The sequence below is a fragment of the Hyla sarda genome, chromosome 7 (assembly GCF_029499605.1).
Source record: "Hyla sarda isolate aHylSar1 chromosome 7, aHylSar1.hap1, whole genome shotgun sequence".
NCBI lineage: Eukaryota > Metazoa > Chordata > Amphibia > Anura > Hylidae > Hyla > Hyla sarda.
This window is the reverse complement of record NC_079195.1, coordinates 198,211,836-198,283,924: the sequence shown is the minus strand read 5'-3', so window position 1 is coordinate 198,283,924 and position 72,089 is coordinate 198,211,836. Positions and strand designations below refer to the sequence as shown.

Below are 72,089 nucleotides of genomic sequence, written 5' to 3'. Positions count from 1 at the left end.
TGGACCAGTTCTAAGAGGCTACTGGTGTTCACCAGAGCCCGCCGCAAAGCGGGATGGTCTTGCTGCGGCAGTAGCAACCAGGTCGTATCCACTAGCAACGGCTCAACCTCGCTGACTGCTGAGAAGGCGTGGGACAGAAGGACTAGGCAGAGGCAAGGTCAGACGTAGCAGAAGGTCGGGGCAGGCGGCAAGGTTCGTAGTCAATATGGATAGCAGGAGATCAGGTAACACAGGCTTGGACAACACTAAACGCTTTCACTGGCACAAGGCAACAAGATCCCGCAAGGGAGTGCAGGGGAAGTGATGTGATATAGCCAGGGAGCAGGTGGAAGCCAATTAAGCTAATTGGGCCAGGCACCAATCATTGGTGCACTGGCTCTTTAAGTCTCAGAGAGCTGGCGCGCGCGCGCCCTAGAGGGCGGAGCCGCGCGCCAGCACATGACAGCCGGGGACCGGGACGGGTAAGTGACTTGGGATGCGATTCGCGAGCGGGCGCGTCCCGCTATGCGAATCGCATCCCCGCCGGCAATGTCAGTGCAGCGCTCCCGGTCAGCGGGTCTGACCGGGGCGCTGCAGGGAGAGAGACGCCGTGAGCGCTTTGGGGAGGAGCAGGGACCTGGAGCGCTCGGTGTAACAAAGAGTTCTTATGAAGCTGCTTGTATATACATAAAACAGACGTGTAAGGATCAGCAGTCCACCTACACTAGGAGTCCAAATGAAGAGAAATATACAAAGTGGCGTGTAAGGATCAGCAGTCCACCTACACTAAGAGTTAATGGAAGGGAAAGGTAAACACGGCCTTAACCACAACTCAGCCGGGTACAGTCCTTAATGAATCTCCTACAGGCTAGGAGTCTCTTGACTTAACAGTCAAACATAAGCTTAGTGGTTACGATGCTGAACTTTGAACTGGAACAATCTTAGCACAGTCCTGCTAGGCACAATTCTTGAACTAGGTTGCTGCAAAATAAAGTGGTTAACACAAGAAACAATCTGACATTACTTTAAAGTCTCTTCAAAGAATATTCTTCTTTACTCTTGTGCCTCTCCTGGTTCCTCTATACCTTCCAACAACAGGGGCAGGTGTAGAATTGACGTAGCTTTGCCACACCACATTGGTGAGGATGGAGTGGTGGATGGCAGCATTAGAAGGGGACACAGGCTTTCTAGCCGAGATCAAAGTGGGGCAATAGGGCTTGATTACCATCTCCAAACTAGGATGGCCCCATGACACTTTCGTCGGTACCCTGGAAGCAGGCAAACTCTCCATGTCAGAAGAGGGCCTTGGTACATACGTTGGTACCTGTGTAAGAGGCAAACTCTCATTGCTCCGAGAGGGCCTAGGTACGTGCGATGGTATCTCTGGAACAGACTCTCATTGCTCTGAGAGGGTCTAGGTACGGTCTTTGGTGCCCGCAATTTGGGCTTACTTTCCTGAACTTGAGCAGGACTTGACTCTCGACGGTATGTAGAAAATGAAGAACTTGACTCTTTGCTGTACACAGAAGATGATGAACTTGGCTGTTGAGGCTCCTCCTCCTTGGGTACGCTGGTGGAGGCTTTAGGAGCAGACCTCTTCGGCCTCAAGTTGAAGGGATCGGACTTCCATTCAGTTGACAGGAAATACTTGAAGGGAAGCTGTGTTGGCGCTGTTGGTCTGGTGACCGCTGCAGCCCATTCTCCACGAAGGCTCTGGACGGGGGTGTACTCCACAATTTCACCCACCTCCAAGGTGTAGAACTTCTTATGGAGATATGGCCTTTGCACTACTCGCCGGTTTACGAGGATGGTCTGCCCAGTGTGGCAGTCAAGGAGTGTCCCATAACCTCTGACCTTGTTGAACTTGGCCACAGTTGCTCTTCTTCTTTCTAATGGCTCCTTCTCTTCTCGGGGGGTGATCCCATTTACGAATGTACAATGCCTCCATTTCTTTGGTGTTTTCTTGCCACCGTACTTTCTCTTCTTGGGGAAAATGCACATGCTTGGGGGCATAGAGTTCTTTGTGTCGGGCATTTAACTTTTCCATCAATTCGGCCAGCTCGGCTTCTTGACGGGACCTTTCTTTTTCTGCAGTTGGGATTGGTGGGAGTGGCTTCCCAGGTAATGGTTGAAGTACTCTGTGCATGTACTCGATCAGCTCCGGCTCATCTCCGAACACCCATTGCGGCAATTTTGGTGAGCACGGTCGTGCACTTGGCAAGCTTGATCGAGGTATGACCTCAGGGCTGGAGGAGGAAGAATAGGCCGCCTCTGGCGGGGTACTCACTGCAGACTCCTCCGATGGGATCTCAGCCCACGAGCTCCAAGTTCTGTGGTGAGGGGACAGTCTCACCGGCGATGCACCTCCAGGTGTCCCTGCGCTCTCCGCTGGAGGTGTCTCTGGCCAATCGTCGTCATCATCAGGCAGTGGGGGAAGATTGAAGCACCCTCTTCGTCTAATGACAACCGCTGCAGACGGTCAGCAAGACAAAGCAACTTGGCAGCCACGCCCAGGGGCGGGACGTGGCGCAGCGCGGGCATTCTTCGCACACTTTTCCGGCAGCAGTTCAGGTCCGCCTGTGCTGACCGGACCAGAGGATCGCAGCATGAACTCATTACGCAGTTTACACATCTTAGTTGTAGATTAATTTTCGCCTCCCCCCTTACTTTTCTCGTGGCCCCCTTGTATGGTGCACCACGGACACCGCTCCCATACACAGCTACACTGTTTACAGCACATGAATAAAGTTTGTTTTCTGGGGGGGAGTACACTTTCACTAGTGGCGACTAGTAGGCACACACCCGAATCCTGTTCGTGCAACGCCAAAAAGGCTTTGTGGTAGGCCTCTGGGGTAGGGGTAGTGTAGTCAGGGTTTTGCTTCAGTATATCAGGGGTTAAGGATAACCCTATTGTTCGTGATGCCAGGGTGAGGGCTAGTATGCTGAGGTAATTCTCCGGCCTATCGCCTCCCTTCCAAGTAACGATAGGTGCATATATAAAATGACTGAAGGTCCACAAGGTAATTGAACTTGAACTTGGATAAACTTTACTTAAAGGCTTGCGGTACATCCAATGAACAGTAACAGTCTCAATAATACAGTCTCCATACACTTCAGTGACTGACAGTTGTTGCGGTACTTGACTTTTGTTATAAGTCTCTGAATTTAGGGTTAATTGCGAAGATCCGTCCGGATTTAGGGGTTAGATAAGGTCCGGTGATCTTGCAGAGTGCTTAGAGATTGATACACTCACGGTTTATAAAGATCAGCCATCGCCGCAAGACTCGGGCCTAAACTCACTGATGACAGCAGCGCAGATCCTTCCCTGTCAACAGCCCACGAGGAAAGAGAGTGAGCAATGGCCTCCGCTCCCTTATATGGGCAGGGCCGTTTTGGATTGGTCCAAGTCAGCTGTCACTCACCGTTACATAGCCTGATGGGTAAACACCTGACTTCCTCCAAAGGTCCTTGAACTACAAACCATAGAGTCATTGGAACGCATCACTTGACCCGCAGGCCCTGCGACGCTAACTAGGTAAGTACACCTACTATGTAAATATATATACATTATATTTAAATAATTTTAATTATAAAAGGGGTAACAAAGGCTAACTAAGGAAGAGGATCCCACCTAACCCTAGGGACTCTGACTTTGGGGACCCCACCACAAGGCAACGAATACGATCCGGTGCCGGGACACCACAGTTACATTGTGGTACACACCTAGTGAACAGGCTCTGGACAGCCCAGACAGACCACCAGTAGAGAGGATCATTTATCATGGTAGGGCTTTCAACTTGTATTTTGTTTTCAGGAATGTGCTCACCAACACATTTATGGTAAGTCAGCTTTGGCAACCTTCCAGTTTGCAGCTACAACATCTGTGAGTAAATGTGCCACAGAATGCCATATGGAAAATGTACTCCTCCATGCCCAACCGTACCTCATTTTGTATTCAGGCTAGAGGCACCCAGCATGGTACTAGAGCCTCCTTACTATTGTACAGTTTTATCTTTTCGCTCTAATATTCTAATCACTTTCATATATAATTGCAGTTTTGTAACAGCTGGAGACACACTGTTAGGAAAACACTGTCCTAGTACCTTCTCAGTATTTATAATGAAGTCCGTCTGGTTCTGTCATGGTATCTGTGTTGCATGCAGCAGGGGACGGAGGGAGGTAAATACAGTTTTTTTTGTTTGTTTAAGCAGGGAGCCAGGGCATGTTTTTAAATATTTTTGCCGGAGCACTCTTTTAATCTTCATTAATGAGGTTAAGGGCTCATGCACACAGCCATATTACAGTTCCATGTTGTGTGGGCTATAATAGGCCTCTTGTATAGGTTCATAAGCCCTAAACTGAACTTCTGCAGAGTCTAAGTCTGTATATACCAACGCATCATGCATGTGGCCAGCTTTAGCTCATTCAGTGGTCCCTTAACTTATTATGGCCTCAACATACATGATTAGGGGGATAGTCTATATACACTGTGACCCCCTCTACTACCCTCTTTCCTTAAATTAACACTGACACAAGCCCAATTTTATTAAATAACAGAATATCAAAACATATGTGGTGTCCCGATACCGCATCCTATCCGGTACCTTTGTATATAAGTCTCCATAGCCAGAGTCCCTAGGACGTCGGGGTTCTTTTTAAATAGCCCGCCCCTAGTCACCTCTCATCTAGGTATTAGTTATCTAATAATTCTTCAGGATTTGTATATATATAGGATTGTACAAGTGTATATAAATGGTTAATTACCTATGCATAGCGTAACAGGACCTGCGGGTCACGTGACCAGGTGAACTCTATGGTTTTATGCTTGAGGACCTTTGGAGGTTCCTGTGACGTTTATCTCCCATCACTCCTTGTAACGATGAGTGACAGTTGATTGGACCAGTAAAAACGGCCCTGTCCCTTCCCACATAAGGGAGCGGCGGCCATTTCTCACTCTCTTTTCCTCGTGGGCTGTTGATGGAGAAGGATCTGCGCTGCTGTCTTAGGTGAGTTTAGGCCTGAGCCTTGCGACAACGGCTGATATCTGCTAAATTGTGAGTGTGTCAATCCCTAAACACTCTGCAAGATCACCGGACCTTATCTATCCCCTTAATCCGGACGGATCTGCGCAATATTCCCTAATTCAGAGACTTTTATGAGAAGTCAAGGTCTGCAACAACTGTCAGTCATTGCACTAGATAGAGACTGTATTCCTGAGACTGTTACTGTTCATTGGATGTACCGCAAGCATTTAAGTAAAGTTACCCAAGTTCAAGTTCAAGTACCTTGTGGACCTTCAGTCATTTTATGCATGCACCTATCATTACTGAGAAGGGCGGCGATAGGACGGAGAATTACCTCAGCATACTAGCCCTCAGCCTGGCGTCACGAACTATAGGGTTAACCTTAACCCCTCATCTAACGAAACAACACCCCAACTACCATACACCCCCCAAGGGCTACCACAAAGCCTTTTTGGCGTTGCACGAACAGGATTCGGGTGTGTGCCTGCTACAGTCGCCACTAGTGAAAGTGTACTCCCCCCCCAGAAAACAAACTTTATTCATGTGCTGTAAACCGTGTTGCTGTGTACGGGAGCAGTGTTTGTGGTGCACCATACAAGGGGGCCACGAGAAAAGTAAGGGGGAGGCAAATATTTATCTACAACTGAAATGTGTAAACTGTGCAATGAGTTCATGCTGCAATCCTTTGGTCCGGTTGGCACAGGCGGAGCCGAACTACTGCCGGAAAAGCGCGCAAAGAAAGCCCGCACTGCACCACGCCCTGCCCCTGGGCGTGGCCACCAAATTGCAGTGTTGCAGCCGAAAGGGAACTCAGAGATACAGGAGTAATTTCTTGAGGGAAGGGAAGTCGGGGCTGCACCGATAACGTCCTTCCTGCCGGGCGCCATTTTGGAGAAGCCCACTATAAAAGACGCCACGCACAGCTACCTCTTCAGTCTGCATGGAGAGCCGGAGAGTACAGACATGGCAGAGAGCAGCGTTCCACGTGGTGAAGTTGGCAAAATGGCACCGGAAAAGCAGAAAGTTGTGGCAGTCGCAGCCCAACTTTTCCAAGAAATTGCTGACCGTCTGCAGTGGTTGTCATTAGACGAAGAGGGAGCCTGCAATCTTCCCCCACTGCCTGATGATGACGACGATTGGCCAGAGACACCTCCAGCAGAGAGCGCAGGGACACCTGGAGGTGCATCGCCGGTGAGACTGTCCCCTCACCACAGAACTTGGAGCTCGTGGGCCGAGATCCCATCGGAGGAGTCTGCAGTGAGTACCCCGCCAGAGGCGGCCTATTCTTCCTCCTCCAGCCCTGAGGTCATACCTCGATCAAGCTTGCCAAGTGCACGACCGTGCTCACCAAAATTGGCGCAATGGGTGTTCGGAGATGAGCCGGAGCTGATCGAGTACATGCACAGAGTACTTCAACCATTACCTGGGAAGCCACTCCCACCAATCCCAACTGCAGAAAAAGAAAGGGCCCGTCAAGAAGCCGAGCTGGCCGAATTGATGGAAAAGTTAAAGGCCCGACACAAAGAACTCTATGCCCCCAAGCACGTGCATTTGCCTTATGAAGAAAAAGTGCGGAATCAAGAAAATACCAAAGAAATGGAGGCATTGTACATACGCAAATGGGATCACCCCCGAGAAGGGAAGGAGCCATTAGAAAGAAGAAGAGCAACTGTGGCCAAGTTCGACAAGGTCAGAGGTTATGGGACACTCCTTGACTGCCACACTGGGCAGACCATCCTCGTAAACCTGTGAGCAGTGCAAAGGCCATATCCCCATAAGAAGTTCGACACCTTTGAGGAGTACACCCCCATCCAGAGCCTTCGTGGAGAATGGGCTGCAGCGGTCACCAGACCAAGAGCCCCAACACAGCTTCCCTTCAAATATTTCCCGTCAACAGATTGGGAGTCCGATCCCTTCAACTTGAGGCCGAAAAGGTCTGCTCCTAAAGCCTCCCCCAGCGTACCCAAGGAGGATGAGCTTCAACAGTCAAGTTCATCATCTTCTGTGTACAGCAAAGAGTCAAGTTCATCATCTTCTATGTACAGCAAAGAGTCAAGTTCATCATCTTCTATGTACAGCAAAGAGTCAAGTTCTTCATTTTTTACAGATTGTCGAGAGTCAAGTCCTGCTCAAGTTCAGGAAAGTAAGCCCAAATTGCGGGTACAAAAGACCGTACCTAGGCCCTCTCAGAGCAATGAGAGTTTGCCTTCTGCAGAGGTACCAACGTATGTACCAAGGCCCTCTTCTGACATGGAGAGTTTGCCTGCTTCCAGGGTACCAACGAAAGAGTCATGGGTCCATCCTAGTTTGGAGATGGTACTCAAGCCCTATTGCCCCACTTTGATCCCGGCTAGTAAGCCTATAACCCCTGCTAATGCTGCTTTTCACCACTCCATCCTCACCAATGTGGTGTGGCAAAGCTATGTCAAATCTAATCCTGCCCCTGATGTTGGCAGATACAGAGGAACCCAGAGAGGCACTAGAAGAGTAAAGAAGAATATTCTTTGAAGAGACTCTAAAGTAATGTCCTATTGTTTCTTATGTTAACCACTTTTATTTTGCAGCAACCAAGTTCAAGAATTGTTCCTAGCAGGACTGTGCAAAGATTGTTCCAGTTCATAGTTCAGCAACGTAACCACTAAGCTTGTGCCTGACTATTAAGTCAAGAGACTCCTAGCCTGTAGGAGATTCATTAAGGACTGTACCCAGCTGAGTTGTCGTTAAAACCGTGTTTCCCTTTCCCTTCCATGGACTCTTAGTGTAGATGGACTGCTGATCCTTACACGCCACTTTGTATATTTCCCTTTAATTGGACTCCTAGTGTAGGTGGACTGCTGATCCTTACACGTCTATTTTATGTATATAACAGCAGCTTCATAAGAACTCTTATGCTAAATGTTGCACTTATCAGGTGTATGCGCCTGAACCATGTTGGAGTGTTGATAATTGTGTAAATTGTGTAGTAAATATGTATATGGTTCTTGTACACAGGAAGGTATCCTCGTGTCTGTGTACATAAAAAATAAGTAAGGGTTGTGCATAGAAAAATAGTCTAATGTCTATGTACATAAAAAGTGAGTCAGAGCTGCACACAGAAAATATCGACGTGCTGCACGTGTACACTCAACACTAAAAACATAAATAATTCTTGTACATACAAATGTATAGAATGCTAAAGGTGTTTAGCAGGTAACTCAACAGGTGACACCCCGGCTTCTCCGAGGGTAGTATTATTGCTGTCACCCATCTCAAGCTCCTGTCTCAACAAAAATAATAGGGAAGATTCTTCTTCAAATAGTACTTGCACACATAGTACTCTAGATTACTCACTTAAATGTACTACCTCAAGTTTCTCTAGTACATACACCAAAGTAAATATCTCACTTAAGAAAACACTTTAGGGATTGTAGCATATTGATACCCAATTCCTGCCACTGTTAGGTACACTTCTTCTTCTCCTTCTTTGCGTGTGTGAGATACTCTGCCTGGCCAGTAGGTGCTCTTGCAAATATAGAATTAAACACGTAATTCTTAAAGTAACCTAGGTAGGTTATGTGAAGTGCTCTAAGGGTAAGTAGCGTGTAGCCAATAGACCCTAGCAGCCAACCTTACTGTGACCTAGCTTCCGGCTAGCCAGTATAACCTTTCGTGTACTAACAGGTAACTTATTGTTGGCGAATAAAATGTGTGAGATAATAAAAATGTCTAGTCAGCTTGAAACTAAAAGTATAGAGAGCTGTACTAATGTTTAGTTAGCCTCATAAAAATGTGTAGAGAGCGAATAAAATGTCTTAGGAGCTAGCAACTACATGTCAGATAGCTGCCTAATTATCTAGTAAGCCTTAAAATGTATAGTAAGTTTAATAGAATATTTAAGAAGCTAGAAACTAAAAGGTCAGATAGCTTCGTTGATGTCTAGATAGCATTTATGTCTAGATAGCACCAATGTCTAGATAGATTTCTATTGTCTATTCCAGATACTAGTAAGAGTATCAGAGAATGTAGATGTGTTCAATGTTTATTTAGGATGTATAGCAAATTTATAGATCATCCTGTTCTAGTCCTAGTCCCTCTGTCTTAGGGGACAGGCGTCGAAGTCGACTTATCTTAAGTAAGGGGGTTTGTGGTGTCCAGGTACCACAACCTAACCGGTACCTTTGTATATAAGTCTCCATAGCCAGAGTCCCTAGGACGTCGGGGTTCTTCTTAACTAGCCCGCCCCTAGTCACCTCTCATCTAGGTATTAGTTATCTAATAATTCTTCAGGATTTGTGTATATATATATATATATATATATATATATATATAGGATTGTACAAGTGTATATAAATGGTTAATTACCTATGCATAGCGTAACAGGACCTGCGGGTCACGTGACCGGCTGAACTCTATGGTTTTATGCTTGAGGACCTTTGGAGGTCCCTGTGACGTTTATCTCCCATCACTCCTTGTAACAGTGAGTGAAAGTTGATTGGACCAGTAAAAATAGCCCTGTCCCTGCCCATATAAGGGAGAGGCGGCCATTACTCACTCTCTTTTCCTCGTGGGCTGTTGATGGAGAAGGATCTGCGCTGCTGTCTTCAGTGAGTTTAGGCCTGAGCCTTGCGGCGACTGCTGATATCTGCTAAATTGTGAGTGTGTCAATCCCTAAACACTCTGCATGATCACCGGACCTTATCTATCCCCTAAATCCGGACGGATCTTCGCAATATTCCCTAATTCAGAGACTTTTATGAGAAGTCAAGGTCCGCAACAACTGTCAGTCATTGCACTAGATAGAGACTGTATTCCTGAGACTGTTACTGTTCATTGGATGTACCGCAAGCATTTAAGTAAAGTTATCCAAGTTCAAGTTCAAGTACCTTGTGGACCTTCAGTCATTTTATGCATGCACCTATCATTACTGGGAAGAGAGGCGATAGGCCGTATAATTACCTCAGCATACTAGCCCTCAGCCTGGCGTCACGAACTATAGGGTTAACCTTAACCCCTCATCTACTGAAACAACACCCCAACAACCATACACCCCCCCAAGGGCTACCACACATATAAATAACTATTATAAATAAGCAGGTAAACATTACCAATAACATTTGCAACATGCAAAACAACCCTAACCACTATGCCATCCAACAGAAGGGGGACTCAAAGGCAGCACAAATCTTCAGTCTCCTACTATGCCCTTGATCATCACTCAACTAACCCAAGGGAACCTTGTTCGGAGACCACTCCCCTTTTAGGAACCACACCCGAAGGGATTTCAACCACCTGTTGGGTACCACCCCAGCCTCAACATACCAATATCTTTGATCCTCTTACTACACTCTCTCTCCAAGAGCCTCCAAGTCCCCATCCAGCTCCTCCAGCTCATCCTGCCAAGTCCCTCCTCCAACAAAACAACCCCACCTGTCGGCAGTGACCCTTAACCCTTAAGGACTCAGCGTTTTTCCTTTTTTGCATTTTGATTTTTTCCTCATCACCTTCTAAAATTTATAACGCTTTCAATTTTGCACCTAAAAATCCATATGATGGCTTCTTTTTTGCGCCACAAATTCTACTTTGCAGTGACATTAGTAATTTTACCAAAAAATCCACGGCGAAATGGAAAAAAATCATTATGCAACAAAATTGAAGAAAAAATGTAATTCTGTAACTTTTGAGGGCTTCCGTTTCTACGCAATGCATTTCTTTGTCGATTATACCTTATCTTTATTCTGTAGGTCCATATGGTTAAAATGATACACTACTTATATAGGTTTGATTTTGTAGCGCTTCTGAAAAAAATCATAACTACATGCAGGAAAATGTATACGTTTAAAATTCTCATCTTCTAACCCCTATAACTTCTTTATTTTTCCGCATATGGGCTGGTATGAGGGCTCATTTTTTGTGCCATGTTCTGAAGTTTTTATCGGTACCATTTTTGTGTTGATCTGACTTTTGATCACTTTTTATAAAAAAATTTTATGATATAAAAAGTTACCAAAAAGACACTATTTGGGATTTTAGAATTTTTTTGCGCGTACGCCATTGACCATGCGGTTTAATTAATGATATCATTTTATAGTTCGGACATTTACGCACGCGGCGATACCACATATGTTTATTTTTATTTACACAGTTTTTTTTTATGGGAAAGGGGGAGTAATTCAAACTTTTATTAGGGAAGGGCTTAAATGACCTTTGTTAACTTTTTTTTTTCACTTTTTTTTTTGCAGTGCTATAGCTCCCAAAGGGAGCTATAGCACTGCACACACTGATCTCTTATGCTGATCCCTGCAAAGCCATAGCTTTGCAGGGATCAGCGAGATAGGGGCTTGATTGCTCAAGCCTGTAGCTCAGGCTTGGAGCAATCAAACCCCAATCGGACGCCGCTGAGTCAGGTAAGGAGACCTCCTCCTGCGTCCCAGCTGATCGGAACATTGCGATTTTATCGCGATGTCCCAATCAGCCCGACTGAGCTTCCGGTAAGCGTTTACTTTAGTTTTCAGACGCGGCAATCAACTTTGATCGCTGCGTCTGAAGGGTTAACATCGCGCAGCACAACGATCGGTACCGCACGCTGTTAGCCCAGGGTCCCGGCTATCGTTAGCAGCCGGGACCGACCCGGTGTGATGCGGGGTCACTCCGTGACCCCGTTTTTCAGGTACGCCCTGAGTCCTTAAGAGGTTAAAAAAGGGTGGGCGGACGGACAACGCGTTCCCTGCTCTGTGCTATACTGACCGCTCCTCACTCACTCCAACCACCCTACAGCCTCCCACACAGGCCACCCCCTCCTAACCTATTGCCCCCTTCCTTTACCCTTACCTTCCGCCACTTCCTCCAATGTTCCTAACCCTAACCCTGTTATGGGCCCCCTCCACTCCCAGATTGTTGCTTCTGGGGCTTTCTATGTTTTCAACACACAATGTAGAATTTTACACATTTTTGGCCCATTGTAACTTGACACCATACACAACATACAATGCTAAGGACAGTCCAGATCTGTGTCTTTGGCTGGAAGAACTGACCAATCAGAATGGGTAAAACCCCTGTATTACTGAAGTGCATGCACTGACTGGCTGTCTGGTATCCCCCTCTACAGTACAGGGATGTATTACATGTTCTGTACTACTCTTTACCTGTACCAGGGTTGGCTGCTCCTTTGGACACCAGGTGAGGACGGCTCCATGTTATTTTTTTAGGACATTGTGTGTACTGTACAGGACCCTGAAGAAGCTCCTGTCCTCTCCGTAGACAATGATTTACAGCTCCAAGCAGGTCTTTATTACTTTTATATGTAAGGACTTGCTTTATCTGTAATAGTTATCTACTTATTTTTCTTTAATCCTCACTTATTCCTATTTTTAGGTGAAATTTTGGGGCTTCAAAACCAATAACCAGGTTTCCATAGAGTTATGGTTTCAACATACAATGGTTTCACTATACAATGGTCATCCTGGAACCAAATACAGGGACCAGTATATTGTCCTGCCTGCAGTCAGAACACGTATGAAGGGAACAGGTAGGCTGCAGGCTGTAGCATATACAGACTGTATATTATGTGGACTGCAGCCTACCTGCTCCCTACATATGTGTTCTGACTGCAGGCAGGGCAATATATTGCTTCAGCTGGTGACGTGTGGTGCATTAGCATATAGTATATACCAGTGGTCTTAGGAAACTTTTTTCTTTACCATAGTAAGTATCTCTATGGGATGCAGACTTTCCCCTTCCCTGCTGTAAGTGATGGCAGGCCGGGCAGCTCTGGCAGCAGGCGGTCAGGCCGTGAAGCACTAAACCTGCAGTGTAAGGGCAGTATACACTATCCATTCTGCAGGCGGTTTTCGCTGCTCCTCTTTGGCAGGCAGCAGGGCAGAACATGGCAACAAATATCAGAGGCAGCCCTAAAATGTATTGGCTGACTAGCCCAGGGGGCATGTGCAGGGATGAATCTAACCTCTCTGCTGCCTGAGGCAAAGTAAAGATAAGTGCCCCCCTACATACTGTATGTAAATTTTTTAACTTATAAATAATACAATCACACCATGACCACTACCGTTACCACCACATGCTGACTAATCTTATCTTACTCTGAATAAAATCAACAATACACAGACCAATATAACCCCTTCCCCCTCCCCCCAATACACTGACCGACATAGAGATAGGTAATGATCTCTGCAGGTCATATGAATAACATACAGTAACATCCAGTGACCACAGGAGGCGTATTCTCTGATTGAATTGCAGATCAGAGTCAATCACGCAGTGCGGGCCACCATGACAACTTCTGGCTCCAACTCATCTGTAGGTAGGTCCAAATATTGTGTAATTTGCTTGTTTGTTGACTGACCACTGACATATTACACAGGGTCATAATGGACTGTAAGTTGAGGGGGGGGGGGTTCAATACTGACTACTGCTAGTTATGAGAGGGAGGAGGTTCAAGGTAGTAGGGACAGGAAGGATGCATAAAGTGTGATCCCTTAAAAGTAGCAGGATCCCTACAATTGGGTTTTGAGTGAATGGGGAGAAATTGCAACTCCCATCAATCAGAATACATGTTTAATGTTATAACCCAATTCAGCTGTGGTCATACTACTATCAGAAAAGTCATCCTAAACTTATGGCACATCCTTCAGGAAGGACCCCTACTTGGAAGACCTCGTACCTGGAAGATCTGGTACCACCTTTAGCACAAATAACTTATCAACCAATCACATTGCAAAAACTCAATGCATTTAGGCATGTAGACATGGTCAAGAGAACTTGCTGAAGTTAGAATGGGGAAGATAGGGGATTTTTTTTTCTTCCTCACATTTCAAGTTTTATTTATTATTTTTCTGTGGGACAAGTTTTACTTTTCATTGACTCACTTTATTATATTATATAATGTATTACAAAGCCAGAAAAAAATATATGTAAGGCAAAATAGAAAAAAAATATGGAATAGGCAATTGTATGTTCACAATACGGTAAATCTGACATGTTTACTTTAGTCTATGGGTCAGGACGATTCCAAGGATACCAAACTTACGAGAGATTGGAGGACGAGATACCCGTAACTATAGGATCCTTAGGGTTCAGCATTCTAAGTGAAGCCCCTGCATCTGATTCAGAATGTCTTGACAATCTGTATGATTTACTGAATGAAGGTACAAATGTCTCACCTGCTGAGGTTTTGGAGATACAGGAGTTCATGGGTGGAGTCAAATCCTCATTCTGTCTTGTATCTCCAGGTAGCAACTTAGATCTGTTCCATACTAGAGTATTAGAAGACATAAAATCCCTCGTGGTCCCTAAAGACCCTGCCAACCTCACACTGGGCGAGCGTCGTGCACTTGACGCCTTAAAACAGAGAGATGACATTGTCATAAAAAAGTCCAAAAAGGGTGGTAATACAGTTATTATGAGTACTGATTACTATACAATAGAAGCTAAGCGGCGATTGAGCAACGTGAAAACCTACGTGAGACTGGCAGAGAACCCTACTCCTAAAATTAAATCTCGTCTACAGAGCTTTCTACGTTGATATATGGAAAAGGGGGTCTTATCTAAAAATAAAGCAGAGAAACGTATCCCCCCCCCCCATTCCCCAGTTACCCGCGATGGTATTTCCTGCCGAAGGTGCATAAGACCTTGATCTCCCCCCGGGACACCCCAACGTCTCGGGGTGTGGATCGATCACGGAGCCGCTTTCCAAGTACTTGGATTGGCTCCTTAGGCCCCTTCTGCAGGAAATACCATCACTGGTAAAAGACACCAACCAATTTCTAGGGTGTCTAGAGGATTTATACTGGCCAGAAAAGGGTATCCTAGCATTGATAGATATAGTATCTTTACATACCAGTATCCCGCAAGAACTTGGAGTAGATATGGTCAGGGACATGCTGATGCAGACGGGGCCCATTTGCAATGGATTATTACTCGTATTACAATGGATACAACGCATGGACAACGAATGGTTCAAACAAATCGGGGGTGTGGCCATGGGCACCCACGTGGCATGTACTTTTGCCAATCTCTATGTGTCAGCTTTTGAAAAACGCTTTGTTTTTAGTTACAGTAATCCCTTTTTGAGGTCGATGAGGTGCTATCTCAGGTTTGTGGACGACGTGTTCATAGCCTGGAATGGCACCTCATCGTCCTTCTCCGATTTCGTCTCCCATTTAAATGTAATTAATAATATGAATCTAAAGTTTACATCAAGAACAGATGAAGAAAAAATTGAATTTCTAGATGTACTGGTACAGATCAATGATGGGCAGCTTGTGACTTCAGGTTTTAGGAAGCCCACAGCTTGTAATTCTCTCCTTCATTTCGCCAGCTACCAACCTGAACATGTAAAGCGAGCTGAACCTTATGGACAATTTTTACACCTTCGCCGCATCAACAATTCTCTGGATGGTTTTATGAAACAAGCTGGCGAAATGAAGGAGAAATTACTAGCTAGAAATTATCCGGAATACATCCTGGATAAAGCATTGACACCAGCACTTAACCAAGACAAAAATAACTTACTTTACAACAATAAGAAAAAACATAAAACAAGTACGATAATTAACCCCTTAACGACGGAGGATATACGTCCTGGCGAGGTGGTACTTAACGCACCAGGACGTACATTTACGTCCTAAGCATAACCGCGAGCATCAGAGCGATGCACGGATCAAGTGCGGCAGGTCCCGGCTGCTGACCACAGCCAGGGACCCGCCCGTGATGGCGGACACCCACGATCCCGCGGATGTCCGCCATTAACCCCTCAGATGCCGTGATCAAAACAGATCACGGCATCTGCAGCATAGCGGACACTAAAATGGATGATCGGATCGCCCCCAGCGCTGCCGCGGCGATCCGGTCATCCAGCACGTCAGACGGAGGTCCCCTCACCTGGCTCCGCTGCCTTCCCGGCGTCTTCTGCTCTGATCTGCCTTCCCGTAGACCAGAGCAGAAGATGACCGATAATGCTGATCAGTGCTGTGTCCTATACATAGCACTGAACAGTATTAGCAATCGAGTGATTTCTATAAATAGTCACCTGTGGGACATTAAAGTGTAAAAATAAAAGTAAAAAAATAAAGTTAAAAAAAATCTGAAAAACCCCCTCCCCCAATAAAAAGGTAAATTGTCCCATTTTCCCTATTTCACCCCCAAAAAGTGTTAAAAAAATATTTTATATACATATTTGGTAAATATCTGAACTATTAAAATAAAATGTTAATGATACCGTACGGTGAATGGCGTGAACGTAAAAATTTAAAAAGTCCAAAATAGATGCTTTTTTATAACATTTTATTCCCCCAAAAATGTATTAAAAAAATGGATTAAAAGTTCTATATAAGCAAATATGGTATCAATAAAAAGTACAGATCATGGCGCAAAAAATTAGCCCACATACCGCCGCTTATACGGAAAAATGAAAAAATGTTGCTATTCAAAATAGGGGGGGGTTTAAACGTACTAATTTGGTTAAAAAGTTTGCGATTTTTTTTTAAGCGCAACAGTAATAGAAAAGTATATAATCATGGGTATCATTTTAATCGTATTGACCGAAAGAATAAAGAACACATGTAATTTTTACCATAAATTGTACGGCGTGAAAACGAAACCTTCCAAAATTAGCAAAATTGCGATTTTCTTTTTAATTTCACCACACAAATAGTATTTTTTTTTGGTTGCGCCATACATTTTATGGTAAAGTGAGTGATGGCATTACAACGGACAATTGGTCATGCAAAAAACAAGCCCTCATACTAGTCTGTAGATGAAAATATAAAAGAGTTATGATTTTTTGAAGGCGAGGAGGAAAAAACGAAAACGTAAAAATTAAATTGTCTGCGTCCTTAAGGCCCAAATGGGCTGCGTCCTTAAGGGTTAATAACGAAGAGAAAGATAACATATTTTCATAAAAATTTAGTCCCCTTGCTGATATAGTCAAAAACCCAATCTTTAACCCTTTAAGGACTCAGTCCATTTGGGCACAATTTAATTTTTACGTTTTCGTTTTTTCCTCCTCGCCTTCAAAAAATCATAACTCTTTTATATTTTCATCCACAGACTAGTATGAGGGCTTGTTTTTTGTGCAACCAGTAGTCCGTTGTAATGCCATCACTCACTTTACCATAAAATTTATGGCGCAACAAAAAAATACTATTTATGTGGGGAAATTAAAAAGAAAACCGCAATTTTGCTAATTTTGGAAGGTTTTGTTTTCACGACGTACAATTCACGGTAAAAATGACGTGTGTTCTTTATTCTTTGGGTCAATACGATTAAAATGATACCCATTATTACATACTTTTCTATTACTGTTGCACTTAAAAAAAATCGCAAACTGTTTAACCAAATTAGTACGTTTAAAATCCCCCTATTTTGAAGACCTATAACTTTTTCATTTTTCCGTATAAGCGGCGATATGAGGGCTCATTGATACCATATTTTACTGCCTAGTAAAGCTTTTTGTATCGGGGGTTGTAGAATAATATTACATGACCTTATAACTTGCCGCACCCCATGGGTTGTATTTGCGATTACCTGTAAATGTGGGCACTTCTATATAGGAAGCACGAAAAGACCCATGAACATCAGGTTTCATGAACATATTTACTTCATCCGTTCTAAAAAGGTGCTCCCCGTTTCATAAGTCACAACGGTGATCCCAGAAGTCTAGTCTTTCACGGCTTAGAAAGGGTTAACACTAAAGAAGGTCAAGATAGACAAAGAACCCTGTTACAAGCTGAAGCACGCTGGATATTACGAACCAACACGCAAGGAAATTTAGGTCTAAATGACAGACTTGACTATAGTGTATTCCTGTGAAGTATTTTTTTCTACAGATTATTGTTTTTAATATGTCACTGCACTTTTCTTTTAATCTGTAAGCTTACCTTTGTTTGACGTCACACCTGTAGAGTTTATGGGTATGCATCATGCACGAAGGAGGCAGGGTCTGATGAAGCGTGCTTTGCGCATGCGCAAAAGCTGTCACACAATCTGCTGATCGAAGTTTGGCGTCCGGCCGCACTTGATGTTCACTTCTGCACTTTAAAATAAAAGAATATCCTTCAACTATTTCGGTGAGTGCTGCCATCTTCTTCTTCCATGGAATATATATATATATATATATATATATATATATATGTATATACATATATATGTAGCAGTCTACAGGGTGGGCCATTTATATGGATATACCTTAATAAAATGGGAATGGTTGATGATATTAACTTCCTGTTTGTGGCAAATTAGTATATGTGAGGGGGGAAACTTTTCAAGATGGGTGGTGACCATGGCGGCCATTTTGAAGTCAACTTTTGTTTTTTCAATAGGAAGAGGGTCATATGACACATCAAACTTATTGGGAATTTCACAAGAAAAACAATGATGTGCTTGGTTTTAACGTAACTTTATTCTTTCATGAGTTATTTACAAGTTTCTGACCACTTATAAAATGTGTTCAATCTGCTGCCCATTGTGTTGGATTGTCAATGCAACCCTCTTCTCCCACTCTTCACACACTGGTAGCAACACCGCAGGAGAAATGCTAGCACAGGCTTCCAGTATCCGTAGTTTCAGGTGCTGCAGAATGGGCAAAACTAAAATTGGAACAGGACCCTCAGTTCGCAGAAGATTTTGTTCAGTAATGAGGCAAATTTTTATGTGAATGGTGAAGTTAACAAACAAAACCACCGCTATTGGTCTGCCACTAACCCACATTGGATAGATTCCTCCAAGACTGCTGGAACACAAAAATTGATGGTATGGTGTGGTATATGGGGTACAAAGATAGTGGGGCCATTCTTCATCAATGGAAACCTTAAGGCCGCTGGATATGCAAAATTGCTACATGATGATGTGTTTCCCTCTTTATACACTGAAGCTGGCATGTTCCCTGAGTTTTTCCAGCAAGATGGTGGCCACCACATTATGGGTGTCAGGTCCGAGCATTCCTAGATGAACAGTTTCCTGGAAAGTGGATTGGTCATTGTGGACCAGTTGAATGGCCCCCAAGGTCTCCCGATCTGACCCCCTTAGACTTTTATCTTTGGGGTCATCTGAAGACAATTGTCTATGCTGTGAAGATACGAGATGTGCAGCACCTGAAACTACGGATACTGGAAGCCTGTGCTAGTATTTCTCCTGCGGTGTTGCTATCCGTGTGTGAAGAGTGGGAGAAGAGGGTTGCATTGACAATCCAACACAATGGGCAGCACATTGAACACATTTTATAAGTGGTCAGAAACTTGTAAATAACTCATGAAAGAATAAACTTACATTAAACCAAGCACATCATTGTTTTTCTTGTGAAATTCCCAATAAGTTTGATGTGTCACATGACCCTCTTCCTATTGAAAAAACAAAAGTTGGATTCAAAATGGCCAACTTCAAAATGGCCACATGGTCACCACCCATCTTGAAAAGTCCTCCCCTTTACATTGACTAATGTTCCACAAACAGGAAGTTAATATCACCAACCATTCCCATTTTATTAAGGTGTATCCATATAAATGGCCCACCCTGTAGATTTCTTGGTCATGACTCCAAATTTACATCTACTAAGTGTTTGGAAATGGTCTGAGTAGAAAGAGGAGTGTATAATGAAGGTGCCACCTGTGTCTGGATGGTGGACAAGAAAACTGAGGGAGCTGCTCATATTTACTGGTGGATAAAATGATCCTCTCTATCTGTGGTCTGGGCCAACAGTAGACAGGATCATTTAATCGCTGGTGCCTGTTCGCCATGTGTGCATCCCCTCATGTAACCACTGCTCCCAACACCACCAAACTGTTCGGTCTCAGCAGCCTAGATGTTAAGCAGTTTGTCAAAATGACCGTCCAGCTTCTCTCATCCAATGATGAGCCTCCACTCACCAATGGTATACTACCCATAAGTAGCCTCTGAGAGCCTTTTTACAGGACAAGGTATAAAGTACTCGTATGCCCTCTTGTGGTAAGACCACACCTGTTATTAGTTACATATCTGCCTGATACATAACTACATGCAGAGTTTTGCAGCAATTCAATTTGACATTTCTGTCTGGGTGCATTATTATTATTTTTTTACAATGCACAGGCTTATTTACATGTCCCCCTATACACAACATCTACATGCATATTTATTGCCATTGAGGTCCCTGTGGCTCCAATCACCTCCTTATATGTATTATTTGGTTATATCACACAGCAGATTGCAGTATTAGAGGTCTAAACAAGTAGAACGAAGCTCCAACCATCAGTAATATGTATGGGTAAAAGCTGCTTAACCTGTTGGGGATGGAGGGCGTATGGATACGCCATCGCATCCCGGTACTTAAGGACGGAGGGTGCATTTCCGATCATTGCCGCTCGCTGGGCGGTGATCGGATCGGGATGACTGCTGAAATCATTCAGCAGGCATCCCGTGCCAATGCTAAGGGGGGTCCTGAGACCCTCCCATGTCGGCCGCAATTCTCCAGTGAGCTCACACAGGCGATTTGCGGCTATTCCGGGTCATACGGGTCTACGGTGACCCGGCAAATAAGGGGAATCGGGGTTGTCCAAGACACCAACGATCCCCTTGAAGGGATAGGAGTGAGGTGACAGGGGTGCAACCCCTCCTATCCCTGCTATTGGTCGTCTAGAAGCGACGACCAATAGCAGATCGGGGGCGGGGGGGTTAACTTTCGGTTTCTCCGTTCTGCCCACCCACAATAGGCGGGGAAAAACAGGGAAACTGAAGGGGACCGGTGCCGAAGATCCACTTACCCATCGGCGGCATCAGAGGCGACCATCGGCGGCAGAAGAGGGCGGCGATGCGGCTCCCTGGATTCTACGGAGGTCGGCGAGTTGCCAAGCAACATCTGGAGGGCTACAGTTTGAGACCACTATATAGTGGTCTCTAAACTGTAGCCCTCCAGATGTTGCAAAACTACAACTCCCAGCATGCCCAGACAGCTGTTTGCTGTGTGGGTATTCTGGGATTTGTAGTTTTGCAACAGCTGGAGGGCTACAGTTCGGAGATCACTGTGCAGTGGTCTCTAAACTGTGGCCCTCTAGATCTTGCAAAACTATAACTCCCAGCATGCCCGCACAGCAGTCGCTGTCTGGGCATGCTGGGATTTGTAGTTTTGCAACATCTGGAGGGCCGCAATTTGGCCGCTGCCTCTACTGTCTGCCTCCTCCTCACTGGTTCTGACTCCTCCTGCTGATGGCACACAGGAACAGGAGCTGCTCAGGGGAAGATCTGCTACACTGGGTGAGAGGAGAGCCTCATCATATTACTGTGCGAGGGAGGCTGAGAGTCCTGCTATGTGTGAGGAGGGGGCTGGATAGGGGGGCCTCTTATGTGGAAAGAAGGGGGGCAGGGGGGGGCTGAGAATCCTGCTATGTGTGAGGAGGGGGCTGGATAGGGGGGCCTCTTATGTGGAGAGAAGAGGGGCAGGGGGGGCTGAGAGTCCTGCTATGTGTGAGGAGGGGGCTGGATAGGGGGTCCTCTTATGTGGAAAGAAGGTTGCAGGGGGGATGAGAATCCTGCTATGTGTTAGGGGGGGTCTGGATAGGGGGGCCTCTTATGTGGAGAGAAGGGGGTAAGGGGGGATGAGAGTCCTGCTATGTGTTGGGGGGGGGTCTGGATAGGGGGGCCTCTTATGTGGAGAGAAGGTGGGTAGGGGGCTGAGAGTCCTGCTATGTGTAAGGGGGGGGTCTGGATGGGGGGGGCTTGTTATGTGGAGAGAAGAGGGTCAGGGGGGCTGAGAGTCCTGCTATGTGTGAGGAGGGGGCTGGATAGGGGGGCCTCTTATGTGGAAAGAAGGGGGCAGGGGGGGCTGAGAGTCCTGCTATGTGTGAGGAGGGGGCTGGATAGGGGGGCCTCTTATGTGGAAAGAAGGGGGCAGGGGAGGCTGAGAGTCCTGCTATGTGTGAGGAGGGGGCTGGATAGGGGGGCCTCTTATGTGGAGAGAAGGGGGCATGGGGGGCTGAGAGTCCTGCTATGTGTGAGGAGGGGGCTGGATAGGGGGGCCTCTTATGTGGAGAGAAGGGGGGCAGGGGGGGCTGAGAGTCCTGCTATGTGTGAGGAGGGGGCTGGATAGGGGTCCTCTTATGTGGAAAGAAGGGGGCAGGGGGGGCTGAGAGTCCTGCTATGTGTGAGGAGGGGGCTGGATAGGGGGGCCTCTTATGTGGAAAGAAGGGGGGCTGGGGGGCTGAGAGTCCTGCTATGTGTGAGGAGGGGGCTGGATAGGGGTCCTCTTATGTGGAAAGAAGGGGGGCTGGGGGGCTGAGAGTCCTGCTATGTGTGAGGAGGGGGCTGGATAGGGGGGCCTCTTATGTGGAGAGAAGGGGAGCAGGGGGGGCTGAGAGTCCTGCTATGTGTGAGGAGGGGGCTGGATAGGGGTCCTCTTATGTGGAAAGAAGGGGGCAGGGGGGGCTGAGAGTACTGCTATGTATGAGGAGGGGGCTGGATAGGGGGGCCTCTTATGTGGAGAGAAGGGGGGCAGGAGGGGCTGAGAATCCTGCTATGTGTTGGGGGGGGTCTGGATATGGGGGGGCTGATATGTGGAGAGAAGGAGGCAGAGGGGGCTGAGAATCCTTCTATGTGTTGGGGGGTCTGGATAGGGGGGTGCCTCTTATGTGGAGAGAAGGGGGGCATGGGGGGCTGAGTCCTGCTATGTGTTGGGGGGGGGTCTGGATAGGGGGGCCTATTATGTGGAAAGAAGGGGGCAGGGGGGCTAAGAGTCCTGCTATGTGTTGGGGGGGTCTGGATAGGGGGCCCTCTTATGTGGAGAGAAGGGGGGCAGGGGGGCTGAGAATCCTGCTATGTGTTGGGGGGGTCTGGATATGGGGGGGCCTGTTATGTGGAGAGAAGGAGGCAGAGGGGGCTGAGAATCCTTCTATGTGTTGGGGGGTCTGGATAGGGGGGTGCCTCTTATGTGGAGAGAAGGGGGGCAGGGGGGGCTGAGTCCTGCTATGTGTTGGGGGGGGTCTGGATAGGGGGGCCTATTATGTGGAAAGAAGGGGGCAGGGGGGCTAAGAGTCCTGCTATGTGTTGGGGGGGTCTGGATAGGGGGCCCTCTTATGTGGAAAGAAGGGGGGCAGGGGGGCTAAGAGTCCTGCTATGTGTGAGGAGGGGTCTGGATAGGGGGGCCTCTTATGTGGAGAAAATGGGGCAGGAGGGGCTGAGAGTCCTGCTATGTGTAAGGGGGTGGGGGTCTGGATAGGGGAGGCCTCTTATGTGGAGAGAAGGTGGGAAGGGGGGCTGAGACTCCTGCTATGTATTAGGGGGGGTTGGATAGGGTGGGCCTCTTATGTGGAGAGAAGGAGGTCAGGGGGGCTGAGAGTCCTGCTATGTATTAGGGGGGGGGGTCTGGATAGGGGGGGGCTGTTATGTGGAGAGAAGGTGGGAAGGGGGCTGAGAGTCCTGCTATGTGTTAGGTGGGGGGGTCTGGATGGGGGGGGCTGTTATGTGGAGAGAAGGGGGTCAGGGGGGATGAGAGTCCTGCTATGTGTTAGGGTGGGTCTGGATAGGGGGGGCCTCTTATGTGGAGAGAAGGTGGGAAGGGGGGCTGAGAGTCCTGCTATGTGTTAGGGGGGATCTGGATAGGGGGGCCTGTTATGTGGAGAGAAGGGGGGCAGGGGGGGGCTGAGAATCCTGCTATGTGTTGGGGGGGTCTGGATATGGGGGGGCCTGTTATGTGGAGAGAAGGGGGCAGAGGGGGCTGAGAATTCTGCTATGTGTTGGGGGGGGGTCTGCATAGGGGGTGCCTCTTATGTGGAGAGAAGGGGGGCAGGGGGGCTAAGAGTCCTGCTATGTGTTAGGGGGGGTCTGGATAGGGGGCCCTCTTATGTGGAAAGAAGGGGGGCAGGGGGGCTGAGAGTCCTGCTATGTGTGAGGTGGGGGGGTCTGGATAGGGTGGCCTGTTATGTGGAGAGAAGGGGGCAGGGGGGGCTGAGAATCCTGCTATGTGTTGGGGGGGGGGGGTCTGGATAGGGGGGGCCTCTTATGTGGAGAGAAGGTGGGTAGGGGGCTGAGAGTCCTGCTATGTGTAAGGGGGGGGGTCTGGATGGGGGGGGCTTGTTATGTGGAGAGAAGAGGGTCAGGGGGGCTGAGAGTCCTGCTATGTGTGAGGAGGGGGCTGGATAGGGGGGCCTCTTATGTGGAAAGAAGGGGGCAGGGGGGGCTGAGAGTCCTGCTATGTGTGAGGAGGGGGCTGGATAGGGGGGCCTCTTATGTGGAAAGAAGGGGGCAGGGGAGGCTGAGAGTCCTGCTATGTGTGAGGAGGGGGCTGGATAGGGGGGCCTCTTATGTGGAGAGAAGGGGGCATGGGGGGCTGAGAGTCCTGCTATGTGTGAGGAGGGGGCTGGATAGGGGGGCCTCTTATGTGGAGAGAAGGGGGGCAGGGGGGGCTGAGAGTCCTGCTATGTGTGAGGAGGGGGCTGGATAGGGGTCCTCTTATGTGGAAAGAAGGGGGCAGGGGGGGCTGAGAGTCCTGCTATGTGTGAGGAGGGGGCTGGATAGGGGGGCCTCTTATGTGGAAAGAAGGGGGGCTGGGGGGCTGAGAGTCCTGCTATGTGTGAGGAGGGGGCTGGATAGGGGTCCTCTTATGTGGAAAGAAGGGGGGCTGGGGGGCTGAGAGTCCTGCTATGTGTGAGGAGGGGGCTGGATAGGGGGGCCTCTTATGTGGAGAGAAGGGGAGCAGGGGGGGCTGAGAGTCCTGCTATGTGTGAGGAGGGGGCTGGATAGGGGTCCTCTTATGTGGAAAGAAGGGGGCAGGGGGGGCTGAGAGTACTGCTATGTATGAGGAGGGGGCTGGATAGGGGGGCCTCTTATGTGGAGAGAAGGGGGGCAGGAGGGGCTGAGAATCCTGCTATGTGTTGGGGGGGGTCTGGATATGGGGGGGCTGATATGTGGAGAGAAGGAGGCAGAGGGGGCTGAGAATCCTTCTATGTGTTGGGGGGTCTGGATAGGGGGGTGCCTCTTATGTGGAGAGAAGGGGGGCATGGGGGGCTGAGTCCTGCTATGTGTTGGGGGGGGGTCTGGATAGGGGGGCCTATTATGTGGAAAGAAGGGGGCAGGGGGGCTAAGAGTCCTGCTATGTGTTGGGGGGGTCTGGATAGGGGGCCCTCTTATGTGGAGAGAAGGGGGGCAGGGGGGCTGAGAATCCTGCTATGTGTTGGGGGGGTCTGGATATGGGGGGGCCTGTTATGTGGAGAGAAGGAGGCAGAGGGGGCTGAGAATCCTTCTATGTGTTGGGGGGTCTGGATAGGGGGGTGCCTCTTATGTGGAGAGAAGGGGGGCAGGGGGGGCTGAGTCCTGCTATGTGTTGGGGGGGGTCTGGATAGGGGGGCCTATTATGTGGAAAGAAGGGGGCAGGGGGGCTAAGAGTCCTGCTATGTGTTGGGGGGGTCTGGATAGGGGGCCCTCTTATGTGGAAAGAAGGGGGGCAGGGGGGCTAAGAGTCCTGCTATGTGTGAGGAGGGGTCTGGATAGGGGGGCCTCTTATGTGGAGAAAATGGGGCAGGAGGGGCTGAGAGTCCTGCTATGTGTAAGGGGGTGGGGGTCTGGATAGGGGAGGCCTCTTATGTGGAGAGAAGGTGGGAAGGGGGGCTGAGACTCCTGCTATGTATTAGGGGGGGTTGGATAGGGTGGGCCTCTTATGTGGAGAGAAGGAGGTCAGGGGGGCTGAGAGTCCTGCTATGTATTAGGGGGGGGGTCTGGATAGGGGGGGGCTGTTATGTGGAGAGAAGGTGGGAAGGGGGCTGAGAGTCCTGCTATGTGTTAGGTGGGGGGGTCTGGATGGGGGGGGCTGTTATGTGGAGAGAAGGGGGTCAGGGGGGATGAGAGTCCTGCTATGTGTTAGGGTGGGTCTGGATAGGGGGGGCCTCTTATGTGGAGAGAAGGTGGGAAGGGGGGCTGAGAGTCCTGCTATGTGTTAGGGGGGATCTGGATAGGGGGGCCTGTTATGTGGAGAGAAGGGGGGCAGGGGGGGGCTGAGAATCCTGCTATGTGTTGGGGGGGTCTGGATATGGGGGGGCCTGTTATGTGGAGAGAAGGGGGCAGAGGGGGCTGAGAATTCTGCTATGTGTTGGGGGGGGGTCTGCATAGGGGGTGCCTCTTATGTGGAGAGAAGGGGGGCAGGGGGGCTAAGAGTCCTGCTATGTGTTAGGGGGGGTCTGGATAGGGGGCCCTCTTATGTGGAAAGAAGGGGGGCAGGGGGGCTGAGAGTCCTGCTATGTGTGAGGTGGGGGGGTCTGGATAGGGTGGCCTGTTATGTGGAGAGAAGGGGGCAGGGGGGGCTGAGAATCCTGCTATGTGTTGGGGGGGGGGGTCTGGATAGGGGGGGCCTCTTATGTGGAGAGAATGGGGCAGGAGGGGCTGAGAGTCCTGCTATGTGTGAGGAGGGGGCTGGATAGGGGGGCCTCTTATGTGGAGAGAAGGGGGGCAGGGGGGGCTGAGAGTCCTGCTATGTGTGAGGAGGGGGCTGGATAGGGGTCCTCTTATGTGGAAAGAAGGGGGCAGGGGGGGCTGAGAGTCCTGCTATGTGTGAGGAGGGGGCTGGATAGGGGGGCCTCTTATGTGGAAAGAAGGGGGGCTGGGGGGCTGAGAGTCCTGCTATGTGTGAGGAGGGGGCTGGATAGGGGTCCTCTTATGTGGAAAGAAGGGGGGCTGGGGGGCTGAGAGTCCTGCTATGTGTGAGGAGGGGGCTGGATAGGGGGGCCTCTTATGTGGAGAGAAGGGGAGCAGGGGGGGCTGAGAGTCCTGCTATGTGTGAGGAGGGGGCTGGATAGGGGTCCTCTTATGTGGAAAGAAGGGGGCAGGGGGGGCTGAGAGTACTGCTATGTATGAGGAGGGGGCTGGATAGGGGGGCCTCTTATGTGGAGAGAAGGGGGGCAGGAGGGGCTGAGAATCCTGCTATGTGTTGGGGGGGGTCTGGATATGGGGGGGCTGATATGTGGAGAGAAGGAGGCAGAGGGGGCTGAGAATCCTTCTATGTGTTGGGGGGTCTGGATAGGGGGGTGCCTCTTATGTGGAGAGAAGGGGGGCATGGGGGGCTGAGTCCTGCTATGTGTTGGGGGGGGGTCTGGATAGGGGGGCCTATTATGTGGAAAGAAGGGGGCAGGGGGGCTAAGAGTCCTGCTATGTGTTGGGGGGGTCTGGATAGGGGGCCCTCTTATGTGGAGAGAAGGGGGGCAGGGGGGCTGAGAATCCTGCTATGTGTTGGGGGGGTCTGGATATGGGGGGGCCTGTTATGTGGAGAGAAGGAGGCAGAGGGGGCTGAGAATCCTTCTATGTGTTGGGGGGTCTGGATAGGGGGGTGCCTCTTATGTGGAGAGAAGGGGGGCAGGGGGGGCTGAGTCCTGCTATGTGTTGGGGGGGGTCTGGATAGGGGGGCCTATTATGTGGAAAGAAGGGGGCAGGGGGGCTAAGAGTCCTGCTATGTGTTGGGGGGGTCTGGATAGGGGGCCCTCTTATGTGGAAAGAAGGGGGGCAGGGGGGCTAAGAGTCCTGCTATGTGTGAGGAGGGGTCTGGATAGGGGGGCCTCTTATGTGGAGAAAATGGGGCAGGAGGGGCTGAGAGTCCTGCTATGTGTAAGGGGGTGGGGGTCTGGATAGGGGAGGCCTCTTATGTGGAGAGAAGGTGGGAAGGGGGGCTGAGACTCCTGCTATGTATTAGGGGGGGTTGGATAGGGTGGGCCTCTTATGTGGAGAGAAGGAGGTCAGGGGGGCTGAGAGTCCTGCTATGTATTAGGGGGGGGGGTCTGGATAGGGGGGGGCTGTTATGTGGAGAGAAGGTGGGAAGGGGGCTGAGAGTCCTGCTATGTGTTAGGTGGGGGGGTCTGGATGGGGGGGGCTGTTATGTGGAGAGAAGGGGGTCAGGGGGGATGAGAGTCCTGCTATGTGTTAGGGTGGGTCTGGATAGGGGGGGCCTCTTATGTGGAGAGAAGGTGGGAAGGGGGGCTGAGAGTCCTGCTATGTGTTAGGGGGGATCTGGATAGGGGGGCCTGTTATGTGGAGAGAAGGGGGGCAGGGGGGGGCTGAGAATCCTGCTATGTGTTGGGGGGGTCTGGATATGGGGGGGCCTGTTATGTGGAGAGAAGGGGGCAGAGGGGGCTGAGAATTCTGCTATGTGTTGGGGGGGGTCTGCATAGGGGGTGCCTCTTATGTGGAGAGAAGGGGGGCAGGGGGGCTAAGAGTCCTGCTATGTGTTAGGGGGGGTCTGGATAGGGGGCCCTCTTATGTGGAAAGAAGGGGGGCAGGGGGGCTGAGAGTCCTGCTATGTGTGAGGTGGGGGGGTCTGGATAGGGTGGCCTGTTATGTGGAGAGAAGGGGGCAGGGGGGGCTGAGAATCCTGCTATGTGTTGGGGGGGGGGGTCTGGATAGGGGGGGCCTCTTATGTGGAGAGAATGGGGCAGGAGGGGCTGAGAGTCCTGCTATGTGTTAGGGGGGGGGGTCTGGATAGGGGAGGCCTCTTATGTGGAGAGAAGGGGGCTGAGAGTCCTGCTATGTATGAGGTGGGGTCTGGATAGGGGGTGCCTGTTATGTGGAGAGAAGGGGGGCAGGGGGCTGAGAGTCCTGCTATGTGTTGGGGGGGTCTAGATAGTGGGGCCTCTTATGTGGAGAGAAGGGGGGCAGGGGGGCTGAGAGTCCTGCTATGTGTGAGGTGGGGGGGAGGCTGGAGAAGGGAGACCTGCTGTTACTACTGTTTATTTTCATTTAATTGGGGGACAATATGAATTACACTCAAGTCACCCAGGTGTTTCAGAGTAATCATAATTTATAAATTCTGCCGCCACCTGGGAACTATTCCTTGGGGTGGGTCTCAGGACTAGTTACTCAGGTCCCTGTGCAAAATATAACTGGGAAAATAGTGTAAAAACATTTTTAACAACCGCCTCTCAAAAACTGAAACATTGCGCTGATTGTTTAAATAAATTTAAAAAAAAATTTAATCCTGGCTCCTAGATTCAACACAAATTTGTTAAAGGAGTGCTCTGCTACTTTACTCCTTATCCCCTATCCACAGGATAGGGGATAAGTGTCCGATCCAGAGGGGACCTGGCACAGTGCCCTGGCTCCCTTTGCACATGAAGCGGGGTTATCTACAGCGTTATGTATTTCTGGCTCTTCCATAGAGATGAATGCGTTAGGAGAGCGACATGCAGGAATTGGTGAGGGGTTTCTTGCAATCAGAAACAATCTATCTTGTGTATAGGGGATAAGAAGTAAAGTAGCAAAGTACCCCTTTAAGCCCTGTAGTATACAAAATTAGGTCAGTAACAGTATGATGGTAATATCTATGGTGATATTTCCTTTTTCCTTCCTTACTCATTGAACTCACGGGATCTTGTTTTTCTTGTCCTGTGTTTAAAACATTTTTTTATAGATGATGGGGAAGATAGCAGGCATGCCCAGGAGACGGCCAAGGGGGCCCAGGCCTTGAGCTGTGTGAGGGGCCCCAAAATGTCTGATGGCATCCCTGCCTCTAGCTGTTGCAAAAGTACAACTCCCCGCAAGCACCATCTGTCAGTGCATGCTGGGAGTTGTAGTTTTGAAACAGCTGGAGGTTCCCCCCCCCCCCCCCCCATGTGAATGTATAGGGTACATTCACACTTGCGGGTTTACAGAGGGTTTCCTGCTTCAAGTTTTCAAATTTTTGAATTTTCCACCGCAGCGCAAACTCCTAGCGGGAAACTCACCATAAACCGCTGCCAGTGCGAATGTACCCTAAAAACACTAAACTACACTAACACATAATAAAGGGTAAAACACTACATATTCACACCCTTACACTGTCCCCCCAATAAAAATGAAAACGTATCGTATGGCAGTGTTTCCAAAATGGAGCCTCCAGCTGTTGTAAAACAACTCCCAGCATTTCCGGACAGCCACTTGAGGCACCCTGTTTGGGAATCACTGGCGTAGAATACCCCTATATCTACCCCTATGCAATCCCTAATTTAGTCTTCAAATACACATGGCACTCTCTCACTTCGGAGCCCTATCGTATCTCAAGGAAACAGTTTACTGCCACATATAGGGTATTTCCGTACTGGGGAGAAATTGCAATACAAATTTTGTGGGGCTTTTTCTCCTTTTATCCCTTACGAAAAGGAAAAGTTGGGGTCTACACCAGCCTGTTAGTGTAAAAAAAAAAAAAAAATTACATTAACATGCTGGTGCTGCCATATACATTTATTTTCACAAGAAGTAAAAGGAAAAAAAGACCCCAATATTTGTAACGCAATTTCTCCAGAGTACGGAAATACCCCATATGTGGGGGTAAAATGCTCTGCGGGCGCACAATATGGCTCAGGAGTGAGCGCACTGTGTACATTTGAAGCCTAAATTGGTGATTTGCACGGGGTGGCTGATTTTACAGTGGTTCTGACAAAAACGCAAAAAAATAAATACCCACATGTGATCCCATTTTGGAAACTACACCCCTCACAGAATGTAACAAGGGGTATAGTGAGCCTTAACACCCCATAGGTGTCTGACGAATTTTCATTAAAGTTGGATGGGAAAATTTTTCACAAAATTGCTGGTTTTACCCAAAATTTTTCATTTTCACAAGGGAAAATAGGAAAAAAGCCCCCCAAAATTTGTAACCCCATTTCTTCCCAGTAAGAACATACCCCATATGTGGACGTCAAGTGCTCTGCTGGCGCACTACAATGCTCAGATGAGAAGGAGCGCCATTGGGATTTTGGAGAGAAAATTTGTCCGGAATTGAAGGCTACGTGTGTTTACAAAGCCCCCATAGTGCCAGAACAATGGACCGCCCCCCCCCCCCCACATGTGACCCCATTTTGGAAACTACACCCCTCACGGAATTTTGTAAGGGGTGCAGTGAGCATTTATGCCCCACTGGTGTCTGACTGATTTTTGGAACAGTGGTCCATGAAAATGAAAATTGTAATTTTTCATTTGCACAGCCCACTGTTCCAAAGATCTGTCAAACGCCAGTGGGATGTAAATGCTCACTGCACCGCTTATTAAATTCTGTGAGGTGTGTATTTTCCAAAATGGGGTCACATGTGGGGGGGGGGTTCACTGTTCTCGCACCACGGGGTGCTTTGTAAACGCACATGGGGTCAAAAATTTTGGGTGCATTTTCTCCTATTACCCCTTGTAAAAATGTAAAATTTGTGGGGAAAAACTGCATTTTAGTGAAAAAAATGTTTTTTCATTGAGGGTTGTAGTTTCCAAAATAGTATGCCATGTGTTTATTTTTTATTTATTTTTTTGCTGTTCTGGCACAATAGGGGCTTCCTAAATGTGACATTCCCCCCAAAAACCATTTCAGCAAAATTTGCTTTCCAAAATCCAAATGTGACTCCTTCTCTTCTGAGCATTGCAGTTCGCCCGCAGAGCATTTTACGTCCTAACATGGGGTATTTCCATACTCAGAAGATATAGGGTTACAAATATTGGGGGGCATTTTCTCCCATTACCCTTTGTAAGAATGGTAAATTTAAAATAAAAACACTGCACTTTAGTAAAAAAATAGTTTTTTTCATTTACACATCCGACTTTAAAGAAAAGTCGTCAAACACCTGTGGGGTGTTAAGGTTCACTGGACCCCTTGTTACATGCCTTGAGGAGTGTAGTTTCCAAAATAGTATACCATGTGGGGTTTATTTTATTTTTATTTTTGCTGTTCTGGCACCATAGGGGCTTCCTAAATGTGACATGCCCCTCAAAAACCATTTCAGAAAAACTCACTCTCCAAAATCCCATTGTTGCTCCTTCCCTTCTGAGCCCCCTACTGTGCTTGCCGAGCACTTCACATACACATATGAGGTATTAATTGGGTTACAAATTTTGGGGGGATTTTTCTCCTATTACCCCTTGTGGTGGATGACTATGTGAGCTTCCTCTCTATTCATACAGGGTAAAAGAGACCTCCATTCTGGTCAGATCCCTACCAATAAGCTAGCTATTACAGATCCTGTGGACAGATTATCATTTTAAATATTGGAGTTTCCCCTTTAATCCTCTCCTGTGCCTCATAGTGATCCTTAGATAATATTAGAGGAACACTTTCCAAACTCTGTAACACCCTCTCTGGAAAATATTGGTAAATCCTGGGTGGTGGAAAACCCTAGAGATTACCCATTTTTAGAATCTGTCTATGGTGTAAAATAAAGACAACCATACAATGTTCATGGACAACTTTGCATTTATTATCTGAGACCTAGTAAAGAAGATTGCTCAGCAAAGTCAATTGTCAACCTGTCTACATCTTATATAGAACTTATCCTTCTCCCATAACTAAGACTGGACACTCAAAAATAATTTATGTTGCTCGGCTTAAAAAATAGGTCCTAATGGTGGTGAAGCCGTATCATGACATATATATACTGTACATTAATGACTATGGACCTACAACCTAATGTATGTGGGTGATGACCACTTATTGCATGTAGCAGAACATTACAGGCCCTTAAAAGGCTTTATTATTCCTGCCATTACAGCAGGTACAATATCTGGTTATTCCTGCACCAGGATCATTTGGATTCCCCCACAACCACCTTTGTTATAACCTTCCAGCAGAGTCTATGGGCACCACTGCCAACTTATACAGCACATAAAAGTCACATCACTCTGCTCCATCTACTAATAAAACAGCACTACAAGAACCAGCCATGAATGTCTCCATTTTTCTGGACACTAGGCTATCACCATGATGCCCACATTACAGTGTATATGGATGCACAGGTGGACCACTTGCAGCAGGTGCCACCTGATGTTGCTATGACAACACGTCACCTGGACAACGGCTGTTGTTGTTGTTTACCCACAACTGTCAGTTGGACCGAGCGGACGGACGTCTATAGGATCCCAAAGATGGCGGCTACTGGAGGAAGAGGAGATGGCGAGGAGAGAGGAAAGAAGATGAAGAGAGAAGAGGAGGACGAGGAGGAGGAGAAGAGAGGAGATGAGAGGAAGAAGAAAGAGGTGAGCGAGGAGCTGAAGAGAGGAAAGAAGAGGAAGAGAGAAGAGAGCGAGGAGGTGGAGAAGGAGAGAGGAGCGAAGAGGAAGAGAGAAGAGGAGCACGAGGAGGAGGAGAAGAGAGAAGAGGAGAGGAAGAAGAAAGAGATGAGCGAGGAGCTGAAGAGAGGAAAGAAGAGGAAGAGAGAAGAGAGCGAGGAGGTGGAGAAGGAGAGAGGAGCGAAGAGGAAGAGAGAAGAGGAGCACGAGGAGGAGGAGAAGAGAGAAGAGGAGAGGAAGAAGGAAGATGAGAGCAAGAAGGGGAAGAGAGGGAAGAAGAGGAAGAGAGAAGAGGAGATTGAAGAGGAGGAGAAGAGAGGGAAGAAGAGGAAGAGAGAGGAGGAGGAGAAGAGAGGAGAGGAGAGGAAGAAGGAAAAGGAGAGTGAGGAGGAGGAAAAGAAGAGGAGAGGAGAGGATGCCAGAGTATTGGAGGATGAGGAGCCAAGACCAGGCACCAGTCAGGCCCCCGGAACATCACGCAAATACCCCAAATTTAACATCAAACACCTTACTGTCCATCAGGTATTGGGTAGGGGCAGCTTTGGAGTGGTAAGTTTATTTAAGTTTATTTTGATGTTGAATGGACAATCAATGTAATTTTATCTCATATGTATTTAATGTGCAGCTGAATGTAGGCTATTGCTTTCTGTTATCAGCCCTTATGCTCATGAGGATAGCTGTACATAATGGGGTGAATAACAGACAGTCCAGTAAATAACTAGCCCCCATGATCACTCCTATATATCACATATCTGCAGCACTAGAGACCTCCAGTAATGTTTATATCCCTGTGTGTGACAGATATCGGGCCCTTATATAACGCTACACTGTAATAAGTCCCCATATTAGATCTGGTCTGCTAGAGAGGGGTATTAGACTGTATTAGAGAGTAATCCCTATCTAATTTTCCTTAACTAGTTAGTTACCTTAATAATGATTTTTCTATGTCTGGTAAAATTATTGCCAGAATATAGATGTCGGGGATTTTCCTCCCCATAATATAGTTTTTGGGAGTAAAACTTTTTTTCATTTAGCACCAGCAAGGGCAAAGCTATAGGGAGTGCAGAGGTAATTATACCGGGGCCCTGGTGTCTAACGGGACCCCAAAGCACATCTGCCCTATAAGTGACCAGTATTATAATTGGCAGATGGGGCCCAGAAGCTACAAGTTACACCTCTGAGCACCAGTATATTCAACCACTGCCCTGTGGGATTTTCTGTTGTTTTTCTCTTCATTTATGTATTTTATGATGTATTGTTTACGTATATTTAATAAAATAATGTCTTTTTTTGAGATTGTTGTTGAGAAGTCTTCTTTGTTTCTGTAGAATTTAATGTTTAATGGTATAGTTTGTAGGACATTTATTGACAGAAATTTTGAAAATACATTGGGGGAGATTTAGTAAAACCTGTCTGGTGGAAAAGTTGCTGAGTTGCTCATAGCAACCAATCAGATCGCTTCTTTCATTTTTGAAAAGGCCTGTAAAAAATGAAAGAAGTGATCTGATTGGTTGCTATGGGCAACTCAGCAACTTTTCGTCTGGACAGGTTTTGATAAATCTCCCCATTGTTATTTATCTGCCTGGTTTTCTTATATATATATATGAAAATGGCGCAGCGCTCAAAAATTGTAGGAATGTAGAAAATACTGTGAATTTATTCCTTCATGTCCAACAAAAGGCTTTTTTTGTTGGACATGAAGGAATAAATTCACAGTTTTTTCTACATTTTTTGAGTGCTGCGCCATTTTCTTCTATTGCATGGACTGTGATCTGGTCGGGGGGTGCTGGCACTGTGCACTTTTGGTTCAGTAGTGCAGCATTGACTGAGTAAATATATATATATACTTTTCTTTTTTTTCTTTTTTCCTTAGGGGAGATTGATAAAAACCTGTGCAGAGATAAGGTTGCCCAGTTGCCCATAGCAACCAATCAGATCGTTTTTTATTTTATTTTCAAAGGCCTTTTCAAAATGAAAGAAGTGATATGATTGGTTGCTATGGGCAACTACATTCTGCAGTTTTGTGTGAAATACTCTGAAATAGTTGTGTGAAAAGTTAGGATTTTTTTTTATTCCAGATTCTTTACTTGTAAGAAAGATATAGGATTATATATATAATTTATGCCACATACATTAGGTATTTATGTGCATCTATGTCTACTCTTTGTTGGCATTATTTGTTAAATGTTATTTTACTTTTTTAGGACGTTAACAGGGTTTAGAAATTTGGCAACAATTTTCTAAATGTTATATTTTTAGAGACCAATTCAGTTCAGAAGTGGATCTGAGGGGCCTACGTGTTAGAACCCACTCATTATATGAACTGTACCCCTCAAAGTAATAAAAATGACTATTAGCCGTGAAGTCATGATACTCCGGCCCCTGTATCGCCAGTCATTACGCACACAGCGAGTTTGCTCTGTGCAGTGATGACAGCGGGGTGCCACAGCCGAGATCGCGGGGGTCCCAAGCGCCGGGACCCCCGCGATCAGACATCTTATCCCATATCCTTTGGATAGAGGATAAGATGTCTAGGGTAGGAGTACCCCTTTAAGTACCAGGGCACCAAGATGTATATTTACCTCTAATGAGAGAGATTTATTAAAACCTGTGCAGAGGATAAGTTGACCAGTTGCCCATAGCAACCAATCAGATTGCTTCTTTATTTTTTTTTAAAATGAAAGCAGCGATCTGATTGGTTGCTATGGGCAACTGCTCCACTTTTCCTCTGCACAGGTCTTTATACATCTCCCCCAATGTTCTTAAGGGGTTATCATTCTGATAATACACTGTAACAAAAACCTCCTTATGTCCCTATCATCATGATAACACACTGTAAGAAACCTCCCCATGTAATCACCTTACTACTGGGGTGACACACTGTAACAAACCTCCTCCTCATGTAATCTACTTACTACTGGGGGGACACACTGTAACAAACCTCCTCCTCATGTAATATCCTTACTACTTGGGTGACACACTGTAACAAACCTCCTACTCATGTAATCTCCTTACTACTGGTGTGACACACTGTAACAAAACTCCTCCTCATGTAATTACCTTACTACTGGGGTGACACACTGTAACAAACCTCCTCCTCATGTAATCTTCTTACTACTGGGGTGACACACTGTAACAAAACTTCTCCTCATGTCATCTCCTTACTACTGGAGTGACACACTGTAACAAACCCCCTCCTCATGCAATCTCCTTACTACTGGGGTGACACACTGTAACAAGCCTCCTCCTCATGTAATCTCCTTACTACTTGGGTGACACACTGTAAAAAACCTCCTCCTCATGTAATCTCTTTACTACTGGGGTGACACACTGTAACAAACCCCCTCCTCATGTAATCTCATTACTACTGGGGTGACACACTGTAACAAACCTCCTCCTCGTGTAATCTCCTTACTACTGGGGTGACACACTGAAACAATCCCTCTCCTCATGTAATCTCCTTACTACTGGGGTGACACACTGTAACAAACCTCCTCATCATGCAATATCCTTACTACTGGGATGACACACTGTAACAAACCTCCTCCTCATGTAACCTCCTTAATACTTGGGTGACACACTGTAACAAACCTCCTCATGTAATCTCCTTACTACTGGGGTGACACACTGTAACCAACCCTCTCCTCATGTAATCTCCTTACTACTGGGGTGACACACTGTAACAAACCTCCTCCTCATGTAATCTCCTTACTACTGGGGTGACACACTGTAACCAACCCTCTCCTCATGTAATCTCCTTACTACTGGGGTGACACACTGTAACAAACCTCCTCCTCATGTAATCTCCTTACTACTGGGGTGACACACTGTAACAAGCCTTCTCCTCATGTAATCTCTTTACTACGGTGGTGACACACAGTAACAAACTTCCTCCTCATGTAACCTCCTTACTACTTGGGTGACACACTGTAACAAACCTCCTCATCATGTAATCTCCTTACTACTGGGGTGACACACTGTAACAAACCTCCTCCTCATGTAATATCCTTACTACTGGGATGACACACTGTAACAAACCTCCTCATCATGTAATCTCCTTACTACTGGGGTGACACTGTAACAAATCTACTCCCCATGTAATATCCTTACTACTGGGATGACACACTGTAACAAACCCTCTCCCCATGTAACTTCCTTACTACTGGGGTGACACACTGTAACAAACCTCCTCCTCATGTAATCTCCTCACAACTGGGGTGACACACTGTAACAAACCTCCTCATCATGTAATCTACTTACTACTGGGGTGACACACTGTAACAAACCTCCTCCTCATGTAATCTCCTTACTACTGGGGTGACACACTGTAACAAATCTCCTTCCATGTAATTACCTTACTGGGCTGACATGTGACCTCTCCTCCAGCTCAGCCCCGCCTCCTCTACAGCATCACACAGGTCCTTCAACCACAATCTTTTCTCTCCTCCACAGCTAAGCTCCGCCCCCACACGTGATGATGACATCATCACAGGTCCTACACCTTCAGCATCTAGCAGTCCGGGCCAGGGGAGGAGACGGAGAGAGAGTAAGAACAGAGAGGTCGGGTCGGTCCTGCAGGACTAATGTAATAGGGACGGCGTTCCTCCTGTGGAAAAAACAAAGGAACGCTGTTCCTGCGCGTTCCTGCAGGACTCGAGCCCTGTTTGTTTCACAGAAATTAAATCAAAGTGGAAGTGGAATAAAAAAAAAGTCACTTAACGCTGTAGGGCGTACATTTATGCTAGGTTGGAGATTCCATAGATTTTCTCGTTGTAATGACTCTGTAAATTAACCTATATGGTATTGGAAATACATAATATTTCCCATAGTCTTTCATTTGCTCAATTGCTCCCTTTGCTTTCTTTCAGGTGGGCCTGGCATCAGTCCCCGGCCGAAACAACTACGTCGCCATCAAAGGTATCACCAAAACAGCGGACAATGCAGCAATCCTACAGAGAGAGCGACGGATACTCCTGCTGGCCCGAGACTGCCCGTTCCTGTGTCACCTGTATGCTGCACAGCAGTCTCAGGACCATGCCTTCTTCATCACCGAGTACCTGTCCGGCGGCAGCTTGGAGGCTTTACTCAGAGTGTACAGCAGTCTAAACATCGAAATAGTAAGATTCTTCACAGCAGAGATTGCATGTGGCCTCCATTTCCTTCACAGACAGAACATCGTCCACCGGTAAGTATAACTTCCTTGTCATGTTGTGAATAAGGAATAGGAAAGAGGCCTCCAATACCAGAGAAGATCCAGCACTCAGGTTTGGGTTAAAAATCTTCCAGCTTTATTTTGAATATATTGAAATGTCCAGTGGGCTACAAATTATATAAAAACCAACGCGATTCGCTGATGTCTTTTTCAAGGCTTAAAGGGGCACTGTCATTTTAAAAAACGTTTTATATTTTGTAGTACTACTGATAAAATGACTTTTATTAAAAATACATTTAATTAAAAACATTAAAATTTTACTAAAAAATTAAAATTAAAATAGCCGCCACTAGAGGTCATCTATCTTTATGCAGACAGACTACTCTGTATTTTGCAGCATACTAAATACCATAAAGCATGTTGGTATCCAGTATAGGAGATCACTGCTGCACCACTGCAGCCTTCAGCTGTTCTGAAACTACAACTCCCATGATCGAATTTGTAGTTTTGCAACAGCTGAAGGCACCACTGCTCTAACACAATGCTTTACAAACACTAAAGCTCCAGCTGTTGTAAAACAATCACTCCCAGCATGCTTGAACAGCCAAAGCTTTTTCTGACTCCTGAATGACAAAGAGGCTGATCATACATTCATGAGTATGTAGAAGCTGAATGACACATATAGTGACAGCTATGTTGATTAGCATCCAGCTTTACTAGGAACAGATAGAACATATGTGCATAAAAACTACTGTGCTTTTATCATTGAAATCCTTGCACTAATTTATAAAGATCTATTTTTATATTTACACATTTAATATTATATATACTCACCATAATGTCTTAGGAATACTGCAGGCAAACTCCAATAATCTTCCTCTCTGTGTAACATGTACAGCATGAAACCAGAGAGGAAAGGGTTACAGGAGGGCAGTGATTTGCAGACTGCCAGGCTGCTCCCAGACTCAGAGCAGATGACTTATCCACAGTGAGAGAGAGAGACGCCCCTTCCCCAAGGCAAGAAGACAAAGCAAGTGAGCAAGATATGAATGCTACTTGTTAGGGATATATAGGTCCTAGACCCATAAAATTTATATATGTTTATTATCAGGATTAGGTACTGAGTAACATTTTTTATTTTTTTGGCACAATGACAGGTACGTTTTAAAGTAATGGCCCTCGACACGATATAAATAGTATATAAGAAAAAAGAAAAACCTTTTTGTTTGTGCACCTGTGTAATCACCAACACTTTCAGAGATACAAAAAAAATAACTCCTTATTGACTAACATCATTTTGCAAGGGATGTACACAATAAAGATAAACAATAGATAAGTATAATATAATGGGATACCATGATATTAATAATCATTTAAATGATAATAATAGTATACATAGATAACATAAATCCCACCATATAAACTAATGTTATAAATCCTGTAGTATAGTGGCAGGAGTAAAAAGGCAGCACACAAGAGAGATCCAGCGAGGGGGTTTAATAGAAATACATTATGTCACGCCCCCCTCCCACAGACTTGCATTGTGGGGGCGGGGCGGGACATCACATGGGGGCGGAGTTGGGACATTACAATACTCTGGCCCCATAGTAGTGACCCAGCAGACTCGGAGGCTGCAGCGCTACATGCAGCTCCCACAGGTGCATGCGAGATGGGACCCCCGCAGCGGTGGGACCCCCGCGATCAGACATCTTATCCCCTATTCTTTGGATATGGGATAAGATGTCTTAGGGCCGGAGTACTAGTTTAAGACCATTGGGAATTCTAGTATCCATTTTTAATATCCACAAGCCCTCCCTTGGACATCCCATTAACCGGTTACATCTAAGTGGTGAGCTGTAAAAAATCATTTTTCCTTCTTTATTGTAAATAATCCACCCAACTTTCCATCAGTGAATTTTGAATAATTTTACTATTGTTTTTTATTTATCAATCTTTTTTCTTCTTTAATTGCAGAGATATCAAGCCAGATAACATCATGCTGGATCGAGATGGACACATCTGCATCATAGACCTCGGACTTGCCCAAGATGGCGTCACCTCCTCCAACAAGATCCAAGGAGTGACGGGCACATTACTTTACATGGCCCCAGAGGTGCTCCAGAGGAAGAGATACCATGCAGCGGTTGACTGGTGGAGCCTGGGGATTGTTGTATCCCGGATGTCAGCAGGACGTTCCCCATTCTACTTTGGCTGCGACAGAGAAATGGCTCGCGATTCCATCACCAGAGAGAAGCCTAATATTCCATCTTGGCTCCCTGCTGACCTGAAACATCTCATCAAACAACTGCTGCACAAGAATCCTGAGAAGCGGCTGGGTGTGAACAGGAACATCAGAGACCATCCATTCTTCACCACCATCAACTGGGAGGAACTGGAGCAGAAGAGAGCACAGCCGCCATTTACACCATTCGAGGCAGCTCTGAAGAAGGGAGAACTGCGGTGGTCAGAGGTAGAGACAGCTCTTCACCCCTTGGAAGGATTCTCCTTCATAGCTCCAAGCTGGGAATGGTAAGATCAGCCCACGGCCCAGAGCTCTGTACCATCTGAGTGCTGCACCCAGGAGCGGCCTGTGCTTGTAACACCTCAGCACAGACCTGGTAAGTATCACACATCATCACACATACATTAGGATCACACACATACAGGTAGATAGAAATATACACACAGGTACATATATAGATAGTATAGACACATACACACACACACAACAGATAGGGGTAGATATCGGCTCTGATCCTGGGACTTGTTCCGATCGCCATATTTGGGGTCAGGAAGGAATTTTTCCCCTTTGAGGACAATTGGCTTATTCCTCAAGGGTTTTTTTTGCCTTCCTTGGGATCATCTCAGCCATAAATAGGTCAAGTATGATAAATCTTTAATTTATTACTAAATATTCCCACAAATAAAATAATATAAAAATAAATTATAAAAAAAAAAAGGTATAGCATATAAAGTATTTATAACATATAGTTTTCCATATTAGATAGGTCAGGTACTGGCTTTTGATCCTGGGACTTGTTCCGATCGCCATATTTGGGGTCAGGAAGAAATTTTCCCCCCTTACATAAGGATAATTGGCTCTTTCCTCAAGGGGGTTTTCGTCTTCCTTTGGATCAACACAGTATATAAAAATGCTTTACCTATACATTTATATTTCACACATAGCAAAATAGAACATAACACACATTTCTATGCCTCGCAGTATCCCCAGTATACCCCTCCTATAAATAAAAAGTCCTTTTTTCCTTTTACATCATTGTGTCTGTGTCTTTATTTTCATTGGATGGTCATGTATTGTTTTAATAAACCTCTTTGAGAAGACACCCCCCCCCCCCCCCCAAAAAAAAACAAAAAAAATGTATTTAACCCCTTAACGACCAAGGACGTATATTTACATCCTTGGCCGGCTCCCGCGATATAACGCGGGGTCACGTGGTGACCCCACGTCATATCGGGTCGGTCCCGGCATGTATCTGATTCCGGGAACCGGGGCTAATAGCACGCGGCAGCGATCGCTATTAAACCTGCCCGCCTGCTCAGCGGGGCTGATCGGGACCACCGCAGTGATAATGCGGTGTCCCGATCAGCTGGGACAAGAGCGGAGGTCCTCTTACCTGCCTCCGGCGTGTCCCCTCGGCGATTGATTGCTCCAAGACTGAGATTCAGGCTTGAGCAATCGACCACCGATAACCCTGATCACTGCAAAGCTATGGCTTTGCAGGGATCAGGGTAAAAGATCAGTGTGTGCAGTGTTATAGGTCCCTATGGGAGCTATAACACTGCAAAAAAAAAGGGTAAAAAAAAAAGTTAATAAATGTGATTTAACCCTTTCCTTAATAAAAGTTCAAATCACCCCCCTTTTCCCATAAAAAAAACACCATGTAAATAAAAATAAATATAAACATAGGTGGTAGAAAAAATGAATAAAAAAACGATCAAAAAGTCTGATCAATACAAAAATGATACCGCTAAAAACTTCAGATCATGGCACAAAAAATGAGCCCTCATACCGCCCCATACGCAGAAAAATAAAAAAGGTATAGGGGTCAGAATATGACAATTTTAAACATATAAATTTTTTTGCATGTAGTTATGATTTTTTCCAGAAGTACGACAAAATCAAACCTATATAAGTAGGGTATCATTTTAATCGTATGGACCTACAGAATAAAGATAAGGTGTCATTTTTACCGAAAAATATACTGCGTAGAAACGGAAGCCCCCAAAATTACAAAATGGCGTTTTTTCTTCAATTTTGTCGCACAATGATTATTTTTTTCCGTTTCGCCGTAGATTTTTGGGTAAAATGACTGATGTCACTGCAAAGTAGAATTGGTGGCTCAAAAAATAAGCCATAATATGGATTTCTAGGTGCAAAATTGAAAGGGTTATGATTTTAAAAGGTGAGGAAAAAATGAAAGTGCAAAAACGGAAAAACCAGTGGTCCTTAAGGGGTTAAAAGTGGGCTTCTATGTGGGTGGTCTTTTTAAAAACACGTGTAGAAGTAAAAATAAAAAAGAATCGGGAGGCAGCGCCTCGTGTGTTACCCTCGCAAGGTGGGGGATTCTAGGAATAAAGGAAGTAAACACACCCAGGGTTTGGTCTGGGCGGCCACTCACCTTAGAGAAAAGAAAATGCGCATATCACCCTTAGTTCCGGGGTACCATAGATTTCAGAGGAAGCTGCTCAGCCTAGGGGTGGTCACTGGAAGGGGGCAACCCAACCCGTCCGTATGGATGTCAGAAAGAAAAAAAAAGAAGAAAGCCACCGTATCCAGGCGCTGCTTCGTCCACCAATAATCCAAAGATGCAGGATTTTAAATAAAGATGTAGATTTTATTGCAAATCAATATCTAAAAATGTTTTTGTTGTTTTATTTATTATATATATCTTTTTTTTTTTTTTAAATACTGCATCTGGATTATTGGTGGACGAAGCAGCGTCTAAAAGCATTTTCTAAAAGCATGACCACTATGTATAATGTATGGTGGTCCAAAAATCCATCACATAAAATCTGGTCTGAAGAAGTGGGTGGTCTTCTCAAAGAGGTGGTCTTTTCTAAAGACTTTAATATAAATGTGATACCCTAATTTACGTTTACTACCTGAACCTCCCCTCCCCCATTTTGCTGTTTATCAAGTCATGCTTGATAAACAGATTTGTAAATTACTTCAATGAACAAAATCTTAATCCTTCCAGTACTTATCAGCTGCTGTTATTATCCATAGGAAGTTATTTTCTTTTTGAAATTCCTTTAAGTCTGACCACAGTGTTCTCTGCTGACACCTCTGTCCATGTCAAGAACTGTCCAGAGCAGGAGAGGTTTTCTATGGGGATTTGCTCCTACTCTGGACAGTTCCTAAAATGGACAGAGGTGTCAGCAGAGAGCACTGTGGTCAGACAGAAAGGAAATTCAAAAAGAAAAGAACTTCCTGTGGATCATAACAGCAGCTCATAAATGCTGGAAGGATTAAGATTTTTTTAATAGAAGTAATTTACAAATCTGTTTAACTTTCTGGCACCAGTTGATTTAAACAAAAATGTTTCCAGTGGAGTACCCCTTTAAATCTCCACACACCAGAAATGTGGGCCCCCCCCCCCCCCACCCAGGTAATATGTTTGCTAGGTAAACAGGTAGTACGTTTGCAAGTGGTAAATTAGGTAAGTAGAACATTCTCTAAGTAGGTAGGCAAGTAGTAAGTTTGCAAGTTATTTAGGCAGGTAGTAAGTTCAGTTTGTAGGAAGGCAAGTAAAAGGTTTGCCGCTAGGTAGGTAGGTTACCGTATATACTCAAGTATAAGCCGACCCGAATATGAGCCGAGGCCCCTAATTTCACCCCAAAATCGCAGGAAAAGTTATTGACTCGAGTATAAGCCTAGGGTGGGAAATACATCATCCCCCCCTGTCATCATCCAGACCCCCGTCATTAACACCCTCATCATCATCACCCTGTCATCATCCCCCCTTCATCATCACCCTGTCATCATCCCCCCTTCATCATCACCGCCTGTCATCATCCCCTTGTCATCATCCCACACCCCCCTTCATCATCCCCTTGTCATCATCCCCACCCCCCTTCATCATCCCCTTGTCATCATCCCCTTGTCATCATCCCCACCCCCCTTCATCATCCCCTTGTCATCATCCTCTTGTCATCATCCTCTTGTCATCATCCCACACCCCCCCTTCATCATCCCTCTGTCATCATCCCACACACCCCCCTTCATCATCCCCTTGTCATAATCCCACCCCCCCTTCATCATCCCCTTGTCATCATCACCACATGTCATCATCATCACCGCTTGTCAATGTCTGATACAGTGGTCTTCAACCTGCGGACCTCCAGATGTTTCGAAACTACAACTCCCAGCAAGCCCGGGCAGCCATCGGCTGTCCGGGCTTGCTGGTTTTGAAACCTCTGGAGGTCCTCAGGTTGAAGACCACTGCGGCCTTCGACATCATCCAGCCCCCTCTCACCCCCTTTAGTTCTGTACTCACCTCCGCTCGGCGCTGGTCCGGTGCTGCAGGACTGTCCGGTGGGGAGGTCGTCCGGTGGGTTAGTGGTTCCGGGCTGCCATCTTCAGGCTTCGGGCCCGGAATAGAGGCGTTGCCTTGACGATGACGCAGAGGGACGTTGGTAATCAACGTACCTCTACGTCGTCGTCAAGGCAACGTGACTATTCCGGGCCCAAAGAGCGGAGAAGAGGCCCCCCCGATGAAGATGGCAGCCCGGAACCACTATCCCACCGGACGACCTCCCCACCGGACAGTCCTGCAGCACCAGACCAGCGCCGAGCGGAGATGAGTACAGAACTAAAGGGGGTGAGAGGGGCTGGATGATGTTGAAGGCCGCAGTGGTCTTCAACCTGCGGACCTCCAGAGGTTTCAAAACTACAACTCCCAGCAAGCCAGGACAGCCGATGGCTGCCCGGGCTTGCTGGGAGTTGTAGTCTTGAAACCTCTGGAGGTCCGCAGGTTGAAGACCACTGAGGGCGGAGAGTTCACTCGAGTATAAGCCGAGGGGGGTGTTTTCAGCACGAAAAATCGTGCTGAAAAACTCGGCTTATACTGGAGTATATACGGTATACGTTTGTTAGGTAGGCAGGAAAAGCATTTGCTAGGTAGGTAATATGTTTGGTTGGTAGGTGGGTGGCCACGTTACATTTGGTAGGTAGGCCCTTAGTCCAGTGTTTTCCAAACAGGCTTTGGCTGTTTGGGCATGCTGGGAGTTGTAGTTTTGCAACAGCTGGAGGCACTCAGGTTGGGAAACACTGGACTAAGGGCCCAACTACCCACCAAAATGCCACCTTCTGCTGCAAAACTCTAACTTCCAGCTTAAGACTGTCCGAGCATGCTGGGAGTTGTAGTTTTGCAACAGATGGAGAGACAATGTTTCGAAAACACTGCCGTAGTTAGTGTTTCCCAACCTGTGGGCCTCCAGCTGTTGCAAAACTACAACTCCCAGCATGCCCGGACAGTCTTAAGCTGGGAGTTAGAGTTTTTCAACAGCTGAAGGCACCCAGGTTGGAAAACAATGGACTAAGGACCTACCTACCACACCTGAGTGTCTCCAGCTGTTGCAGAACTATAACTCCCAGCATGCCTGGACAGCTAAAGACTGTCAGGGGAATGCTGGGAGTTGTAGTTTTGCAACAGCTGGAAGTCCCCAGGTTGGAAAATACTGACTAAGGCAGTGTTTTCAAAACAGTGTCTCTCCAGGTGGTCCAAAACTACAACTCCCAGCATTCCCGGACAGTCTCTAGCTGTCAAGGCATGCTGGAAGTTATAGTTTTGCAACAGCTGGAGGCACACTTATTTGTAAAACTGGTGCTGAAACAATGATGACACTGAGCGCACCGTGATTCACTGACCTGCAGGAAAAGCAGAAGGCGGCGAACAGAGAACGGGACACCAATATTGGAGCAACGGGGGAGCATAGACAGTTGAGTTAGTTTCTTTTGGAATAATTTTCATCCCTGGCACAGTGGATAAAACTAAAATAAAATACTAAAAAAGCCAGCAAGTAGAAGTAAAACGTCCGTCTTTATTCAGGGTTCTTCCTTAAAAGCCTTCATGGTGGCAGACAAACCGTGAACATATCAAAAATATGAAATATTGCACAAACAGAGGGGGGTCCCAAGCATGGCTGACGCGTTTCTGATCTATCAATCCTTACTCATAGCCTGTAGATCCTCAAATGAGGCACCCTTATATACTCCAGGGCATTTTCCCCATTCCCACAGGAAGGGGAGGGACAGGTCCACATCACATGTGCGCGTGATTAAAACAAAAACATGGGACCAAACACAGATAAATTATTCGGAGACATATCAGTAATGTAATATTAAATCTGTTTTGCTATTTAGACCATGGGGTTGAATGCAATTCAAAAGATAAATCCACATGATTTCCCTATTGTGGAGGGATCGAATATGGTCACCTCCCCTTTTATTTAGCTTCACCTTCTCAATGCCTGAGAACCTGAGGGAAGTGGTGTCTGAATTATGACATATTAGAAAATGTTTAGATATGTTAGAAATGTTCGAGCTTAAAGGGCCAGCAGCATGTCTAATGTGCTCTTGCATGCGTTTTTAAGGGACCTTTTGGTGGAACCCACATATGTTAAGTGACATTGTGTGCACATGATTTTATATACAACAAAAGTGCTATCACAGTTTATAAAGTTGTGAATGACATGGCATTTGCCATCCACCGTACCTTCTATTTTCTGGCATTTTTCGGCAAAGGGACATACCACACACCGCGATTTACCGCACTTGTGGAAGCCCTTGGTGCTAATCCACTGGGTGGTAACACTAGCCGTGTCCACCATACTGGGAACAAGGAGATTGGATAGAGTAGGTGCCCGCCTCGCTGCAAATCTCACACCTGACTTTATAATCTCCCCTACCGTGGGATCTGTTGATAGCAAAGGTAAGTGTTTAATTACAATGCGTTTGATGTCATTAAATTCTGGACTGTACGTGGTGACAAATGTAGGACAATCTTGTGATTCATTGGTTGCTTACTTGTTAAAAGGGATTTTCGATCCATATGATCCACTCTCGACCGAGCTTTTTTCAAGAGCCATCCAGGGTCCCCTCGAGCCGCCAGGCGTGTGCATGCTGCATCAGCTTCCCTGCGGTACATCTCGGCGGAAGAACTGTTCCGCTTAATTCGTATAAGTTCACCTACTGGTAGGGCTCTTACTGTTTGTCTGGAATGGCATGAATTCGCCCTTAGGATGGTATTGCCTGATATCTTTTTTCTGCAAGGATCAACCTCAATTTTATTTGTATCAGGGTTGCCACGTAATATGACATCCAAAAAGGGGGTTTCACTTTTACACCATGTGTGGGTAAACGTAAGATTGAACCGATTATTATTGATATATGTCATGAATGCATCAACGGTCAGATGGTCAGACGACCAAATGATGACCACATCGTCTACATACCTCCCATACCATGCGAGGCATGTGGAAAATGGATTGGTGTCAGAAAAAATAAACTGCTCCTCCCACCAAAAAACAAAACGCTTAGCCCGAGCTGGTGATGACTTTGCTCCCATTGAAGCACCCGTGCGCTGCAAATAAAAATTGTTACCAAACATAAAATAATTGTGTTTTAACACAAAACCTACCACCTCAATAATGTAATGTGTCAAATCCACAGAATATTTAGAAAATCTCATCAGTATATCCGAGATAGCTGATAATGCCAGGTTTTTCGGAATACTGGAATAGAGCGATTCAATGTCGCAAGTAAGCCATGACAGAGAATCGCTCCATGTGAATTCATCCATGATTTTTAGCAAGTGCTTAGTGTCCTTGATATAACTTGGACATTGCATAACCAGAGGTTGCAGTACTGAGTCCAACCACTCGCATAGGTGCTCGTTATGGGATCCGATCCCCGCCACGATCGGACGCATCGGCGGCGGGAATCGGTCCTTATGCAGCTTGGGTAGTGAGTGGAAGATAGGAATAATTGGAGCAGGCACGAAAATATAATCCACTTCTTTTTGGGTCAAAATAGATCTGGCTTTTCCCTCTTCCAACAGAGTCAACAGTTCAGTGGGATCCCCACAAAGTTTAAGGTAAGTTTTATCATCAGATAGTAGATTTTCATTTAAATTGATATACAGTCCCGTGTCCATACATACTACCGAGCCGCCTTTATCGGCGGATCGTTAAATTTTTGTTTTTCTTTAATTTCTTTATGGCAGCAGCCTCCTTTTTATTCAAATTAGGACGAGTTGTATTGGGCATTACTTTTGATTGTAGATTAACCAAATCTTTCATGATAAGGTCCTGGAACCAATCAAAAATTGCTGGTCTGGTCTGTATGGGGTAAAAATTTTGGTTTTTAGTGGAGAAGGTATGTGCAGTATTCACTTCATCACAAATTGATATCCCACTATTTTCAAAGGAGACAGAGATCTCTAAAAGCAATTTGTTCTGCTAACGTATGCATTAGTGGTAAATCAGGGTTTATAGAAAGTTGAGGTGGGTCCGATGGTTCATCAGCATTTTCCACAAAAAAATGTTTCTTAACTGTTAAAGTTCTCACAAATTTATTTATATCCAAAATTGTCCGATAAACATCAAAATGATGTGTAGGAGAGAAACCCAGTCCTTTCCACAGGACCGAGGTTTCTTCATCTGTAATGATTTGTGCAGAAATGTTAATGACTTGAAAATCCTCTTTTATTACTTTTTCCGTTTGTCCTTGTTACGCTCCGAAGCTCTTCTTCCTATGTTTTCTGCCACCGCGCCTTCCTCGTTTTTTGACTGTCTTCTCGCATTGCGATTCTTGTGAGTGTTCACATATTGCGGTTCTGAGTCCCCGCTAGTGTCCGTGGTATCTGAACAATCTGAATTTTCAGTAAACTCCTGGTCAGAAGAACTAAATTCACATGGAGCGATTCTCTGTCATGGCTTACTTGCGACATTGAATCGCTCTATTCCAGTATTCCGCAAAACCTGGCATCATCAGCTATCTCAGATATACTGATGAGATTTTCTAAATATTCTGTGGATTTGAGACATTACATTATTGAGGTGGTAGATTTTGTGTTAAAACACAATTATTTTATGTTTGGTAACAATTTTTATATGCTGCGCACGGGTGCTTCAATGGGAGCAAAGTCATCACCAGCTCGGGCTAAGCGTTTTGTTTTTTGGTGGGAGGAGCAGTTAATTTTTTCTGACACCAATTCATTTTCCACATGCCTCGCATGGTATGGGAGGTATGTAGACGATGTGGTCATCATTTGGTCGTCCGACCATCTGACCGTTGATGCATTCATGACATATATCAATAATAATCGGTTCAATCTTAAAGGGGTATTCCAGGCAAAAACTTTTACATATATATCAACTGGCTCCAGAAAGTTAAACAGATTTGTAAATTACTTCTATTAAAAAATCTTAACCCTTTCAGTACTTATGAGCTTCTGAAGTTAAGGTTGTTATTTTCTGTCTAAGTGCTCTCTGATGACACCTGTCTTGGGAAATGCCCAGTTTAGAAGAGGTTTGCTATGGGGATTTGCTTCTAAATTGGGCGTTGCCCGAGACAGGTGTTATCAGAGAGGACTTAGACAGAAAAAAACAACCTTAACTTCAGAAGGTCATAAGTACTGAAAGGATTAAGATTTTTTTAATAGAAGTAATTTCCAAATCTGTTTAACTTTCTGTAGCCAGTTGATATATATAAAAAAAAAGTTTTGGCCTGGAATACCCCTTTAAGTCCCAGGATGCCCTTGGTCCTAGTGGGGTTAAAATGTCAAAAGATTAAAATATATAAACTAAGAAGACACTGTGAAGTACGGGGATATACTCGGCAGGCCTGGAGAAATATTCTTCTAAAAGATGTTTTTATGTACTTGATGTATTTCTAGGTGTATATTAATATATATATATATATATATATATATATATATATATATATCAAAGAAATAAGCAGCACTCCTAAAGCGTGAGTAGGTGCCTCCAGCTAGGGTCCGGGTCCAGGATCCTGCATACGTAGTTCCAAGGAAAATGCTGTGGCACTCAAGGTATGGTGAAAAAATGAAAACTATTTATTCATCCCAAATGTGCAAAGAGCGATGTTTCAATGGTCTCACACCATCATTATCAAGTGGCTTGTGGCTTGGCAAGTGGCTTGATAATGATGGTGTGAGACCATTGAAACGTTGCTCTTTGCACATTTGGGATGAATAAATAGTTTTCATTTTTTCACCATACCTTGAGTGCCACAGCATTTTCCTTGGAACTACGTATGCAGGATTCTGGACCCGGACCCTAGCGGGAGGCACCTACTCACGCTTGGAACTATATATATATATATATATATATATATATATATACACACACACAAATCAAAAAATATGTTGCAGTCTCTTGTAATACCCTATTTATTGGACTAACAGAATTTTGTAGAGACAAGCTTTCAGGATTCCTCCCTTTATCAAGTCCAATAGACAAGGACTGATGATCAAAGGACTTTATAAATTATCAGGGAGGAATCCCAAAAGTTTGTCTCTACAAAATTCTGTTAGTCCAATAAAAAAGGTATTACAATCTGCATCACTGGACTAATACGGCTACTCACATTTACTATACAGATATACACATACCTGAAGATGGTTTAGAACCCTGTGATGTCACACATGCTTGTGATGATGTCACCGTAAGCTGTACAAGGAGGTGCGCGCCGGCTGCAGTCTCTTCAGTGTGTTTTGCATTCACAACCTGTGGTGCAAAGTGTTTGTTAGAGAGTTTCTATTTACGATAGAGAATTCAAGATTTTGACCGTTCCTTGTCTGAAGAGAGAACCACAAGGTAAGTCTCAGCCTCTTCTATTCATACATACACAGGGCTTTTTGTTTGACAGTTTTTTTATTGTTGTTGCTTTTTTTTTTTCGCAAAAAAAAAAAACAAGAAATTAATTTCCAAAAGAAATAACAAAAGTTATATTTCTCATAGCATTGTGACAATACTTGGCTTAGGCATTAAACATAATAAAACGCACAGATAGTAACATGACCAGAGCTTTTTCTTGCAAAAGTGCTAAAATGCAATTATGCCCAAAAAAGCCCCCAAGAAAAAGAGTCCTAATTCATGAAGTTCTAAAAGATATAAGTCTATGAGAAAGATTTGGTGGAGTAGTAAAAGAATGACTGAAAGATTAGGGCAGAAATATAATAGTATATAATAGAATTCTGTGTGTACTAACAATAGAAATACTCTGGGTACTCCGAAAGGGAACATTTTCAAATCAACTAGTGGCAGAAAGTCATATAGGGGATGGATAGATCCCAATGAGGTGGGGTAGGTTCATTATTAGTAAATGTATATAGCAGGATAGCCCAATTGTATCTACAGTATGAAGTTCACATGGCCCAGTGACCATACAGCCAAGCCCTTATAATCCGCCATTACTAGGACAGATTCAGGGTTGTCAGATATTACTAGGACCGGACAGGTTCAGGGTTATCAGATATTACTAGGACCGGACAGGTTCAGGGTTATCAGATATTACTAGGACCGGACAGAATCAGGGTTGTCAGATATTACTAGGACCGGACAGGTTCAGGGTTATCAGATATTACTAGGACCAGACAGGTTCAGGGTTATCAGATATTACTAGGACCGGACTGGTTCAGGGTTATCAGATATTACTAGGACCGGACAGGTTCAGGGTTATCAGATATTACTAGGACCGGACAGGTTCAGGGTTATCAGATATTACTAGGACCGGACAGGTTCAGGGTTATCAGATATTACTAGGACCGGACAGGTTCAGGGTTATCAGATATTACTAGGACCGGACAGGTTCAGGGTTATCAGACATTGGTAACATCAGGGAAGACGTCTCCATATAAAACACTTATAGAGAAGCGTCTTCTTCTGAGGCTGCGATGGTCTTAGTGTTATCTTGTGGTTCTGTGCTGGACATTTCTGCTCTGTATGAAGGATCTATTGTATAATGACAGGAATGATGACATGTTGTCTAATGTCTTCACTTATCTCTCTCTCTCTAGTGTTTTCAGGCTCTGACCTGTGACCATGGCCTCTCCACAAGACCCATTGCTGAAGGAGGAGGAAGAAGCAATGGAGGACCATAGTGATATGGATGTAGAAAAGGGCGATATCCCTGAGAGGCAGAACCTGCCATCTCTAAGCGTGATGTCCACCGCACGTTCCATCATCACCGTAGTGATCCTCGCCTTTGTTAATTTGCTCATCTATGCAAATCGCTCCAGCGTGGCGGGGGTGCTGCCTTATATACAGAAAGCATATGACACCAATGCTAGTCTGTCCGGCTTATTGAATACATTGTTCATTGGAAGCTACGTGCTGATCGCACCAATTGCCGGATATTTGGGCGACCACTGTAATAAGAAATATACTGTTTGCGCAGGAGTCATCGTTTGGCTGAGCATGACACTTACCCTGTCATTCATCCCTGATGGGTACTTCCTGCTCTTCCTGCTGACGAGTGGACTGGTTGGAGCCGGAGAGGCGACTTTCTGCACCATCGCCCCCTCAATCATTGCAGACCTTTTTACAAGTGACCAGCGGACCCGCATGCTGAACGTGTTTTACTCCGTCATACCTGTAGGCTGCGGACTAGGATACATCATCGGGCCCAAAGTGACTAATGCAGCAAGGGGCGATTGGCACTGGGCATTTCGGGTCACCCCTGGCCTGGGCCTCATAGCTGTGGCTTTGATGATTTTGGTCACAAAGGAGCTTCCAAGAACGACTACGAACGGGAAGAAGAACAACAAATCCCAGAAGTTTGCCAAATGGGCGACAGATCTGAAAAAACTATTTAAAAATCGAAGCTTCATGTTAACCACCATGGGATCGACGGCTGTATCCTTCATAGTGGGAGCCATAGGTGTATGGGGTCCGTCATACCTGACCCACGCACGAACACTCCTACAAGAGAAGGACCCTTGCCGTGCTGAACCGTGTGACTATCACGACATCCTAATATTTGGTGTGGTTACAGTCGTTTCCGGCATTCTGGGAGTTGTAGCAGGGACGGAGATAAGTAAAAGATATCGCAAATCCAACCCACGGGCGGACCCGCTTGTGTGTGGATGCGCGATGATGCTCTCCGCCCCTTTTCTTCTGTTGGCATTGACTTTTGGCAACATCAGCCTCGTTGCCACCAACATCTTCATCTTCATCGGAGAGACGCTTCTGTCAGTAAATTTCACCCTCATATCTGACATTATACTAAAAGTAGTAACTCCGTGGAGGAGATCTTCAGCCCTGGCCGTGCAGATGACAATCTATCACCTCCTAGGTGACGCCGGAAGCCCGTACCTCATCGGCCTGATATCTGACACCTACGAACGAGGATATGCCAAATCCCCTCTTCTGAAATACCGCAGCCTGGAGTATGCCCTCATGACCTGCACCATAATGGCAGTCATCGGAGGGGCCTTCTTCATGGCCACGGCCCTATATATAGAGAGGGACGAAAAAGAAGCAGAGATGGAATCAGAACCTCCGTCATCCTCCTCCTCCTCACTGCTTCCTGCCGAAGAGAACCGCGCTCCAGACTGAGGAAAAGTCATTGCTTACCTTTATCTCGTTTACTTCATTAAAAAAAATTAAGAAAAAAAAATAACTGCATTTGTTCTATGTTCCACTTTACCCCTTATTCTCTACCCAGGGGCGGGCACAGACAGGAGAGGGCCCTTGTGCAAAGAATGTGCCCGTGCCCCCCCCCCCCCAAAAAAAACATCAATTGTTCAGCACCCCCCCCTCCATGTGTCACTTACTCAGGTGGACCCCCATATGTCACTTGCTGTATAAGTTTCTAATTATTTATTAAGGCCTCCCATATGCCGCAGCTCATTCAAGCCCCCCACATTAGGTAGCATAGATTCCCAACATTAGGTAGCATAGTTTCCCCCCATTAGGTAGCATAGATTCCCTACATTAGGTAGCAGTTTCCCCACATTAGGTAGCATAGTTTGCCCACATTAGGTAGCATAGTTTCCCCCACATTAGGTAGCATAGTTTCCCCACAATAGGTAGCACAGATTCCCCACATTAGGTAACATAGTTTCCCCACATTAGGTAGCACAGATTCCCCACATTAGGTAACACAGTTTCCCCACATTAGGTAACATAGTTTCCCCACATGAGGTAGCATAATTTGCCCACATTAGGTAGCATAGTTTCCCCACATTAAGTAGCATAGTTTCCCCACAATAGGTAGCACAGATTCCCCACTTAGGTAACATAGTTTCCCCACATTAGGTAGCACAGATTCCCCACATTAGGTAACATAGTTTCCCCACATTAGGTAACATAGTTTCCCCACATTAGGTAGCATAGTTTGCCCACATTAGGTAGCACAGATTCCCCACATTAGGTAGCATAGTTTCCCCACATTAGGTAGCATAGTTTCTCCCCATTAGGTAGCACAGATTCCCCACATTAGGTAACATAATTTCCCCACATTAGGTAGCATAGCTTCCCCACATTAGGTAGCATACTTTCCCCACATTAGGTAGCATAGTTTCCCCACATTAGGTAGCATAGATTCCTCACATTAGGTAGCCATAGCCCCCCCAAACACGCAGACAGACACAGACACACACAGAGACACACTTACCTGCCCTGCACAGCGCTTCTCCTCTCCGGCAGCGGCCTGACGAATGACGTCACTGACGTCCTCCTGAGCGGGTCTGCAGAAGTACGTCACTTGTGCGACGTCCCTCGTCAGACCCCGGTCGGCCGGAGGCAGACTCACTGTCTAAAGTGTCCGCTGCGCTATTATACCCCGCAGCTGCTTTAGAACAGTGAGCAACGGCGGCGCCAATCCTACCATGAACCTACTAGGCACAAAAAAAAAAAGGGGGCAGCAAAATGACGCCCCTGAAAAGTGCCAACTGGGGCTTATGGTCCCACCGGGTCCCATGGTAGGGCCGACCAGAGGCGGCTCTAGACTTTGTGAGGCCTTAGGCGAAACTTGAACATGAGGCCCTGCTTTATTTTCTGCTGAAATTACATGGTGGTCTGGATGTGAGATGGTTATACTGTGACATCACTGTGTATTATCCCTGTACTGTGACATCACTGTGTATTATCTCTGTACTGTGCCATCACTCTGTGTATTATCCCTGTAATGTGACATCACTGTGTATTAACTCTGTACTGTGCCATCATTGTGTATTATCCCTGTACTGTGACGTCACTGTGTATTATCTCTGTACTGTGCCATCACTCTGTGTATTATCCCTGTACTGTGACATCACTGTGTGTATTATCCCTGTACTGTGACATCACTGTGTATTATCCCTGTACTGTGACATCACTGTGTATTATCCCTGTACTGTGACATCACTGTGGGTATTATCCCTGTACTGTGACATCACTGTGTATTATCTCTGTACTGTGCCATCACTCTGTGTATTATCCCTGTAATGTGACATCACTGTGTATTAACTCTGTACTGTGCCATCACTCTGTGTATTATCCCTGTACTGTGACATCACTGTGTGTATTATCCCTGTACTGTGACATCACTGTGTATTATCCCTGTACTGTGACATCACTGTGGGTATTATCCCTGTACTGTGACATCACTGTGTATTATCTCTGTACTGTGCCATCACTCTGTGTATTATCCCTGTACTGTGACATCACTGTGTATTATCTCTGTACTGTGCCATCACTCTGTGTATTATCCCTGTACTATGACATCACTGTGTATATTATCCCTCCCTGTACTGTGACATCACTGTGTGTATTATCTCTGTACTGTGACATCACTGTGTATTATCCCTGTACTGTGACATCGATGTGTATTATCTCTGTACTGTGACATCACTGTGTATTACCCCTGTACTGTGACATCACTGTGTGTATTATTCCTGTACTGTGACATCACTGTGTATATTATCCCTGTACTGTGACATCACTGTGTATTATCCCTGTACTGTGACATCACTGTGTATTATCCCTGTACTGTGACATCACTGTGTGTATTATCTCTGTACTGTGACATCACTGTGTGTATTATCTCTGTACTGTGACATCACTGTGTGTATTATCCCTGTACTGTGACATCACTGTGTATTGTCCCTGTACTGTGACATCACTGTGTATATTATCCCTGTACTGTGACATCACTGTGTATATTATCCCTGTACTGTGACATCACTGTGTGTATTATCCCTGTACTGTGACATCACTGTGTGTATTATCCCTGTACTGTGACATCACTGTGTATATTATATCTGAACTATAACATCACTGTGTGTTATCTCTATACTGCAACATCACTGTTGATACTTACACTGCACTGTGACATCACTGTATATATTAAGCCTGTATACCCTAATGTCACTGTACATATTTACCTTGCACTGCGAGTGACAATACAGGGTAAATATGCACAGTGACATCACAGTTCAGAGTTAATATAAACAGTAATGTCTCTGTACAGGGACAATAAACAGTTTTGCCACTACAGGGTTAATAAATGCAGTGTTGTCACAGTAGAGGGTAACTATACAGTGATGTCATTGTACCGGGAAAATATACACAGTGAAGTCAGCATTCAAGAATAATAACCTGTGATGTCACTACAGGGTTGTTATACACAGGGACATCAAACTACAGGATGAAGCACAGTGATGTCAGTTTGTTATGAAGCACAGTGATGTCACAGTTTATTATGAAGCACAGTGATGTCACAGTTTATTATGAAGCACAGTGATGTCACAGTTTATTATGAACCACAGTTATGTCACAGTTTATTATGAAGCACAGTGATGTCACAGTTTATTATGAAGCACAGTGATGTCACAGTTTATTATGAAGCACAGTGATGTCACAGTTTATTATGAAGCACAGTGATGTCACCGTTTATTATGAAGCACAGTGATGTCACAGTTTAATATGAAGCACAGTGATGTCACAGTTTATTATGAAGCACAGTGATGTCACAGTTTATTATGAAGCACAGTGATGTCACAGTTTATTATGAAGCACAGTGATGTCACAGTTTATTATGAAGAACAGTGATGTCACAGTTTATTATGAAGCACAGTGATGTCACACTTTATTATGAAGCACAGTGGTCACAGTTTATTATGAAGCACAGTGATGTCACAGTTTATTATGAAGCACAGTGATGTCACAGTTTATTATGAAGAACAGTGATGTCACAGTTTATTATGAAGCACAGTGATGTCACAGTTTATTATGAAGCACAGTGGTCACAGTTCATTATGAAGCACAGTGATGTCACAGTTTATTATGAAGAACAGTGATGTCACAGTTTATTATGAAGCACAGTGATGTCACAGTTTATTATGAAGCACAGTGATGTCACAGTTTATTATGAAGCACAGTGATGTCACAGTTTATTATGAAGCGCAGTGATGTCAGTTTATTATGAAGCACAGTGATGTCACAGTTTATTATGAAGCACAGTGATGTCACAGTTTATTATGAAGCACAGTGATGTCACAGTTTATTATGAAGCACAGTGATGTCACAGTTTATTATGAAGCACAGTGATGTCACAGTTTCTTATGAAGCACAGTGATGTCATAGAGACTACAGAATGTACAACTGTACGTATGATAAAGATGGCGGGATGCTATCGAAACGTCACACATACATGGGGGAATAAAACACTTTGTTTTTGCACCTTATCTGGGAGTGCCGCTGGATCTTTAGTTTTGTAGATAGATAGATAGATAGATAGATAGGTAGATAGATGATATATAGATAGATAGATAGATAGATAGATATGAGATAGATAGATAGATAATAGATATGAGATAGATAGATAGATAATAGATATGAGATAGATAGATAATAGATATGAGATAGATAGATAGATAGATAGATAGATAATAGATATGAGATAGATAGATAGATAGATAGACAGATATGACAGATAATAGATATGAGATAGATAGATGATAGATAGATATGAGATAGATAGATAGATGATATACATGTGATATATAGATAGATAATAGATATGAGAGATAGATAGATATGAGATAGATAGATCAGTGTATCCCAACCAGGAGGCCTCTAGCTATTCCAAAATGACAACTCCCAGCATGTCTTTTGCTTTATGAGCATACTGGGAGTTGTAGTTTTGCAACAGCTGGAGGCCCCCTGGTTGGGAAACACTGATCTATCTATCTATCAATCATCTATCTATCCATCTATCTCCTATCTATCTATATCATATCTATCTATCTATCTATCATCTATCTATCTATATCATATCTATCTATCATCTATCTATCATCTATTAATATATCTTTCTATCTATCTCATATCTATCTATATATCATCTATCTATCTCTCATATCTATCTATCTTTCATCTATCTCTCATCTATCTGAGATAGATAGATACATAAATAGATGGATATAGATAGATGGATAGATAGATAGATAGATAGATAGATAGATATGAGATAGATAGATATGAGATAGATAGATAGATATGAGATAGATAGATATGAGATAGATAGAGAGATATGAGATAGATAGATAAAAGATAGATAGATATGAGATAGATAGATATGAGATAGATAGATATGAGATAGATAGATATGAGATAGATAGATAGGAGATAGATAGATAGGAGATAGATAGATATGAGATAGATAGATATGAGATAGATAGATATGAGATAGATAGATAGATAGGAGATAGATAGATATGAGATAGATAGATAGGAGATAGATAGATAGATAGATAGATATGAGATAGATAGATATGAGATAGATGGATAGATAGATAAAAAAAAAAAAAAACTCCAGAAGAGCAGCACAACAAAATTAAGAAAACCAATGCAATGGTGCTCGCTGGGTGTGGACCTTGGTGAGAGATTCACTTGTACTAGAAAAAGCAAGAGACCAGCAGCACACAGAAAAATTAGTGCAAAAAAGGTGGAGATTTATTGCATTATCCCAGTGTACAAGCTCCTTGAGAACGGCGAAGAGAGGTCGCTGAAACGTCGCTTCTTTTGTACACTGGGATAATGCAATAAATCTCCACCTTTTTTGCACTAATTTTTCTGTGTGCTGCTGGTCTCTTGTTTTTTTTTTTTTGGATAGATAGATAGATAATAGACAGTGGCGTTGCTAGGGTTGGTGTCACCTGGTGCGGTAGAAAATGGTGTCACCCCCATACCTACCCCCTCCCCCAGTAAGTTTTTAGCCTGTTGTGACAGACACCACTGTTGTAGCGCATTGTGAGAAATTCCAGTATAATAATCAGATATACCAGTTTCCACAGAATGGGAAAGTGTTAAAGAAGTTTTCACCATTGAAATATACAGCTCCCAGAATTATCTACTTAAGGTACTTAAAGGGGTACTCCACTGGAAAACATTTACTTTTATATCAACTGGTGCCAGAAAGTTAAACAGATTTTTAAATTACTTCTATTTAAAATCTTAATACTTACAGTACTTATAAGCTGGTGTATGCTCCACAGGAAGTTGTGTAATTCTTTACAGTCTGACCACAGTGCTATTTGCTGACACCTCTGTCCATGTCAGGAACTGTCCAGAGCAGGATAGGTTTGCTATGGGGATTTGCTCCTACTCTGGACAGTTCTTGACATGGACAGAGGTGTCAGCACAGAGCACTGTGGTCAGACAGAAAATAAATTAAAAAAGAAAATAACTTCCTGTGAATCGCTTATACAGCAGCTAATAAGTACTGGAAGGATTAAGATTTTTAAATAGAAGAAATTTACAAATCTGTTTAACTTTGTAGCACCAGCTGATTTAAAAAAATGTTTTCCAGTAGAGTACCCCTTTGAGCAGTGGTGAGGTTATGCTGGGAGTTGTAGTTTCACTGACCTAACTGTAGAACTGACAAGTGACTACAGCTCTGATGTAGAGAGGAGAATGTACAATGGCATCAGTGACTACAGGTGACATCTTCTCTATAGTGAGGAGAATACACAATGATATCAGTGACTACAGGTGACGTCTTCTCTATAGTGAGGAGAATGTACAATGATATCAGTGACTACAGGTGACGTCTTCTCTATAGTGAGGAGAATACACAATGATATCAGTGACTACAGGTGACGTCTTCTCTATAGTGAGGAGAATACACAATGATATCAGTGATTACAGGTGACGTCTTCTCTATAGTGAGGAGAATACACAATGATATCAGTGACTACAGGTGACGTCTTCTCTATAGTGAGGAGAATGTACAATGATATCAGTGACTACAGGTGACGTCTTCTCTATAGTGAGGACAATGTACAATGATATCAGTGACTACAGGTGACGTCTTCTCTATAGTGAGGAGAATATACAATGATATCAGTGACTACAGGTGACGTCTTCTCTATAGTGAGGAGAATACACAATGATATCAGTGACTACAGGTGACGTCTTCTCTATAGTGAGGAGAATACACAATGATATCAGTGACTACAGGTGACGTCTTCTCTATAGTGAGGAGAATACACAATGATATCAGTGATTACATGTGACGTCTTCTCTATAGTGAGGAGAATACACAATGATATCAGTGACTACAGGTGATGTCTTCTCTATAGTGAGGAGAATGTACAATGATATCAGTGACTACAGGTGACGTCTTCTCTATAGTGAGGAGAATACACAATGATATCAGTGACTACAGGTGACGTCTTTTCTATAGTGAGGAGAATACACAATGATATCAGTGACTACAGGTGACGTCTTCTCTATAGTGAGGAGAATGTACAATGATATCAGTGATTACAGGTGACGTCTTCTCTATAGTCTTTCCTTATCTAATTCAGATAGTACATACCGCCAGGACTTGTTCCAGCTAAAACTTCTCTCTGCAGAATGTGACGCCCAGACGTCTCCTCACTATGTCAGCGCATTCTCATCCTCTATATGAAAACAATTATTATTATAAACCTGACAGACACTGTATCTTCTAAATATAATACTACTATACACTATACTCTTTGATGATAAACCTTCCATACACTGTACCCTGAATATAATACTACCACACACTGTACATTCTGAATATTATACCAACACATACTGTACACTCTGAATATAAATCTGCCACATACTGTACCCCTGAATATAATACCGCCACACACTGTACCCACTGAATATAATACTACCACATACTGTACCCTCTGAATATAATACCATCACATACTGTACCCTCTGAATATAAATCTACCACATACTGTACCCTCTGAATATAATACTACCACAAACTGCGCCCTCTGAATATAAATCTGCCACATACTGTACCCTCTGAATATAATACTACCACAAACTACGCCCTCTGAATATAACGTTGCCATAGAGTGCACCCTCTGAATATAATACCACAACCGCAGTAACACCCCTCAACATCCGTTAGCTGATGCTATTACGACGGGAGGGGGGTATTGGTGGTGTTGCTAGTGGATGATGGGGTGCTACTACTGGGGGGGTGTTGCTGGAGGATGATGAGGGTGCTACTAGCCATCCCCCCTGGCAGTATCATCCCCATCATCCATTGTCAGGATCATCCTCCGGGCAGGAGCACCCCCATCATCCACCATCAGGATCTGCTGATGGAGGTGCTGCTGGGGGGGGGGGGGTTGCTGGTGGATGATGAGGGTGCTACTGCCAGGGGGGGGGGGGGAGCATTAAGTAGGCAGCAGTTCCCCCACATTAGGTAGGTCGCAGTTTCCCCACATTAGGTAGCATCTATTCCCCACATTAGGCAGCATAGATTCCCCACATTTGGTACCAGTTCCCCCACATTAGGTAGGTACCAGTTACCCCACATTAGGTAGCAATTTCCCCACATTAGGTAGCACAGATTCCCCACATTAGGTAGCAATTTCCCCACATTAGGTAGCACAGATTCCCCACATAAGGTAGCAGGTTCCCCACAATGGGTCAAAGTCTCCCCACAATAGATCACTGGTTATACCACCCCACCCCCCCACCCCCACACACACACACAAAAAAAAACACATACAACACAGAGAGACACACACACAAACACACACACACACGGTCAGAGAGACACACTCACAGACAGACAGACACACACACACACAGTCACACACACACACAGTCACACATACACACAGAGTCTCACACACACAAACATAGATAGAGACAGACGTCCTCCTGCGCGGCCATGCGGTGTGACGTCAGGCCGGCGCAGACGTGGGAGCGGAGGCCGGGCACAATGCTGGCGAAGGTGAGGGGGGTGTGTGATGATGGACGGGCGCACTGTGCAGGTGAAAGAGGGGGGTTGCTGACCGACGGGCGCACCGCGCACACACAGCGCGGGGGGGGGGGGGGGGTGGCTGACGGATGGGAGGCCGGTCGCAACGCCACTGATAATAGATAGATGATTGATATAGATCAGTGTTTCCCAACTAGGGGGGCCTCCAGCTGTTGCAAAACTACAACTCCCAGTATGCTCATAAAGCTAAAGGAATGCTGGGAGTTGTAGTTTTGCAACAGCTGGAGGCCCCCTGGTTGGGAAACTGATCTATCTATCTATATCATATAAATGTATCTATATCATATCCATCTATCTATATCATATCCATCTATCTCCTATCTATCTATCTAATCTAGGGTAGTAATCCGCAGCCCTCCAGGGGTAGGTGCAGAAATAAAGTGCTTTATTCCATACTAATACAGAGCAACGTTTCAGCTGCCATGCAGCCTTTCTCAAGCATCATAGTAGTGACAAACATATCTACCCTACCCCATATCTACCCCTTTGGATGTGCTGCTCTGGTGGTATTTTGGGAATATCTATCTAATCTATCTATCTATCTGTCTATATCATATCTATCTATCATCTATCTATCTATATCATATCTATGTATCTATCATCTATCTATCGATCTGTCTATCATCTATCTATCCATCTATTTATGTATCTTTCTATATATCATCTCTCTATCTATATATCATCTATTTATCTATCTTTCTATCTATCTCATATCTATCTATATATATATATATTTATATTTGTGGTCAAGTTAATACGTTAGACCTGACATGGATAACTCCCTAACCTATACCAGCCTGAGGTGTGCCTGGCCGGCCGACCGAGGTAGCCTATAAAAGAAGGGGGCTACCCTTAATAAAATAACTAAAATAAATAGACCTAAAGAAAAGGGGGCGGGAGTGGTGGGAGCAACCGCCGCTGACACCACGAGGACCCTATTGCCCGAACCCTAGTAAATATAGTGGTTCCAGACTCCTCCCACAAATTCAATTAGCTGTATTCACAGCTAACTTCCACTTGTGGTCAAGTTAATACGTTAGACCTGACATGGATAACTCCCTAACCTATACCAGCCTGAGGTGTGCCTGGCCGGCCGACCGAGATAGCCTATAAAAGAAGGGGGCAAAACACAGACATGTAGAGAAGATTATTTATTAATACATATGACAGGAATCTAAACATTTGCCAGCTGGTTGAAGGCGCTGGCTATTTCCTTCTGTGGGTCAGGTATGTACCTCTGGAAGCAAGGTGAATTCCAACGACCTAACCGTTTAATGATATGGGCGGGTATGGCATGCCTGGAAGCCGAGGAGGCTGCCCCCATCCTGAAGGAATGGCCGGAAATGGTACTGGGGTCCATACCTATGTTTCGTGCCAGTATACGAACATGTCTAACAAAATCGTTGGATGACAGCGGCTGCACGGGGAATGGGAGCAGAGGTGAGTCTGCCTTCTTACCATGCAGAAGTCCCAATAATTTCCGGAACACTGCAACAGGGCACCAGGGGTTGTTAGTTGCATAGTAATTGATGATAGCTGCACTAACTTGTTGAGTTTTAGAATGTTCTAACTTTAACGAGAACCCTGAGCCTGCCGGAGATAGATGTTTAAGAAGAAGTGTGTCAGCACCATAGGAAGTCTTAGTAAATTCGCCTGGTCTAAGGAACCCGTAATAGCTTAAGTATATGGCTGCTTTGATCACTAGACTGGCCGCCACTCCAAACGGCTCTCCGTCCAGCAGACAACTGAACTGTTGAAATTGGGCTGCAGACAGAGGAACCCTGGAAGGAGGCTTGGATCTTTCGGTCTTCTGGATTCCTCTTAAAGCGGCCTTAACCGGGTGAGCGCACAGAATTGATGGAAGATTAGGACAGCTCAAGGAGCGGAAATGTTGGACCCCGGCTAAATACAAACGTATGGTATTGTGGGATAGTTTTAAAGATGAGTGGCAAAACACGACAAAAGTGAGAATGTACTGTAGATCAAAAGGAAATTGTGTGGGGTGACTATCTTGAAATTTTTGAAAAGTGTTCCAAGCTAAATTATAAGACCTAACGGTGTTGGCTGCCAAGGAGTGATGAATCAAATCAACGGCCCCTAAGTAAAGTTTACTTAGTCTAGCGTTAGAGAACTGGCATGTGGTACTGGAGTAGCCACTGCATCTGCTTCTGGCATTGCTTCGTGGAAAACCTGAAATTTGAAACGGGACAAGGCATCAGCCGCCACATTCCTGACTCCATTAATATGAACACACTGAATATGGAATTCCCCCTGTAATGCGGTATGAGTCAATCTGCGAAGGAAGGACATGATACTGAGAGATTTCGATCTTCCCTTGCAGATAATGTCTCGTGTAGCTGTATTGTCCGTGTAAAAGACCACTGTCTGCCCTTTCCACAGATGACCCCACGTAACAGCGGCTGCCACGATGGGGATGATCTCGAAAAGAGCAGAAGTGGTAGTAAATTCAGGTAATTGTAAGATCTCGGAAGGCCAGGATGACGAAAACCAGTGGGGCGCAAAGATCGCGGCAAAACCCGTAGAGGCTGCCGCATCAGTGACCACAACTGGAGAGTCCTGGCTAGCTCTAGGGATAAACATGGAAATCCCATTCCATGCTGCCAAGAAATGGTCCCACATGGCTAAGTCTGCCCTGGCTGCCTGGTCCATGACCACTGGAGAATCGGCATCGGGTGCTGCTGGAAGAAGGGCTAATAACCTAGAGACAAATGCCCGGCCCTGTGGGATTATTCTCATGGCGTAGTTGAGCATACCTAGCAGACTTTGTAACTGCTGTCTATTGGAGACTGGAGAACGGGACATGCTGTGAATCGTAGACCTGATACGATCTAGCTTCTCTTGAGGTAAACGAGCTTCCATCCTAACTGAATCCAAGATGATGCCTAGAAAAGATAGGGAAGTGACGGGACCCTCCACTTTTTTATCTGCAACCGGGACATTAAGATTCCTAAAAACTGACAGCAAAGTCTCCAGATCCCCAGGTGGGCAGCCCGGACTTTCCAGGAGCAGGAAGTCATCCAGGTAGTGCAATACACTTGTACAGGACCAATGATTGATCAATGACCACTCAAGTGCGGCTGCAAATGTATCGAACAACCATGGGCTGCTTCTTGACCCGAAAGTGAGCCGGGTGGCAAAATAATACTGCCCGCACCACCTGAGGCCGTGCCATTGCCACAGGTCGGGACGGATTGGCAACAGCTTGAACGCATCTGAGATGTCTGCTTTAGACATCCAGGTGCCAGGCCCAAAGAACAGAACGCGCTGAATTGCTTCGTCCACTGAAGTGTACTTCAATGAAAATTCTTCTGCCGGTATTAATGAGTTAATGCTAGGAATGGTAGACAAATGGGGAGCCGACAAATCATAAATTAAGCGAAATTTATTTGAAAATTTCCCACGAGCAACTCCAATAGGGCTGACCCTCCATTGATTGAAGGGAGCTATGTGGAAAGGACCAATAACGAACCCCTTAAGGACCTCAATCCTCAAGAGTTCCGACACTGTTTCCGGGTTAACTGTGGCTGACTGCAGGTTCCTACATTCGTATGTTTCCTGAGGGAGACATACCATGCCGGTGTTGAAGCCATGAACAAAACCCTCACATAGGAAATCGACCAAATCCGGACGAGGATGACCGACCAGATAATCCCTGAGGACTTGAGAGTCAATGCCGCCTAGTCATGCATCTGCCCCTGCCTTCTTTGGACACTGGCTTTTAGGATGGGCACGGTGGCAAATGCAGCAGACGTGTAACAGTCTGCACTGACTAAAGCGACATGAAGAAAAGTTAAAATTGTTACAAATCTGTGCATTACCAAGATAATGCACAGGTCTGCCCAACTTATCCACAGATGGTCCTGTCTGAGTCTTAGGCAAGCCCGTGGGTTCAGTAGCTGAAGTACTGGCAACCGCACTAGGGCACCAATTTGTCGCATGTGTGGACGATTGACAAACCGCACAAAGTGGTGCCCTAAGTCCGGCGAAATGCCTACAAAAAAGCTCGGTATCAAGTACCGCCCAGTTGGTAGTTTGTTGAAACTGGAACAGTGTAGCTGCAGCTTGTGCCGAAAATGAACGGTGATAGTCATAGAAGGCGAAGCCTCCGTACTTGTACCCGAGATCGACTAATTTATGGAGATACTGGTCAAGCTCAATTCTCCTGCTTGCTAGGACTGGCCGCACACACAACATCTCTATAAAGGCCGAATGCCAGTACAAACTCGGGAATATTTAATTTCCTGTTTAACCTCGGATCCCTTGCCTTGACCACTACGGAAACTTCACCGCAAGCAAACGTTTTATTGTCCAGCACGTCCTGGGAAGCCACCAGGAGGGAAGCCAAATTCACGTCTTTCCCTTCTAGGATATCCCTCCTGATGGCTTCCGGAATGAAGTGCGCAGGAATGAGAGTAACAGTTGGAGCAGACGTACCTGTGCCTGCGACCCCCGCCGCGGGGTAGACCCCTAATGATGCTGTGCCCGACTCTTGTGGGGCAGGAGGCACAGAGGAGACTGCTGGTGCCGAGACAACAAGAGAGGCCTGACCGATCGCAGACCCTGACGAGCCTGCCACCTGCGCAGGAACGCCCTGCGCTGAAGTTGCCGTGGACCCGGAAGCTACAGTCGGAACCACGGAGGCAGTACGAGCCTCCAAAGTAGTTAATCTGTCCTGTACATTCTGCATAGATGTAGTAAGAGAGTTGAGCATGGCATGGATCTGTACCAGGGCAACGGACCCCTGATCTGTCTGATCCTGAGACCCCGGGGTGCCTTGAGAACACATAATACGATATAGCTCCGCCTTTCTAGCCGTCGCAGGGAAAGGAATCCCCCGACGACGTAATTCGGCCGTTATCCTAGGAACGGTCCAGGTCCTAAGAGACTGTACGCTTCCCGCTGAATATGACCTGGCGGGCGAGGGGGGAGCGGCCGCCCCTTCCATGCTGTCCGAAACCAGAGACATCACCTAAGAATGACAATGATAACTATCAGGGCAGATGACTATAGCCCCTAGTCTCCCATAGAAACTAAAGACACCAAAACAAACAGGAGGCGCGTGGATTGACGAACAATCTGCCTCAAGGAGTGAGTAAAGACAAGACAATTTAACTGAACTATATGACCTAAGCTGGACTACGAGGCACGAGGATTGACGTGGGCAACCCACCTCTACCAGCATGCCCTATAATGAACCTGCCCTGGCAATACAGGCTGAGGATTCGAGGATTATCCGATAATCCGCCTCTGAAACCGGAAGACGAAAACTAGTAACATACAGTGACTACCAGAGATCCCCCCCCCTCTCCATCTAGAAAGCAACACCCTAAAACAACTCGTGAACCGTGAGCTACATAGCAGAAAAAGAGGTGACTTATGTGCAGAAAATGTTTTAACCACGTGCCTACCCCTGCAAACAAATTAAGCTACCTTAGATATACACGAAAGTAGGTGGAAAGGAAGGAATGCCCTAGGACCACCTGAGAAAAAGACATCAGAAAATACGTATGATTTTTTTTTTTTTTTTTTACAATAAACATGCTAACCTAACATCAACAACATAAAATAGAGAACGGAAGCATAGCCATAAGCAGATGAAACCCTACCACGATTGTCACGGAAGGGAGGATGCAATGGAAAACCACAAGGGTACGTCTCACGGACCTGCAACCAAATAGTAAATGGAACATGAGACCTAATGTAGCCGAACTGAGAAACCCTGTGTAAACACCTAATGAAAGGCCGTCACCCGTACCGCAATCCTGCAAAAACATACGTAACACAGGAAATAACTAACCGTAGCTAAGCAAATCACTAAGCGATCCCCTCTTATTATATATTTTCAGATAACCAGCTTCGCTTTAATCAAGGTATAGCCTCAAGAGAATGACACGAGCCGAGCTTGCCGCCGCTTGTAGCTGAAACAACAAGTAAACCACGTAAACAATCGAGATCATGTGACCAAGATAAACCTTTCTCTTTTTTTTTTTTTTTTTTATTCCGACCAAGGGATATACTCCCTACTGTTGGATGTACAGCCTTAGCATGCAGCTCCCGTCATGGCTCCTCCCCCCCCCCCGGCTCCCTAGCAACAGCAGGAACCAAGAACGCCCCCAAGCCAGGAGCAGCATGGCCCAAGCCGCGGACCTGCCCGGAGGTACTCTATCCCTACAACCGGCATATCCCCGCCCTCCCTACCCCCCCTGCCTCCCCCACCCCGCACAGTGAACCTCCAGAAGCAAAGATGCTTCCAACCCCACTACCCGTCCTGCGTGAGGGGAGCGGGATCGCGCACGCGCCCTGTTCCGGCCAGAAACCAAGTTCGTACCTGGTATCTGGAAGCGAAAGACGGCTTCACCCCCGGAAGGGAGACTGGCGTACAGCCGCCCAGCTGCTCGCTTACCTGACCCGTGATTCGGAGCCAAATCCAGCCGGAAGTGACATACACTGTAGCAACCGCCGCTGACACCACGAGGACCCTATTGCCCGAACCCTAGTAAATATAGTGGTTCCAGACTCCTCCCACAAATTCAATTAGCTGTATTCACAGCTAACTTCCACATATTTATGTATCTATCTATCTATATATCATCCATCTTCCTATCTATCTCTCATATCTATTTATCTATCTATCTATCTCTCATCTATCTGAGTTAGATAGATAGATAGATAGATAGATAGATAGATAGATATTAGATAGATAGATAGATAGATAGATATGAGATAGATAGATAGATAGATATGAGATAGATAGGAGATAGATAGATATGAGATAGATATGAGGATAGATAGATATGAGAAAGATAGATAGATAGATAGATAGATAGATAGATAGATAGATGCATAAATAGATGGATATAGATAGATGGATGGATGGATAGATATGAGATAGATAGATAGATAGATAGATAGGAGATAGATAGATAGATAGATAGATGATAGATAGATAGATAGATCAGTGTTTCCCAACCTGGGGGCCTCCAGCTGTTGCAAAACTACAACTCCCAGTATGCTCATAAAGCTAAAGGAATGCTGGGAGTTGTAGTTTTGCAACAGCTGGATGCCCCCTGGTTGGGAAACACTGAACTACCTCCCCCTGTCTCCCGAACTACAACTTTCCTCCTCTCCTCCAAGCAAGTTACTTACTTTAACCCCTTAAGCCCATTTTGGCCTTAAGGACTCAGACAATTTAATTTTTACGTTTTCATTTTTTCCTCCTCGCCTTCTAAAAATCATAACTCTTTTATATTTTCATCCACAGTCTAGTATGAGGGCTTGTTTTTTGCGCGACCAGTTGTCCTTTGTAATGACATAACTTATTATATCATAAAATGTATGGCGCAACCAAAAACCACTATTTTTGTGGGGAAATTAAAACGAAAAACGCAATTTTGCTAATTTTGGAAGGTTTCGTTTTCACGCCGTACAATTTATGGTAAAAATGACGTGTGTTCTTTATTCTGAGGGTCAATACGATTAAAATGATACCCATTATTACATACTTTTATATTATTGTTGCGCTTAAAAAAAATCACAAACGTTTTAACCAAATTAGTACGTTTATAATCCCTTTATTTTGATGACCCCTAACTTTTTTACTTTTCCGTATAAGCAGCGGTATGGGGGGCTAATTTTTTGCGCCATGATCTGTACTTTTTTTTTTATACCACATTTGCATATAAAAAACTTTTAATATATTTTTTATAATTTTTTTTTTTTATAAAATGTATTTAAAAAGTAGGAATTTTGGACTTTTTATTTTTTTTTCGTTCACGCCGTTAACCGTACGGGATCATTAACATTTTATTTTAATAGTTCGGACATTTACGCACGCGGCGATACCAAATATGTCTATAAAAAAAAAATTTACGCTTTTTGGGGGTAAAAAAGGAAAAAACGGACGTTTTACTTTTTTATTGGGGGAGGGGATTTTTCACTTTTTTTTTACTTTTACTTTTACATTTTTTTTTACACTTGAATAGTCCCCATAGGGGACTATTCATAGCAATACCATGATTGCTAATACTGATCTGTTCTATGTATAGGACATAGAACAGATCAGTGTTATCGGCGATCTTCTATTCTGGTCTGCTCGATCACAGACCAGAGCAGGAGACGCCAGGAGACGCACGGAGGAAGGAGAGGGGACCTCCGTGCGGCGTTATGAATGATCGGATCCCCGCAGCAGCGCTGCGGGCGATCCGATCATTCATTCAAATCGAGCACTGCCGCAGATGCCGGGATCTGTATTGATCCCTGCACCTGAGGGGTTAATGGCGGACGCCCGCGAGATCGCGGGCGTAGGCCATTGCCGGCGGGTCCCTGGCTGCGATCAGCAGCCGGGATCAGCCGCGCATGACACGGGCATCGCTCCGATGCCCGTGGTTATGCTTAGGACGTAAATGTACGTCCTGGTGCGCTAAGTACCACCGCACCAGGACGTACATTTACGTCCTGCGTCCTTAAGGGGTTAAAAGGGCAGCATGAGCAGTGGGCAGGTAAGTCTTCCATACTGGTGGTGTCCGGGCCTGTATACACACAGCGGGCCTGCTCCACAAGGTCCAGTATACAGGGGAGTGAGAGAGGGGGAGGAGCTTCCTGTCTGCTCTTCCCAGTCTGCATAGCGCGGCCCCTGCGTGGTGACAGGGCTGCTGGCTGAAGATTTATTAAAAATAGGCCGGAGTAGATGGCTCCGGGGGGCGGGGGTGCAGCGGGGGCTCGGGCCTCTTACTGGTGAACTAGCTGTACCCCCCTGATGGCCATGAGAGCTGCTAGTGACCTACTGCTGCTAGGGGGGGCACAAGGGGGGGCCAATCATGATGTAGGGGGGGCCGTGCCCCCCCTAGAGATGCCACTGGCTGCAGGGGTGGTTGAACGCAGCGTCCATCTGGGTGCTGTCAAACATGCTGTGGTTGGGGAGTATGCGGTGGTATGTGGCCTAATGCTCGCCTCTGGGGCCGGACCTGGAGAGGGCAGCGGCCCCCTCTCACGCTGGGCCCCTGAGCAGCTGAACCGGCTGCACAGGCGATATGTCCGCCCCTGGAACTTACCCCTTTTGCCTAGGTGACAGGCCTCTCACCAGGCAATTCAGAATACCTTTACCTACCTCTAGGGATATGTCCTGTATATGATGCGAGCACTAGATCCGTGCTCACATCATGCACGGCAGGTCCCGGCTGCTATCAGCAGCCAGGGACCCACCGGTAATGGCGGACATCAGCAATCACGCTGATGTCCACAATTAACCCCTCACACAATTAACCCCTCAGATGCCGCTATCAATACAGATGGGTGATCGGATCGCCTGTGGCACTGTCACGGGTATCTGATCATCCAAAATGGCGGACGGCGGTCCCTTCACGTGCCTTCGTCCATCTCCCAGGGTTTTCTACTCTGGTCTAAGATCGAACAGACCAGAGCCGAAGATCGCCGATAATACTGATCAGTGTGTGGTGTCCCGGTACAGGACCTGGTCCTGTCCCTTTGTCTAAAGTTCCCTCAGCCAGAGTCCCTCCATGTCAATAGGGCTCTCCTGTAGGGCTATCCCCTAGTCGCCTCATATAAATGGTATTTAATGTATAAATATATATATATTTAACCCCTTAAAGACCATGGATGTACGCGTACGTCTAAGCACCCTGGTAGT

General features: G+C 45.6%; 2 protein-coding genes and 1 long non-coding RNA gene across 3 annotated transcripts; 2 read left to right on the top strand and 1 right to left on the bottom strand.

Moving 5' to 3' along the window:
- Window positions 1–32,927: 32,927 nt before the first annotated feature.
- Window positions 32,928–41,363, top strand: LOC130283005 (protein kinase C delta type-like). Its single transcript, XM_056532098.1, has 3 exons — window positions 32,928–33,500; window positions 37,820–38,136; window positions 40,078–41,363. The coding sequence occupies exons 1-3, from the start codon at window positions 33,060–33,062 to the stop codon at window positions 40,634–40,636; spliced, it is 1,317 nt and encodes a 438-aa protein (XP_056388073.1). The 5' UTR covers window positions 32,928–33,059; the 3' UTR covers window positions 40,637–41,363.
- Window positions 41,364–46,916: 5,553 nt separating this feature from the next.
- Window positions 46,917–50,875, bottom strand: LOC130283010 (uncharacterized). The gene is made up of 3 exons (XR_008846587.1): window positions 50,763–50,875; window positions 47,153–47,340; window positions 46,917–47,042 (listed from the first exon to the last, which is right to left on the bottom strand). It is a non-coding gene; the product is annotated as an uncharacterized LOC130283010 (long non-coding RNA).
- LOC130282996 (protein spinster homolog 1-like) lies at window positions 50,836–53,720 on the top strand. The gene is made up of 2 exons (XM_056532078.1): window positions 50,836–50,967; window positions 52,170–53,720. The coding sequence occupies exon 2, from the start codon at window positions 52,195–52,197 to the stop codon at window positions 53,707–53,709; it is 1,515 nt and encodes a 504-aa protein (XP_056388053.1). The 5' UTR covers window positions 50,836–50,967; window positions 52,170–52,194; the 3' UTR covers window positions 53,710–53,720.
- Window positions 53,721–72,089: the final 18,369 nt, after the last annotated feature.

Excerpts from the sequence above, each read along its gene's own strand:
- LOC130283005 (XM_056532098.1), top strand. The coding sequence starts at position 33,060 with ATGAGCGAGGAGCTGAAGAGAGGAAAGAAGAGGAAGAGAGAAGAGAGC. Across the intron at positions 33,501-37,819 it reads GTAGGGGCAGCTTTGGAGTG|GTGGGCCTGGCATCAGTCCC; the intron begins GTAAGTTTATTT and ends GCTTTCTTTCAG. Across the intron at positions 38,137-40,077 it reads AGACAGAACATCGTCCACCG|AGATATCAAGCCAGATAACA; the intron begins GTAAGTATAACT and ends CTTTAATTGCAG.
- LOC130282996 (XM_056532078.1), top strand. The coding sequence starts at position 52,195 with ATGGCCTCTCCACAAGACCCATTGCTGAAGGAGGAGGAAGAAGCAATG.